Source organism: Xiphophorus maculatus, chromosome 9 (assembly GCF_002775205.1).
Source record: "Xiphophorus maculatus strain JP 163 A chromosome 9, X_maculatus-5.0-male, whole genome shotgun sequence".
Lineage (NCBI taxonomy): Eukaryota > Metazoa > Chordata > Actinopteri > Cyprinodontiformes > Poeciliidae > Xiphophorus > Xiphophorus maculatus.
The window spans coordinates 30104520-30165820 of NC_036451.1; the positions used below are offsets into that span (position 1 = coordinate 30104520).

General features: G+C 38.0%; 8 protein-coding genes across 13 annotated transcripts in view; 1 reads left to right on the plus strand and 7 right to left on the minus strand.

The window, feature by feature from the left end:
* The window catches only part of LOC102235450, a 7106-nt gene extending 6800 nt beyond the window's left edge, over positions 1 to 306 (plus strand). The window contains exon 8 of the mRNA XM_005815700.3: positions 1 to 306. This exon is cut by the window's left edge and continues 236 nt beyond it. The gene's annotated coding sequence lies outside the window, so the exon portion shown is untranslated.
* Positions 307 to 25212: 24906 nt separating this feature from the next.
* LOC102235506 (gastrula zinc finger protein XlCGF57.1-like) lies at positions 25213 to 28922 on the minus strand. 2 transcript variants are annotated; one of them, XM_023340107.1, is made up of 3 exons: positions 28854 to 28922; positions 28565 to 28747; positions 25213 to 27497 (listed from the first exon to the last, which is right to left on the minus strand). In XM_023340107.1, exon 3 carries the CDS (start codon positions 27480 to 27482, stop codon positions 25830 to 25832), a length of 1653 nt encoding a protein of 550 aa, XP_023195875.1. In that variant the 5' UTR covers positions 27483 to 27497; positions 28565 to 28747; positions 28854 to 28922; the 3' UTR covers positions 25213 to 25829. The 2 variants fall into 2 exon arrangements, with proteins under 2 accessions (XP_023195875.1, XP_014327757.1); XM_014472271.2 differs by having other exon boundaries at positions 28565 to 28901.
* A 283-nt stretch (positions 28923 to 29205) lies between these two features.
* On the minus strand, positions 29206 to 34832 carry LOC111609765 (gastrula zinc finger protein XlCGF57.1-like). Its single transcript, XM_023340106.1, has 2 exons — positions 34482 to 34832; positions 29206 to 32355 (listed from the first exon to the last, which is right to left on the minus strand). Exon 2 carries the CDS (start codon positions 32338 to 32340, stop codon positions 30520 to 30522), a length of 1821 nt encoding a protein of 606 aa, XP_023195874.1. The 5' UTR covers positions 32341 to 32355; positions 34482 to 34832; the 3' UTR covers positions 29206 to 30519.
* A 1686-nt stretch (positions 34833 to 36518) lies between these two features.
* On the minus strand, positions 36519 to 40902 carry LOC102234980 (gastrula zinc finger protein XlCGF57.1-like). 3 transcript variants are annotated; one of them, XM_023340101.1, is made up of 3 exons: positions 40819 to 40902; positions 39218 to 39384; positions 36519 to 39123 (listed from the first exon to the last, which is right to left on the minus strand). In XM_023340101.1, the coding sequence occupies exon 3, from the start codon at positions 39106 to 39108 to the stop codon at positions 37225 to 37227; it is 1884 nt and encodes a 627-aa protein (XP_023195869.1). In that variant the 5' UTR covers positions 39109 to 39123; positions 39218 to 39384; positions 40819 to 40902; the 3' UTR covers positions 36519 to 37224. The 3 variants fall into 3 exon arrangements, with proteins under 3 accessions (XP_023195869.1, XP_023195870.1, XP_005808466.1); XM_023340102.1 differs by having other exon boundaries at positions 40584 to 40902; XM_005808409.2 differs by lacking the exon at positions 39218 to 39384.
* A 1272-nt stretch (positions 40903 to 42174) lies between these two features.
* LOC102234719 (zinc finger protein OZF-like) lies at positions 42175 to 45524 on the minus strand. 2 transcript variants are annotated; one of them, XM_023339000.1, is made up of 2 exons: positions 45108 to 45524; positions 42175 to 44384 (listed from the first exon to the last, which is right to left on the minus strand). In XM_023339000.1, exon 2 carries the CDS (start codon positions 44273 to 44275, stop codon positions 42707 to 42709), a length of 1569 nt encoding a protein of 522 aa, XP_023194768.1. In that variant the 5' UTR covers positions 44276 to 44384; positions 45108 to 45524; the 3' UTR covers positions 42175 to 42706. The 2 variants fall into 2 exon arrangements, with proteins under 2 accessions (XP_023194768.1, XP_023194767.1); XM_023338999.1 differs by having other exon boundaries at positions 45095 to 45523.
* Positions 45525 to 45921: 397 nt separating this feature from the next.
* LOC102234460 (zinc finger protein 2-like) lies at positions 45922 to 49420 on the minus strand. Of its 2 annotated transcripts, XM_023338966.1 has the most exons (4): positions 49362 to 49420; positions 49079 to 49250; positions 47785 to 48099; positions 45922 to 47676 (listed from the first exon to the last, which is right to left on the minus strand). In XM_023338966.1, the coding sequence occupies exons 3-4, from the start codon at positions 48082 to 48084 to the stop codon at positions 45934 to 45936; spliced, it is 2043 nt and encodes a 680-aa protein (XP_023194734.1). In that variant the 5' UTR covers positions 48085 to 48099; positions 49079 to 49250; positions 49362 to 49420; the 3' UTR covers positions 45922 to 45933. The 2 variants fall into 2 exon arrangements, with proteins under 2 accessions (XP_023194734.1, XP_014327748.2); XM_014472262.2 differs by having other exon boundaries at positions 45922 to 48099.
* A 1233-nt stretch (positions 49421 to 50653) lies between these two features.
* On the minus strand, positions 50654 to 53895 carry LOC102234207 (zinc finger protein OZF-like). Its single transcript, XM_023339006.1, has 2 exons — positions 53855 to 53895; positions 50654 to 52210 (listed from the first exon to the last, which is right to left on the minus strand). The coding sequence occupies exon 2, from the start codon at positions 52193 to 52195 to the stop codon at positions 50660 to 50662; it is 1536 nt and encodes a 511-aa protein (XP_023194774.1). The 5' UTR covers positions 52196 to 52210; positions 53855 to 53895; the 3' UTR covers positions 50654 to 50659.
* A 2543-nt stretch (positions 53896 to 56438) lies between these two features.
* Positions 56439 to 59449, minus strand: LOC111609638 (gastrula zinc finger protein XlCGF8.2DB-like). Its single transcript, XM_023339029.1, has 2 exons — positions 59146 to 59449; positions 56439 to 57855 (listed from the first exon to the last, which is right to left on the minus strand). Exon 2 carries the CDS (start codon positions 57838 to 57840, stop codon positions 56734 to 56736), a length of 1107 nt encoding a protein of 368 aa, XP_023194797.1. The 5' UTR covers positions 57841 to 57855; positions 59146 to 59449; the 3' UTR covers positions 56439 to 56733.
* Positions 59450 to 61301: the final 1852 nt, after the last annotated feature.

The window sequence follows — 61301 nt, forward strand, 5'->3', positions numbered from 1 at the left end:
TACTCCAGTAACAGGGATGATGAAGACTCTTTGGTGAAATGACTGACAGCATTGTGGTCTGTACGTGAACTCAGAGTCTGAGGTCAAGGGTCAAACTGTGAACATGATTTATTTTTAGGGTTTTTACTAAAAATACATAATGCAATATGATTTAGATAAAATATATAATATATATACAGTACACAAACGTCCAAAGTCTTTTTTAATGCTCATTAAGACAAGCACTTTCTAAAGTTTCTTTTTTTTTCTCTTGCTCTTTTCACTGTAGCTATTTTATTTTAGGGCTGCACCGATTGCACTTTTCTGGCCGATCACAGATTTTTAAAAAGCCTGACCTGCTATTTCTGATCTTGGCTAATATCTTTTTATTATTATTTTTGTTTTGTCTGGGGGTAGGGTAGGGTTAGGGTAGGCTGTGTTGTTAACTGCAAACGTGCAGACATGACTTGGTGGGCGGGGCTAACGGTCCAGCCTCGCACTGCAGAGCAGAAGACACAGCGGCTGACGCTTTGACCTCTGCTGAGGTGGATCGGATCAGCTTCATATATGAAAATCGGCCGATCACTCGTCTCCCAAAATGAAGGAAATCACCGCTGACAAATCGGGCCACCCCTAATTTATATTGTCCAAGTGAATTATACTATAATTTATTCTTATTGAGATTATTGGGGAAATTAACTGGTTCCTGTTTCAACTGTATTTATTGCAAATATTGCTGAATACATTAAATATTTCATAAAACAGAGCCTTTGATTTTATTCTGTTTTGTCTATTTTCAGATGAATTCGTCTTGTTTGGTTTGACTTTTAGACAAAGGGGCTAAGAAATGCTGCCAGTATTGGTTTTCTCAGGAATAAATTTACTTCAGCCTCACAAAGGCTTTTTTTTGTTGTCTTTGTGCAGATAAATCATTTTTGTTGCTGTTGCCTTTCATCAGGTTTTTCTCTGACTAAACTGTTCGAAGTTTGTTGTGTTTAACTGAAGCAGTCTGGACGCCTTTTGCAGTGTTTCTTTAGAAGCCACAAATTGTCACTGTAAAAGAAGCTGGTTATGCAGAGTTCTGCATCCAAGCATGTTCATAGAAAGTTAAATGGAAGGACAATTTGCGGTAGGAAAAGGTGCAACAGGAGTAACTGCAGCCATGACAGGTTGGTGACACAAAATCCATTCAAGGTTTTAGGTGAGTCTTCATAAGGAGTGGCCAGACGCTGGAGCCAGAACGACAAGGCCCGGTCCGAATACTCACCCTGCATCCTACGCCCCTCTATGAAGTGTGGACTAAATCTAAATACATACTTCATAGGGTGCAAGCATTCAAAACTTTGAGATTTGGGTCAGTATGCCTGCGTGGTAACTTTGACTTCCAAATGGTGGAGTGGTTGCTGTTTAGGCATTTGTACTTCTAAAAAGTACAACTAACACAAAAAATATTTTAAAATGTACAGTAAAAATATTTTTACTTTCCAAAGTCATTGCTGGAGATATTTGGCTGTTCTAATGTGTTTTGTTCTGACTTGTTGAATACAGAGCAAAATTCAATCGTATTCACACATGTAAAGTGAAACAGAAATGATTTAAATATTTTACATTTGAAAAGTGATTTTTTAAGGCAGGCAGCACATTTCACACAGCTCTGTGAACATTGCCATATTTCCAGTGGCAACATTTTATCACATAATTTTGTCAAAAAATACACAGAATGTTTATTTTCAATTTAACCGTTTTAAATTCCTCCTGCTATGATTCAGCTAATTAACATATCCAGCTGTTCCTCAAGAAGAACCACCTCTGATTAGGACTGGCTGGAGAGACGAAAAAATGTTACCAGAAAATCATAAGGAACACCTTGAAAAGACAATGTTTATTTAAAAATAATTAATAAAGAAAACAGCCAAATACCTTTATTTTCCATTCTCACAAAAACTTAAAGAAATTAATTTCAATAATATGTAGGAAGTTTTCCCTGTTATGACTTTCTGCAACAGAAGATCAATATAAATATCAATTCTGTCTCGATTGTTTATAAACTAAATAGTAATGTTGTGTTTTTGCAGTGCAGCGCGTCTTTCTGTGATCACATTTCAACTCTGATTTCAATATTCACTGAGCTTTTCTATTATGTAGCTGTTTATTATCTGAACAAAACTGATTTTACTTGCATGTAAATATATATTCCTATATATTTAAATGTAGAGCTAATATATAATGATTTTTTATGTTTGTCACCACTGTGAGATGTTGCTCCGTGTTTTAGGTGCTATTAGGGTTTATTATGTCCAGAGTCAGAGCAGATCTCTGCCTGCAGCAGTAATTCGTGCAGAAAGAGCCCAGATCAATTCTGTGTGGTACATGACGATTGAATGGATTATGCTTATGTCCACCAGGTTGCGATCATGAGTTTATGTGAATGCATGAATGTAAAGAATAGGACGACAGACGGAGAGTCTTTGGAAACTTTTTATGGGAAACCTGTGTGAGCAGACCCGTGAAAAGAGACTTTAATAAACGTGTCTGAGCAATACAACATGCCTGGTCATTTTCAAACACGAATATAACATCAGGAGTGAACTGGCAGGCCGAACATGGAGCTGAAACCACCGGAGAGCTGGAAGCTGACGGGAAACGTGGATGAGAACTGGCGTGTCTTCAAACAACGTTTTCAACTGTATGTCACCGCAAAGGGTCTGGTACGGTGGCCGACTACGGTGGCCGACAGGTGCAAATGCGCAGCAAAAGAGAAAACATGCAAACAAAAAAGAAGACACCCCCGAATGAAATGCAGCAAATAAAAAGTGTTGAAAACGGAAGTGCTCCAGACCACCAGGGGGAGTCAAAGAAAATAGTATTCATTTCTATGGGACCAGATGCAAGATTCAGAGAAAGAAATTTGAAAGAAAGTAAAGGTATCTCTCTGAATCTTGCATCTGGAAAGTGTGATTATTGTGAGAAGTCTGAAACAATAGAGCATGTTATTTTAGAGTGTTGTAAGTATGAAGAAGAGAGAAGATGCATGCTGAGAGAGTGTGTAGGTATTAAAGAAAGGTTTAATTTAATAGAATTTTTGAGGAGAGATTTCGGGAGTAGACATATTCAAATAATTATTCGGTATCTTAAAAAAACAAAGCTATTTCATAGGATATGAGTAGAGCAAGTTGGGTGTGAATGTGTAAAGAATATCAAAGAGGGGTATATAAAGTTATAAGCAAGTTGGATAATATAAGCAGGTGTGTATGTGTGGGGGTATGTTTAATCAGGAGTTAATGGAGGGAAAAGGTAGAAAGTGAAAGTTTATAGACCATCTCGAACCACACTCCATACTGGTAAGTGGCGGTAATGCTACTGTAAGTTTGTTGCCAACCGCCAATAAATACCAAGAAGAAGAAGAAGAAGAAGAATCTTGCATCTGGTCCCATAGAAATGAATACTATTTTCTTTGACTCCCCCTGGTGGTCTGGAGCACTTCCGTTTTCAACACTTTTTGTTTGCTGCATTTCATTCGGGGGTGTCTTCTTTTTTGTTTGCATGTTTTCTCTTTTGCTGCGCATTTGCACCTGTCGGCCACCGTAGTACGGAGACAAAGCAAAGAATAGTTCCTCTGTGAAAATCGGTTCCCTTGTGTCTGTGGAGCGCATTGCAGCCAGAGAGGCGGAAATGGAGGATCTGACCATTTTCACGGCGCTTCTGATCGATTTCTCGGTAAAAAAACAAAAAACAACTCATATAATCATGTCAAGGTTGTGAAATTCAGTTTAATCGGCAGCTGTTGTTTACAAAATTGTAAAATACAGAAATAAATAAACGAGGTTTTCTTACTGTTTTGTGTTATTTTAAACGCCAAGAGAATCGGTCTTTTTCCAACTTTTGTCACTTAAGCCTGACAAATAAAAGTCAGTCACCAAAACACAGTTTTTTAACACGTTGTGTGTATTTATAATTTTTCATTGCTGATATAAGAGGATGGCTGAAAGCATGGCACAAAAATGAAGACTTCCTGAAAAGAGGACAGTGTAGCCTTTCTGGTAAATCCCGTTCTACTGTAAAATATGACAGATTACTGGATTAAGGACATTTCTAGTATACTACATAACAGTTTTTGAGAATTTGAAAACATTTGACATTATTTGACAAAGTTATGAGGGGGAACCACATATTTTAGCTGCCTGAAATAATCCGTTCCCCATACATAACATGGGAGATAAATATTTAACTGTTTTTAGTCCCCTCTTCATCAGCAGCAAATCCTGTGAATTTGGTCATATTTACTCTTTATTTGGCAAACTTACAGTTTCGTAACTATGTGTATGTTCCACCATCTTTTGTAGTGGAAACAGATCACCGACCCTTGGTTGCCATCATAATAAAACATTTATTTATGTTTTATCTGTGCATCAGAAGGCCTGCTCGAGACACTCAGCGACAGAATTGAGCTAAAAATAACAATTTACCAAAATAAATGAGTGGCAGCCAGAACGGGTCTAATGCTGACTGAACGATTCTCGGTTCCTCACGACCTGAAGTTGGTTTCCGATTCGGGAAATGGCTAAAGGGCGATTCCACCGTATTTATTGCTACATTCAGCATCTTTAATCTACTGCAGTTAAAAGAACTACAAAGCCTAGACTCTTCAAACCTGGACTGGATTATGCTCAACTAATAGTAGAATATTTAAAACCAAGTGTGGGATTTGTGAGACTTCAATAAAACATGATGAACATATAGGATTTGAACTCCTCTTCTCTGACATTTCCATTATTTTGCTGTTATATTCAGGTTCAGATTTTTGTTTTCTCTCATAAAAGATGCTGAAGGTACTGAAAAATTAGGTGTAACAAAGTCATCAGAAAAACTTAAAGTGATGCCTGTTTTTAAAGGCAGTCTTGCAGTCATGGATATATAAAATATAAAATGTCAGGAGAGAACCATGTGGATGGAAGATGTTTCCTTAAGGCCTGCGGCCTACATGTTAAAAAACCTAAAAAGGTGATCCTTCCTCTCAAGACGTGATGAATCACATAAAAATGTAGTTTTGAATATTAAATCTTGTCATTTTGTGAGAGTGTTTGGGAGATTTTTAGTATTTATCTACATTTTAACATTTTTGTGAATGTTTGGACTAAGTTACAGATACTAAATATGTTTAGAAATGATCCAAAACTGAAACGATCAATTTGTGCTACAGTCTACATGTTTATCAGTATTTGATGCATCAAACAGTATTCCTCTAAGGAAAACAACCTTTTACCTTGCAATCATTTTTAAAATAAACCTAACTGCTCAGATGCTTTTGAACTTGAGAGGATTTTCAGGTTTGGGCTTGAAAATGAAGCAAGAAGTGATTAAAACAAACAAGTTACATAAAAAGACAACCGGCAGTAATTACAGAGTTCAGCTTAAGCACGATTCACTCCTTCATAACATGAAATAAAGGTTAGTAATGTAACTAAAATCACAAAATCTGCCTGCCTTTCTGTTGAATCCTAAAGCTGGGTGTGTATAAAACATTTATCTCTTCATTCCTGTAGCTTTAAATAATAAAACCTGTTTTCTCTGCAGGGACTGTTTGCAAAGGATATTTTTTAAATTGAGTTTACAGAGACATGAGAGACTTCCTGTCTCTGTTGGCATCAGGAAGTAAGAAGTTGGTAGCGTGAGGATAGTGGTCCTGGTTACACAGGGTTTCCACAGTTCAGAGCTCAGACAGGAAGGAGTTAAGCAGCTCTGATGTTCCTCATGTGGTTTTCCTCCCTGGACCGTTTTCAGGAAGCCGACTGCCTGCCTGCCTGCCTGCCTGCCGTTGGTGCTGGAGAGAAACGAAACTTGTCAGCAGGGAAGTTACACAGGGAGGAATTTTATCATCGGCTTTTTTTACATCTTCACTCTCTGAAACTGAATACATGTAACTGTATAACATGTTTTATTGGAAATCTATTAGTGAATCATATTATGTCTGCATAATAGTTTTTAGTCCATGAAGTGCAAATCTTCAAAAGCTGTTAAATATGCACCATCTATGGCAGGGGTGCTAAACTCCAGGCCTCCAGTTTCTGTCCTGCAGGTTTTAGATGAGCCACAGGTACAAAACACTGGAATGAAACGGCTTCATCACCTCCTTATTGTGTAGATCAGTTCTCTGATTATTCTGTTCAGGTTGGTGCAGCAGAGGCTCAATGCTGCAGGGCAGCAGGCCTCCAGGACTGGAGTTTGGATCTATGGTGTAAAGCTTTATATTAATTATAATGCCTGTAAGATTTCTGTCATGATCTGTTGAACTTAACAGAGCAAACATATAAAATGTCCAGAATTTAAATCGTTGAGGAATATAGTTTGTGTCAGTGAAAAAAAATAAATATTCTGATAATTTCATTACAGAACATGTGATAGATGATGATGATATGACTAAAATCCTTTCATAAAAATTCAGTTTGTGCTGTTGTCCTTTCATCTTCCTCAGAAATAAAGTGCAGTGCCTTCGATGCCTGCATCCTGTCGTCCTTATTTTATTTTGCCTGTTTATTGTCTTCTTTGGATGGGCTGCACTGAAGTGAATTTTATAATGCTCCGTTACAATAACAATAAAACATTCTGATTCTGATTCTTATCCGGAAGTGAGATGTTAGCAGTGTGATGGAGGCGGTCACGGGGTTTCCACAGTGCACAGTTCAAGTTTCTCTCTCTGCTCACATTTTTGTAGTTTTACAGAGAGGAACGGGGATTATATTTTGACTCCACCTTTCTGGAACGTTTCCAATTCTGCTTTATGCTTTGCCGGCACGTGGAGTCCGGAACAGAATCAAACATGTACCTGCAGAACCACGGAGTCGTTTGTTCTTCCAGTTTCAAAGTTTCTGTGGATGACAAAAACTCAGTCCCACTGCAAGAAGAGAAATGACTAAATTACCTTTAACTATCAGTCAAATCAAACAAGTTTAAAAATGTGAAGTCCTGTGGCAAAGTATTTGCTCCGTTTATTGTCACTGATTCAGGTTGGCTGTCTGAATAATGTGTTTTGCTCTCCCCTCTTTCGTTCTTATTTCTGCAGAGAGTCAAACCGTTTAGCACAACTTCCTAGTTTCGCAATTTTTCACCTTTAGAACAGTGCCTGCATGATGAAATATTTCCCCTACAATAGGTATTGAAATAATTAAAAACTAAAATGGACAGAATAGCAAAACCTAATGCACCTATTGCAATTTCTTGTGCAATCTAGATTTCTATTTTTTTAGGTGGTAAATTGTATTTTTTGTATGTTATTCCTCTAAATAAAATAATATTTTACATAAGAATATTTTTTACAATACCATCAAATTGCTCAAGTGCTCATGAACTCAAACAGCTTTTCAGGTTTAGGCTTGTAAATAAAACATATAATGAAAAAACAAACAAGTTAAATAAAAAGAGAATTTGATGTAATTATATCAAAGTAAGATCAAATAAAAATGTTGAAAGTTGACATCACTGCTTTAAGAAACTTTCAAACTTAAATCAGAGAAAAACTGAACAACAGAAATCTCTTTTCTTGGGTCATTTCTGTTCAGTTCATGCTCCTGGTTAAGGTTCCACAGCTTTACAAGATCTCACTGTGCCAATTCTGAAAACATCTTTATAGCTTTTTATGTTGGCAGGATAAGGCCTAAATTATCTCCATACACGTCAAAGTGCAGCAATATTTTGTATTCATGTTTTTAAAAATGTTAAATCATTAAAAAAATAACACTTTTATTTCCTGATGCAAGTACATAATGGTAGATTAAAATACAAGCAGTCGTAGCATTAATGATCCAGGAGAAGGGTCTTACCACTGTCAATCATCCTCATGCACTTGCTGCTAAATGTGCTAATGGCAGAGAAACAACAGACCGTTACAGGAAAACCGTTTATCTGCCTCCTCCTCGCTCTGATTGGTTGTTTCTAATCAGCAGTGGGAAAAGGCAGAGGAGAAATCATCTTTTCTCATTACATACTGTCAGGATAGTTTCAACAAATATGTAAAAAAAATATACTTTTTTAAAATAAAAGTTACAAACTGCAGCTTTAAATCAAGGTTAAAAATCTTTTAGAATTGTATTTGATTATTAGTAACTAACATTGATTCATATATTAGTTAATGATGATTATTGTTGAGGATTTTGATGACATTTGACAAAATGTACGTTTGTTTGTTTCTTGCTTCATTATTGTTACTGTGTCTCAGGTTTTGCCTGCCTACAAATGAACACTTTACGTTTTTCCTTGTGCTGTTGCTGCCTAGGCTTGTTCGTTTATAATAAATCATTTCTATCATTCCAAACTGTGGTTTGTGTCTCGCTCCCTTTAAACTACTAAACATAACAGATGAGAAGAAAACTGATATAAAGAAATGACACTGGTACTTTTAGTATCTTTCTACTGTGGAAATTCAGAGAGAGAACAGAAGTGAAATTATTTAATGAAAAAATAACTGCTAAATCCTGGATGTGTTATTACATCAATATCAAAAATATTAGTTGGTTCCTAAAGAATCTAAATGTTGGAGCCTGAGGTTGTAAAACTCTGGACAAAGGAGTAAAGATTAAACTTAACAAATAATCTTAGTTGATCTTATGAAGTTCCTCCAGAGGCAAACAAAAAAAATCATTTGTCTGATGTTTAGATAATTTTTTTGATTATATTCAACTAGAAATGTGATGATTAATCAAGAGAGAATAAAATGAGTAACATTTTCATCCTGATTCGATTCATAAATAGTTTTAAATATTTGGATTCAAATTCACAAAGGGATTTAATTTGTTTCAGAAAACGAAATATATTTCTAATATTATTTAATTAAATCCTTCAGTCTGTCATATTGTAATCGTTTTTTCCCCTCCTATATTATCCTGTAGGCTGTTGCTCACTTGTACCGTCTCTGTAGGCCCAAATGGTTCATGGTTAGGAAATTATTTTTATTTTATTTGTGTATTTATTTATTTATTACATGGTTACAGGTCCTGAAACGTAAAGGACACGTAGAAGAGAATTAAACAGACTTTGGGTTGGGGAGGGAGGAGCACAGCAGACTAACGTCTCTCCCTTCCCCCCCACAAGTCCGTGAGTTTAGGAACCGATAACAAACCGGACCTATTACTGCTGTGTCCAGAAAAGGAGAATATTTAACTGGCCTTAGATGGTTTTTATATTTTATTTAAAAATGTTAGCATTGTGTTCTTTCTGTGGATCGCTACTAACTGGATTTAGGACGACGGATCCTGGTTGAAAGGCTGCCATGAAAAACCCGGAGGAAGCCTAATGGCGGCTTTACTGTCTTCAGTTTTGTTAAAACGTATCAGCGATTTTTCGTTTGATAATGCTGGAGCTTTTCCATATGTGGACGACTTTATTTTCTACAGTTTGTTGAACAGCTTCTAGAAGAGGCCAACAGGAAGGAGAGCAAAATGGTGAGTTATTGTTTTTAGATAATCATTAATATTTTACTACAAAAACATCAAAGTTTAATGTGGTGGAAACACCACAGTGACTTCTCAGAAACCGTGTCCGTTCAAACTCGATTCCACACGTCACGCTATTAGGTGTATTTTTCAGAAAATGTTTGTTATAATATTGTAGAAAGACCGTCAGCAGTAATGACGTCATGGTCCCGATGTACTGGTTCTGATCAACTCGGTCACATGTAATCCACGTCGTTTTAACATAAAATCCGTTTCGTCTGACTATCCGCACTTACATTGTAGATATCTAAAAAACAATTTTCCAGACTTTGCACATAACTCCATTTTTGTCATCGTGATGACATTATTTTAAAACATTAACTTCTTATGATCTGTTTCTCAGTACCTGGGTAATCTTTCTGTAAAATAGCTTTTTATTCTCACTGTCTCTGTTTCTTTCTGTATAAAAAGTCTTCCGAAAATCAACGGCTTACTTGTAGGAGTGGATTCTTCACACCGTCATTTTTACTAATTTAAAACACCATCATAACACTCGAACTTTCCGCTGGGGATGATTTGTTCACAAACCTGAGAGCACAAATCTACAGTGTTGTATAGTAACGAAGTAAAAATACTTCACTACTTTACTTAAGTATATTTTGGAGTACTTCATACTTTCCTGGAGTATGAAAATTTTTGATGACTTTCACTTTTACTTCACTATATTTCCGAACTTAATTGCGTACTTTTACTCCGATACATTTTCAATGTGTGGTTTAGTTACTCGTTACAAAAAAGCGAGAGAGAGAAACGAAGTGTTTTGATCCCACCTACTGATTAGCAAGTAGCAAGCAGGCTACCGAACAAAGTCGGTAGAACTACTTGCCTGGGCTTGTTCATCACCTCCAATAGGATGCACCTGTTTCGCTTCTCCCATTAAACACAACGCAAGTCTCGCAATCAGGAACAGCCACATGGAGGAGGAGACGGAGACCACAACGACTGCAACTACGTCGGACACGGCTCCAGGGGAACCACCAGCTGGTGATAGGGTGACCAGACGTCCTCTTTTTCCCGGACATGTCCTACTTTTCAGACCTAAAAAGATGTCCGGGGGGAATTTAAAAATTGTCCGGGATTTTGGTCAATTGCCTCAAAACACATTACATAGCTTACAGTGCATTGTAGGGCACTGCGCACGGCGCTGCGTGTCACGTAATCCCTGAGCCGCGTCAGTGGGCAGCACCCCCCCCCCCCCGCTCCAAAGTTTTCTGGGTTTTTTTTTTTTTTTTTTTTGCATAATGACCAGTTGTGTGCACCACCTATTGACTGATTCACTGATTTGTGAAGTAGAGTAATCGTAACAGCTCTTTTTCTTCATGTTGGCCGCATTTTCTGTACTATTTATTTTTCTCATTTTCAGCACTGACCTTACTTGAAGGGAAAACTTGAGGCTTACAAAAACTTTGTATTTTCTGTCCTGGAGGGTTTACTAAGAAGCTGGTTCAGTTGTAAAGCAGGTTAAGTTAACCTTGTGCTATAGGTAAAGCACCTAATTTTCTTAACTAAATGATGCCTGCAGGTATATCTATTAGCAGGTTCAATTTTGCCTGCACTTGGTTGTGTACATTATTTTAAGTGTATTTGACAAGTTTACCAAAATATAAAAAATGTCATTCAAACTGCATTTGCTTTGTTTTACTTTTTACTTGTACTTTTCATTACATTACTTGAGTACATCCATTTTTACAGTACTTTCCATACTTAAGTACAAGAAGTTTCAGATACTTTAAGACTTTTACTCAAGTAACATTTCAGTCAGTGACTTCGACTTTTACCAAAGTCGTATTTTGGAGAGGTACTTGTACTTTTACTTGACTCTGAGATTTCAGTACTTTATACAACACTGCAAATCTATGTAAGATACAATACATTGAAACAGAACCAATCAAATTACTGCATCACTCAATAAAAATTACAAAATAATACTGTAGGTTTTAAGAAAGAAAAGAGTACATAAGATAAAAATGTGAATTTTATAGTCTGAGAAAATACTTAAGCATATAAAGATGGCTGCTTGCATCGTGCGTTTCAGATCAGATTTCTATTTCTTACATGAGGCTCATGAAAAATGTCTCAGAAGTTAACAGTTGATTTACAAATATTATATTATAAGGTAGCTCAATTAATAAATAATAAGAATAAAAGTGTGCAATAAAACAGATTTATTTATTTATATTATATTATACTGGGAACACTGGCCACAGGCAGGGGTTCAGTTTGCTGGTCAAACTGGGAGCAGTCCAGTGACTTCCGAGACATCCTCGTAGACACAGGCTAAAGCCAAGGATAAAAGAGAAATTATCTGACAGTGAATAGAAAATACATCACTGATTCCTTCACATGGAATGGACATGTTTTCAGCATATTGGGGCAGTAACACCTTTAAACACAGTTAAACAAGCTGAGCGGTGAAACATGACTTAAGAAAAACGCTGCAGCTCTGATGTGACTGGCCTTTCCTCACAACATCCCCTGGTCTTTAATGCACTTCCTCTCTAACAGCTGTTTCTCATCAGTTCTCTCTCATTAGAAAACACAGTATGAAAACTTTAGTTAAGCCAAGAAAATAACGATCAGAGTGGTTACTTCAGGCCATAGGAAATACTTATCGGTTGTCTAGAAGTTTCTGACTGCAAAGTCAACAAATTCTGCTCGTAAGAATTTCTGTATAATTTTTCTTCCATTCTTACCTGTAAAAGGAAATGTTAATGAATCCAGTTTCTACTGTAAAACGGTTGAAACAGCAAATGACTTACGGAGCTCTGATCGCTCCAGATCAAGATGGAGGGGACGTAACGTAAAACTCAGCACTCTACGTCGTATTCATCATAGACATGATACGTAAACGCCTCATTGAGCGCTGAGTCCTGCGTTACGTCACTGCCATCTTGTGTGTGGCAGCAGAGCGATCGGAGATGAAAACACTGTCAGCCTTCTGAAGCGCTGTCCTTTAATCAGTCAGTAGCGGTAAGGTTGGCAAAAATAACTATTTCCATTCGTATACATTATGATTGAATTAATAACCGGTCAATAAACATAACGTGTTTATTTCACTTTTAACGATTTTAGGGTTAGAGTTAGGGGTGATCTGATTCACGTGCAGCGCCGCTAAACATGAAGGCGAAACCCGCTACAGTAGTGCTAATACAGTAATGTTTTGTTATTAAAAATCACCAGCACATTCAAAACTTATCCGAGTCATGAACTCACAAAGTAGTTACGGCTGCAACGTTGTGTTATATGCAGTGAAGATTGTAGAGGATAACGCTGTACTGCAAGCTAACCGCAGTGCACTGCTAACGAGCTAACCGGGAGACCGGAGCTCTAACCCTATCCGTCTCTCCGGTCTCCCGGTTAGCTCGTTGGCTAACCAGGAGACTCCGGTCCAACCGGGAGACTCCGGTTAGCTCGTTGGCTAACCGGAGCTCGTCGACGAGTTTGTTTCTTTTCCAGTTGAGAAGCTAAGCAAGTAGCTCAGCTAATGGCTGAACTTTGATTTCTGCCATTAAAAGGACTGTTGTTTAAATGAGCTTCATCCACCATGTCACGATGAATGAACACAAAGTTGGACCATATTTAAACATAGAAATGTAAACCACCATAAACATTTCTTTATTTACGCGAAGGAAACGATTTTACAAATATTTGAAAAAAACTGAATTATTCACATAAATTGACTATTTTGTTCTTCTTTTCCAGGCTCATAAAACATGGAGGCTCACACTTTTATGTTACTCACATCGGTTATGGCCTTTGACCCAGGAGAAGTAAGTAACGTTGACATATACTTAATAGTCTAGCTGGCTACCACAGGCTCAGGGACATCTGGGTTATTTTCTGTATTACACTGGTGAAAGATTATGTTAGTAGAGCCTAATATTTTCTTTTTATAAATGGGTGCATAATTATACCATGGTGGTTTGCAAGTAAGAAATACTGGGACAGCAGAGGGATCTCATACTTTAAGAGAGGGGAGGTAGCTGGAAGTTTTCCCCTTCGTTTTATTTTCTGACCACGTTATTACACATCGCTGGGATTGTAAGCAGGAATTTTCTGCATCACAAAAACTAGATTTGAGGGAATCAAATGTATAATGCGCATTACCTGCAATCCAACAGTAAATTTCAGTCCTTGAGTCTGTAGGTGTAACAACACTGGATACTTTTAAAAAAATTGGTGTGGAAACGGAATATAAATTAAAAACTATACATTTTCTTTTTACTTTGTTTTTGTTTGTAATAAATTACTCCAGACTGACTTTAATCAACAAGTAGAGTGACTAAGCACTAAGTACGAGATAATCTGAAGCAGTTATGTTTATTGATCAACCTGTGAGCCAGAGATCGAAATAAAAAGAAACCAGAGAGGATACATGAAAAAAAAACAATGGAGGGTTCCCACATAATACACTAAGTCTGAGATTTTAAGGTCATAATAAGTTTTTAAAAAAACAAACATTCCCTGTCCAGACGTTTTCTGACCGTTGGTCCACCATTCTTCTGTGCATCTGCTGTTTGTTTATCCGTTAGTCAAGCCTTCACGCTTTATATCTGAAACTTTAGTGCAGAAACATTCGTAATACATTCATTCTCAACTTTTGTACTTGTACTAAAAAAAATAGCCAAACAGACAGAGATATGTGCTTGTTTGAGCCTGGAAAAGTAAAATCCTCAAATGTGGTTTAGTAGGTTTCTTTTCTTTTTTTAATGAAATTATTTTTAGCAACATTGTTGCTATTGATGCAAGATTTTAATTTAGTTTCAGATATATACTTTTGAATATAATTTCAATTATCATTTTAATCACCTCTGGTCACTTTACTGTACTAAATTTTCTTGTGAGTTTTGATTATTTTTGCTTATTTCCAGCAGCAGGTTTTTTCAAAGTAAAGAATATAAGTGACCACTTGGACAAGAGAAAACATGCATACATAACCAGGAACAAAATAATTAGCTTAGCTTTATTTTTCTGATTTAATCCTACACCTTACCTTAATTTAATGCGAATTAAAATATGAATTGCAGAGAAAAGCATTTTGGGGTGGTCTCTTATGTCTTTAAGCTAAAGCTTTCCATTAAACCTGAATTAAAACATAATGTTTCTTCCAGAAGGAGTTTAATGTTTAGAGAGGAGCTAGTTTTCTCTTCTCTCAGTTTTTCCTACTGGGAGAGGAGATATTCCTCCACATCTGTTCAACCAGCAGTTTTACTTCTTGAATTTCATGGATGAATGGATCTTGTTTCTCTGTGATATTCTTTAACATCTTAGGTCTGATTGTTGTCTTTTAAAATCGGTTTCCAGTTTGTTTTCATCTCGACACTGATTGAGTTTTTTCACCATCGTTTTTGTTCCAGAGCTTTTAGCTTTAATTCTGTTTGTCTTTAACTTAAACTTGTTGTTTCTTGTTGTTCAGGCAAACTACATCTGCTTCAGCTGCCCTTTGTCAGAGGCTGAATCCATCGATATGGTGTACAACAAGCATAGCACTGCAGGAGACTTCTGGCTCCGAAATGGTTCAGCGTTGACTTCCTGCGACTTCTCGTCTGTTTACGCCTCAAAACGTAAATGTTCTGTTTGCCTCAAAAACCCTGTTGGAGCAGAAACCGTCGTCATGGTTTTATGCAACCTGATGAGCTGGGAGGAGCCGATATTTGAGGGTCAACATGGCGACATCAGCTTCAACAAGACCGGTAAGAAGATCCACAAACATTTTTATATTTGAACATGTTTCTAGATTTCACACTGAAACCCAGAGCTTAGCATGAAGATGGCTCCTCTTGTTATATTCATTTACTCCTGGTTTGTTTTATGTATTTTTTATGTTTAACATGTTATTTAGAAATTAGTTTATTGATCTTTCAGAGGGTGTATTTGCATTGTTATGCTATTTTATGCTATAATAGTCTCAAAATGACAATATTATCATTTATCGCAATAATTTCTGAGACAATTAATCGCCCAGCAAAATTAGTTATCATAACAGGGCTAGTGCTATGTCAGGCCTGGTTTTATCTCTTATCCTGGATTTCATAATCCTACTTTAGTGAAACAGCCCACTGGTTGAACTGGGGTGAGCTCTGATATTATTCGGGTGCACTGTGAAGAAATGAAGTTGCCTTTTCGACCACATTGGTGGCGCTCTAGAGCCTGACCTCAGATGCCTCTTGTTGCTCCACAGTTTACAGCAGTGGTCCCCAACCCCCGGGCCGCGTGGACCAATTGGTACTGTCGTCTGACTGCCGCGCAAGAAATAATTAAATATTTCCGTTTTATGTATTATTTGAATCTGGAGGATCTTTTATTTTGAAAATCCTTTAACCGGATTCTCTCGGTTCCGTCTTGCCGCCTACATGGAGCCACAAGCAGCAAAATGAGTCAGAAACGGATCAGATTGTTTGTAAAGTTTCTTTGTGAAGGGAAAAGGCCCAGAGAAGAGCCAGGAGGATGGATTTATCCCGGCAGGTGATTCCCACAGTCCAAGCTCTGCATGATATGGTGACCGGATGTTAATGAGGCAATGAAGCTTCAAGCTGCTTCTCCACTAGAGACCAAGAACCCTGAGCATCAGCAACACTTCCGGTCTCATCGTCTCTCATCTCTCCCAGATGGACCGTCTGGTTGCAGAGAAACAAGCTCAGGGCTCCATTAGTCGTTACCCTGAGTTAAAGTTTTCACCAAAGTAAAATGTTCGTTTTTGTGGCGCATCTGTATCTTATTTTGAAGGGATATATAAACGTTACCATAGAGACCAGAGTCAGAGAGCGTTAGGGCAGTGGAGAGACGAGATGAGGAGTAGAGCTTATGAGTTTTAGGTCTGGTTCACACGGCACGATTATAAGGATTGTGGGCCGATTTTCCAAACCTCAGTGACCACAGAGCCGATAAAAGTCCAACAGGTTCGGTCGGTTCGTGAGTCCAGCCACACGGCAGGAGCAACACACCACGGAACCGGTTCCACTCACCAACATCCCAGAAGAAAATCCAGTAAAACCCCCAACATGCCATATATGAATTTAGAATAATCAAACACAGATGATGATGTAGAAGCAGCAGTGACAGTTTGTGGCTCATTTTAAGCGATAAAAGACGAAACAAAAAGAAAAGATGTTTGATAAAAGATGGCGGAGCAGCTGCTCTATTTGCTGCTCTATGATTGGGAGGTGAGTTATGTTTGTTCATAGTTAACATTTTAACTGAATAATCATAACCACATATAATAAACATATATAAAAATGACCTTTACATAAAGTAATAAACATTTCCACATATCACCCCTGATGTCCACCGGACTCTCAGTTGCCATGTCAACTGTTGGGATCCCCTCCATTCTTACGTCATCGCGCTTTCTGATTGGCTACCTGTCACATTCAACAGGCTGCGTTTCGCTCCCAGTCGGGGAAAACTTGCGACAATCGGTCCAAGACAATGTTGAATATTCAACACACCACACACTGCAGGACGTTGTAAGATTGGCCTAAAGAGAAAATTGGGGCAAAAAATAAAATAATATAAAAAATAAAATAAAACAAAATGAAAGGCTTCAGCGGGAACACCAATGTCCAGAAGGCTTATCTGACTGTCCCGCCCGGACCGCAGCAAAATCGCCAAGTCTTGACCGGTCCGCAGTAATAAAAAGGTTGGGGACTGCTGGTTTACAGAACAGTTTGAACTAATCCTGGTGTTTCTGTTCCAGACTGTCCTCAACCAGAACACATTGGTGAGTATTTGCTCATTTTACTTTACTAGTCTGATAATTTAATATTTAGCAGAGATATGAGCAGCATCTCTACCTTTATTAAAGTGTTTCAGGTGAATCTCTGAGATGTTTTTAGATCAGATTCAGGAAGAACTGAAGTTTGATTCAAATAATCCAGATCATTTCTGGATAAAATCAGAAAATACATCTTTCAAATAACAAAAAATATGTTTCTCTTCTGTTCCAGGAACTGACCCAAACAATGACAGTAAGTTTCTTTTTCCTTCCTTGTTTAAAAACCAGCATCTAACCTTGGTTACAACAAAGAAAACTTAACTTTACATTTCTGCTAGAGAATAAAACTGTTTTCTTTCAGGAGGAAGGATTGGACTCTACATTTCTCTGGGCTGCTTCTTCTCTGTCCTCCTCATCTTGTTGACATGGAAGCATCATAAATCCCAGCAGGTGAGCGTTTCAGTTGGTCTCAGAGGCTGAAGACGAGAGTTTAGCTTCTGTTTATCAGACTTCCAGGTGGATTATTTAGTCAGTAATTAACTGAAGGTTTCTGATTTTTTACAGGATACCAGCAGCTGAATGTCTGAAGACCTTTGACCTCATGAAACCTGGTTCTTCCCTGTTCAGAACATTCTCTTAACTTTCTTTATTATCGGCTGCTTTTCCCCCTGCCCCCATTTGATAGTGTTTTTAATCAAACTCTAAAGTCTTTGCACACTATTTACACATTTGATCAAATTTTTAGATTACAGATGTTTTACATAGTTATTTATGAAGAGCCAATTTACAAAAATGTTGTCTCAATGCAGTTTACAAAAAAAATTTCAATCTCACATACATTCCAATTAAACCAAGTTATCAATCAGTGCGTTAACTTAAGTTAATTACTCAAATTAGCTTAAAACGTTTCTATCTGAGGAAACCAGCATATTGAGCTTTAGCTTTCACTCGTCCTGGACGTAGGAACAGTAGACTATTCACTTTATATTCATCCCACATACTGAGCATACATGTAGCGACAGTGGAGAGGAAAAACTCCCCTTTAACAGGAAGACACCTCCAGCAGAACCAGGTCCAAGCAGCCAACTGCCATGTTCAACTGGAGAAACGCTGTACTGTAGCAAAACACCTCTAGCACTCTAACACTGTAAATATTAATGTGATGTATTTCTACATTTTTACAAAAAATAATGCAATATGATTTGATAAAAATGCAGAAATATACACTAATGTGTGCAAAGTTTTTTTGGGGGAAAAAAAAAAAATTTAGATTTTAAGCTCTTTGTAAAAATATTTTTGCTGCTTTTTATATTTTTCTATCTGCACTTTTTACTCTTGCATTATATACCGAGTAGACCGAGTAAAGATTTATACATCAGGATCATTAAATGATTGTTTCTCCGTTCACTTAAATGAGCCAATCAGCTTTTGCGTACAAATCACAATGATGTGTCAGACGTCTACTACCGGTTATAAACCTTAAAGCTCAACGATACACAGTATTTAATGATTGATGACATTTGATCGAAGGATTCATATATAAAACATCTCTGATGCCTCAGGCTCATTATGTTGCCAGTGTTACTGGGGATGGGTGCATGTTTGTACTGTAATCTGATAAAATAAAAACACTTTATTCAATTCTTCATCTTGATGTTAATTTATTATTATTGTATGTTTTGTGTTTTTTGTGGTTTAGACCACAGGTGTCCAAAATTTGTCGTGTTTGCCAAAATTGTCAAATTTAAGATTACAGATGAGCCAAAAATACAAAAAGATTTTATAAAACTGATTATTTTTTTTAACAAACTAAGCATGGATTTTGGAAATTCTCTTTTTTTGTAGGAACAGGATTGTAGGTCCAAAATGAAATGAAAGCCTCCAGTTTGCTTATTATTTTGGCCTCAATTGAAAAAAACTAAAGAAATATTTTTATTGCCAACAACAAAATCAGAAACTGGGTAGGTCTTCATTTGAAAACCCCTGGATGCACCACGGTGAACTTTAGAGTAAAAGCCAGAGTAGATTTGGTCCTAGTTACCATGACAACAGACGGAAACCAGAAACCTGGATCCTTCAATCTAACTTTTTTGTAACTAAATTCATCCATCCATCTTCTTCCGCTTATCCGAGGTCGGGTCGCGGAGGTAGCAGCTTCAGAAGGGAGGCCCAGACTTCCCTCCCCGGCCACTTCTTCCAGCTCTTCCGGGGGAATCCCGAGGCGTTCCCAGGCCAGCCGAGAGACATAGTCCCTCCAGCGTGTCCTGGGTCTTCCCCGGGGCCTCCTCCCGGTGGGACGTGCCCGGAACACCTCACCAGGGAGGCGTCCAGGAGGCATCCTGACCAGATGCCCAAGCCACCTCAACTGGCTCCTCTTGATGTGAAGGAGCAGCGGCTCTACTCTGAGTCCCTCCCGGATGACTGAGCTTCTCACCCTATCTCAAAGGGAGAGCCCAGCCACCCTACGGAGAAAACCCATTTCGGCCGCTTGTATCCGCGATCTCGTTCTTTCGGTCATGACCCAAAGCTCATGACCATAGATGAGGGTGGGAACGTAGATCGACCGGTAAATCGAGAGCTTCGCTTTTTGGCTCAGCTCTCTTTTCACCACAACGGACCGGTACAGCGCCCGCTTGACAGCAGACGCTGCGCCAATCCGCCTGTCGATCTCCCGCTCCCTTCTTCCCCCATTCGTGAACAAGATCCCGAGATACTTAAACTCCTCCACCTGGGGCAGGACACCCCCCCTGACCCGGAGAAGGCACTCTACCCTTTTCCGGCTCAAGACCATGGCCTCGGATTTGGAGGCACTGATCCCCATCCCGGCCGCTTCACACTCGGCTGCGAACCGCTCCAGCGAGAGCTGCAGATCATGATCTGATGAAGCCAAAAGGACCACATCGTCTGCGAAAAGCAGAGATGAGATCCTAAGGCCACCAAACCGGATCCCCTCAACACCTTGGCTGGTCTAGAGATTCTGTCCATGAAAGTGATGAACAGAATCGGTGACAAAGGGCAGCCCTGGCGGAGTCCAACTCTCACCGGAAACGACCCCGACTTACTGCCGGCAATGTGGACCAGACTCTGACACCGGTCATACAGGGACCTGACAGCCCGTATCAAAGGGCCCGGTACCCCATACTCCCGGAGAACCCCCCACAGGGCTCCCCGAGGGACACGGTCGAACGCCTTCTCCAAGTCCACAAAACACATGTAGACTGGTTGGGCGAACTCCCATGCACCCTCCAGGACCCTGCCGAGGGTGTAGAGCTGGTCCAGTAACTAAATTTTCATTCATAAATCATACTTTTTTCTAATTTATTCTTCAATAATGATCACTACCAAAACAACAGAATTTTCATTTCCTCAGCAAAAAGAAATGGACTTAAATAAAAAACCTCCTCACCTTCCAGAGACTTCATGTTTTTATTTTTCACTTAATATTTCAGAGCAAAAAAACATTAAGAAAATGTGGAGAATTAAGGCCTTAAATCATTTTGAATAAACTTTACTGAATAGCTTCAGATGGTTTCTGCTCCAGTCAAACATTAATAAATCACTTTCATATGTGACAAAAACAACCTGAAGAAGGGAGAGGGAGCAAAAATGTTTGTAGTTTGGAGCAAAGGTTGCGCTATGGTTCCTTCATTTTGAATAATGATCACAATAATTATTTTAATTATAATAATGACACTTAATTGTATTTCATTTCCATTCTGTTTTTCATTCAGTAAGCTGAACAGATCATTAACGTGTGTCCTCATCAGGATGAATTCACTAAACGTTTCCTCTGCAGCGAGGTTTGAAATCAGGTAACATTTCACCAGTTGAAATCACCTGAAGGAGACACAAGCGCTAGCACCATGGATGAATTATTAATGTATATAATATTACTGTTTTCATTATGATTTTTAATGACTTACTGCATGAACAAACTTATTTATTTGATGGAAACACTGCAACTCCAAAAGATTTGTGCAGATTTGTAATGGAAGTGCAGCTGATGACGCTTCATCGCTGGAGTAAAAACCTTTTGCCATAAGGGCAGAAATCCTCAAGTTAGAACCTTAAAGAACAGAATGTATTTTTGTTCATTAAAAGTAAATATAAAATGAAGGAAAACAAGAATTTGTCAACTAAATGTGAAAATATATTTTTGATGAAAGTCTAGAGAAGAAAATAAATGAAAGGCAATAATATTCCTGTTACTTTCTCAGCAGCCAGAGCTGCAATCGCTTCATAATTCTTCCTGAATTCCTCAGTGATTCGTGTTTTCCTGTTTCTTGGTTCTATGATGGGTGGAGCGAATTTTGCTCAGTAATTGTTCGGTTTGACAAAGCTGTCAGGTCGCTCTGCCCTTCAGCTCCTGCTCATTCCTCCAGCCCAGAGCTGCTGTCGAGGAAAAATCAAAAGGTAAGAAACTGATTAAAACCTTCTGACAACAAAAGTCCAACTGATTCTGGCTGCAGGTTCTGGTCAGCAGGTCTTGGAACATCAGGCTGTTGTCGTTTCCCAACAGAGAAGAGAAGCTGGATTTATTAATGAACTACGATGTGAAGATTTGTTTGTTCTGCATCAAAGATTCTGCAGCTCAACACAAACGGTCTCAACTTTCACCTTTAGGCCTGTTTGATGCGAAAGGTTAGTTTCTTTTGAACCAAAGTAAATGGAAAATTGACCAAAATATTTGATGTGTTTTGATTATTTTACTGTTGACACTTGATGAAATATAATGTCTGTTGCTGGTTTTTACAGCTGGTTACAGTTGCTGCGCTGCCATTGCAGATGAAACCAAACGAATCCTGAATCCGGTTGTTGATCATGTGACTCATGATGCAAAATTCAGGATCTGTAAATAACTCAGTGAATTTGTTGATGGTTTTGTTGTGGATAGTCAGATTTTGTAAACTTCTCCTCCAGACGAATAAAGAAAACAATAAATGAGTTAAGAGGCCAATATCTTAATTTCAGGTTGTTATATTGAGGTGTTACTGTGCAGGTGATCCCAGGTGTTTGTTAAATGATCCTCAGCCTGTAAAGGTTTGAGGATCTTTTTTTTTTAAACGTTTTCTAGGCTTAACAAAGATGTGGTTCCTGTTTGCTTCAGTTCTTGCAGTTGCTCCGGTTCTGGTTCTGGCAGAAAACCCAGAGGAAGTGAGTATTTCTACACCTTTAATGGCTGGACAGGAAGCAGCGCTTGTGGATTTGCTGCTAACTTTAGTGATACTGATTATTTAATCCGAGTTGTAAATGTAAATCTTGAGGTTCTGTGGAACCGTCTGCCTTTAAACATCAGAGCTGCAGAAACATTTTTAATATTTTAAATCAATGTTTAGTTCATGTTAACCAAATATTTCACCTTAAAGCTGCCTGCCTGTTCTTATTGCATTTTAGACACTTTAATATTTGGCTGTACTTGTATTTGTATTGTTATGTATTTTTACTTTTCCTGGTTTGCATTTAACTTGTGATTCACTTTGTGTTGGAAATGTGATGCATAAATAAATTCGACATTAGCTGTAAAATTTAAATTTCAGAAATGTATTTAAGCTGCAGTATGTAACTGTTATTAAAAAAATACTTGTATATATTAGTAGAAACTGTCACCATGTTGTTTGGTGTGAGATAATCTGTGATCTGCTTCCTCCCAGTTCTAACTAAAACAACCAATCAGAGCCAGGAGGCGGGGCTTAGCGCTGTCAATCACTCTCTATGTGGCACTTTTTCTGTTTTACTTTTGTTTGTCTTTAACTTCCTGGTGAAATCTTTGTTTCTTCAGGCAGACTTCAGCTGCTTCAGCTCCTCTTCCTCGGAGGCCGAAGTCATCACAGGCGTCTGCGACGTCCTCCAGCGATCGGGAAACTTCTGGTCCCGACGTACCAACGGGTCAGAGCTGGCCCCCTGTGACTCCTCCTCCATCTTCTCCTCTAAATGCTCCGTGTGCCTCAGTGACTCGGCCAGACCAGAGACCGTCCTCCTGGTTTTATGGAACCTCACAGGCAGCGAGGAGCTAAAGTTCAAAGGTCCAGGTTTCCAAATCCTCTTCAACAGAACCGGTAAAAACATCCAGAAACATTTTAGATCTGAACGTTTCGGCTGGACGCGTCAGAACATGTTGACCTGAAATCTGTTTCTGGTGTTTCTGCTCCAGACTGTCCTCGACCCGAACCCGTCAGTGAGTATCAGTCCATTCACACAATTCACTAAAACAGTGAAACAGAGCAGCTAACGTCCTGTTAGCAGGATTAAAGCCGATCAATCAAACATTACAAAATTACAACATAAACAGTGAGAGTTTTGATTTTAGCATCTTTACAGTCATGAAAGTGACTGAAGCTCTGAGATGTTTTTAGATGAGACTGAAGTTTATTAAACTAGGAGCTGGTCCTTTGCTCAGGTAGCCATGGCGATTAAAGCAACACCACAGGCATGTTTTTGATGAGAGAATAACTTTATAACAGAAAGCTGATAAAGTTGACTTTACATGATGCTGCCCCTTTAAAGAGTGAAAGTGGAATCTTGTTGTTGGAGAATAAAACTCTGTCTCCTCCTTCACCCAGAGAGAAACTTTGGTTTTCACATTTCTGTGTCCTGCTTCCTCCTGCTCCTCCTCTTCATCACCGTGTGGTTGATCTGTAAACTTCATGGATCTCAGCAGGTCGGTGTTTAAACAGCTCCAACAGTTTCAGTGAGCTGTGAAATGTTTTACTGACTGATCAATAAAATCCTCTAATTGAGGTTAAACTGATTGAATAAATAGCAGCGGCTCCTCCTGTGAATTTTCTCCTAAAACGGGTCAAAACGTTACAGTAACACCAATCTGGAGCTGAAGACATGATTTTATTTCAAGCATATATTTATTATCAGACGTTTAGGTTGAATATTTAGTCAATAATTAACTGATTGATTGTTTTGTTTACAGGATAGCAGACTAGCAGCTGCTAGATGTCCAGGAGCCTTTTGAAAGCTGCTGATGCTGCGTGGCAGTGTTGACCTTTTAAAGCGTCTGCTTTATTCATTTCTGCATTAATGTAACGTTTCTCTATGCATTTCCAGATTTCTTCTCAATTAAAAGCTGATATGTTACATTTGTTCTCAGTTTCTGGACACATTAATCTGTTGTAAAGGCTGCGGATATTTATAATTTTATAATTAAAAACAGCTTCATAAAATTCTGTACAACTGATGAATAAATTCACCTGAAGCAGAGAGAGAAGCTGCTGTTCTGATTTTTAATTGTTTAATAAATCAGTGATTTTTGATTGAATAATAATAATAATAATAATAATAATAATAATAATAATAACAATAATGACAATATCCCTATAAATGTTGGATTTTCTTGATCAGCTGAATATTTTCCATCTGGGCTGAAACTCTGACATGATTATATTCCAGTTTAGGAACAATGTCGCCATCTAGTGGTGGAATCCAGGCGGAGCAACGTTTGGTTGATTAGTCAAAATGTTTGACTTTAGTTTTTAAAATCTAACATGATGCAGTTTGTTTCAGTATAAATTTATTCACCCAGATCACAGTATCTGTGCTTTTCCCTCACAATCCGCATTTAAATGTGTTTAATTGATCTGATGTAATATTTTAAATCAGATCTAAAAAATATCTTCTGCCTCTGGAAGAAGAAAATGATCATAATTAACAGAAATAAAGGCTTGAAACCAATCAGCCTGTGTGTAATTTATTCTGGGGTAACTGACACAAATCTGCTTTTTTTAAATTTTACTTTATTTAATTGGTATGTTTATAGACGACTTAATGAAATGCTAGAAATAAATCAAATCTAAATTGTTAGAAACTTGGAGTCTTTAATTAGCATTATATATTAAAAACATTTGGTTTTGTTTCTGTTGATTAAAAGTTTCCAGAAAAGTCAGAAAAATAAGACGAGGAGCTTCAGGCTGACAGATTTAAAAATAAACTGGTTAAAAACAAGATTCAATAAATCACTAAATAATTCAACAAAACATTTCATTAAACAGGTCAGGAGAATTTTATTAATCAATTTGTTTACAGTCCATATATAGTTGAAAAAATGACAAGAAAACATAAATACTATATACAAATAAAAAAAATAAAGGGTGAAGAAAATAAGTTAAGGCTCCATCCTCTGTCTCAAAGCCAGATTAATAATAATATGATCATTTTAATTCTATTTCTTTATTATTTGTTTTTAACTACTTATGTCAGGTTCAAAGTATTTCAGTAACTAAAACAGATTTAGTTTTTTATTGTAATGGCAAGATAGAAATATTTAGAAACATCTCAAAATTCACTACTGTTAGTTATTCAGTGTGATTTATGTTGATGCTCTTATTTTGAAATGTAACCAGTTTTTCTAAGTGCTTATTAAGCTCATAACAATAAATAAATCAGTGAGAGTCCGATTCCAGAGAAGTGAGCTGGTGACATTTTAAAAATAATAAGTTGAATGAAGATTTATTTTCATGGCGCTTGAGAAACGCCAACTTCGTTTCCAGACATCCCTACTGGAACAGAACCGAGTCTACCGGACCATCAGGTATGAAAGCAGCTTTAGGTTTAAATATTTTTCTCAGAAGGCTAAGATAACGACAGTTGAACTATAAACATGTTGAATAAAAAGATTTACTATGTAAATCGCAGAATGCTCCTTCCTACGCTTGTGTGTTCTCGCCTGTGTGAGTTTTCACATGAATACTCAAGTTCCCTTTCTGGGTAAAGCTTTTTCTGCAGATCAGACAGGAAAAAGGTTTCTCCCCTGTGTGGGTTCTCATGTGACAAGCCAAGTGATTTCTGTTCCGGAAGGACTTACCACAAACATCACAAGGATACGGCTTCTCCCCTGTGTGTGTTTTCATGTGCTGAGCTATGCTGCTGCAGTCTGTGAAAGATTTACCGCACAGCTTGCAGTCGTACGGCTTCTCCCCAGTGTGAGTCCTCAAGTGGTTGGTCAAATGGCTTTTGTTGACGAACGACTTGCCGCACACTTTGCACGGATATGGCTTCTCGCCTGTGTGGCTTCTTATGTGGTCGGTCAGGTTACCCTGTTTGGTGAAACTCTTTCCACAAGTCAGGCAGGAGAAAGGCTTCTCACATGTATGAGTCCTCATGTGGTTGGTCAGATGACTTTTATTGATGAAGGATTTACCACAAACTTCACAAGGATACGGCTTCTCACCTGTGTGGCATCGTATGTGAACGGACAAGTTCCACTCCTTGATAAAACTCTTTCCACAAGTGGGACAGGAGAAAGGCCTCTCACCTGTGTGGATTTTCATGTGGACAGTCAAGTAGTTTTGCTGTGAGAAGCGTTTTCCACACGCCACACAGAGGAACGGTTTCTCGCCTGTATGGGTTCTCATATGAGTAGCCAACTGGCAACCGAAGCTGAAGGATTTGCTACACAGCTCGCATGGGAACATCTTCTCGCCCGAGTGGGTTCTCATGTGAATGTGGAGGTTACTTTTCTGAGTGAAACCTTTTCCACAAGTCGGGCAGGAGAACGGTTTCTCGCCCGTGTGCGTTGCCATGTGAATGCTCAAGTTACCTTTCTGGGTAAAACCTTTTCCACAAGTGGGGCACGAGAACGGCTTCTCGCCTGTGTGGGTTCTAATGTGGACGGCCAAGTTGTTTTGTTTGGTGAAAGCTTTTCCACAGGATAGACACTGGAAGGGTTTTTCACCAGAGTGACTTCTTGTGTGTTTGGCCAAATGACTGCTACTTTCACAGGTTTTCTTGCACACTTTGCAAATATGCAGCGTCTCACTGTGGTCGCTTTCTTGCTGATTGTCGGCGTCAGTTGAGTTTGTAGAGAGGATTTGGTTCTGGTTCTGGTTCTGGTCTTCATCAGGACTACTGGAAAGATCCTCCTGTTCCTCTTTAACCTCTTCAGATTCCAGTTCCTCCTTCGCCTGGATCATCTGAAGTTCTGGTTCTCTGTGGAGGAGAACCTCACTAGGCGGAACCGTAAAGGTTTCTGCCTCCTGCTTCACCACTTTGTTGCAGATGCTCAGTTCAACCTGTTCTTCCTTGACTGGTTGATGTTCCTCAGTTGTCTGTGAATCTGGTTCGGTGTTCTCCGGAGGAGGATTCACCGTGAACGAGTCAGTCTCCTGCTTCACAACAAACTGCTCTGCACCATCAAACAGTTCTACCTGTTGGTCTTCTTCCTCTTTTATCTCCGTCAGCAGCTTTGGTTCTGGTCGTTCTTGTTCTGGGTCGTTTGGTTTGATCTTGTCAGGGTTGAAGTTCCCTTCCTTGTTAATGAGAAAGTGATCATCAACAACCTCCCAGGTAAACGCCGACATGATGAAGACGACGGCCTGACGGAAAGAAGAACAAGTAAAAATTAATTTTTTACCATCAGATGAACAAAATATAAACAGGATCAAGTCAAAGTAATCTGAAGGGGAAAATGTCACTGGGGAGAGAGATCCCAAGGCCATTCAGCGATTTATAGACTAACAACAGTATTTTAAAGTCTATTCTCTGAGCTACAGGGAGCCAGTGGAAGGAGTTTAGAATTGTCTTTATGTGGCTCTGAAGGTTCGGGTCGGAGTCCATCACTACAACCAAATTTCTAACCCGATTGCTAGTTTCTAGCTGTAATAACTGAATTTGTGTGCTGACTCTTTAGGTCCAAAGATAGTAACTTTATTTCTGTTCAGTTGGAGAAAATTATGGCACATAGATGCATTGATTTGTTCTAAGCACCTGTTCAGTGCCTGGATGGGTTCAGAGTCGCTGTAATGACTCTGAACCCATCAGAGTCATTATGATACCATCAGGTATGCAGATGATCCCATTACTAGATTAGCTACCATAACTAATGTAGTTAGAAAGTTATGGTGTCATCTACATTTCAGATGATATCATAACTATCATCTGCATAGTTATGGTAGCTAATCTCTTTACTTGTTGTAACCTGAGATATTGGGATCATGTAGATATTAAAGAAAAGGGTTTGCTATATCATCATAGCAGTTTTGTCCCCTATGATGAGAAATTGATACAAAAAAATCCCTATTCTTTAGGCAAGACCCAACCCAGTAAGGTACTGTTCCAGAGTCAAACCCAACTCTCCAGTTGGAATAATATATCATGGTCTATGGTGTCAAATATTTTAATTGTTCACTCTGTGGTTCTTTCACAATCTGTATTTATGTGGATGCAGAATCGCCTCAACTGACTCATTTTGATGTGGAAGACGTGTTGAACTCCAGCCTGATCTCATTTAAACGCTTTAACGGCTAAAACATCTGTTCATTTACTCATCTTAAAGGTTAGGTGACCGAGGTTTCCTCTCCCAATATGGCGGACGTGTCGCCGCATCTAAAGAACACTGTTAGCTTGTAATTGCTGACACCGTTCGTTAAAATGATTCTCTTACCCGGTTATCTTGTACTCTTTGGTGACAGAAAACGCAACCCAGTTCCCAATGAACGTTCAGTGTTGTCGGTGTGAACTCATCTTTATCCTTTTCTCTAAAGGGGAACCGGTTCCTTCTTATGTCCTGGGGTTAGCTTCTCACTTAGCTCGGATGCTAACCCCTCTCCCTGCGGCTGTTGCTGCTCTGTAAACGGAGAGACAGCGCTGTGACCAGCCGGCTGAAACGGCTGAGTGCGTTTAATGAGATAAAATATGAGGGAAAACTCAATAAAGAGCAAAAGAGCACAAACTTTTTAATTGATCCTTTTTCCTTCGTTCTCTTCTTGTTGACACCCAGCCTGCAGATGGACGCATTACCGCCACCTGTCGGACTCTGGAGAGCAGTGCAACTGATTGGGGGAAAAAACACGACATCTAAAAAGGTTTGTAAATTCTGTCTTTAAAAAATCACTGTTGTTGATATCTTGTGAGAATTAAGTCTCATTTACAAAATTGATATATATTAATCATGCTGTGCTGCTAAAATATTTGTAGCACAGTTGATTGACACCAAAATGTGAGGTTGGTTGACCCTTGATGACCTCTGGAAACATTTATTAATATCTTTAACATGAGAACAGTACACACACATTTTTTGCTGCACAAACATAACACAGTTGATTAACACAATATTTCATTTGATTTTATAATTGTGATGGTTGGTTGAGTCTGAGTTTGTGTTATTTCTTCTTTTCCTCTGTGGCTGTTTAGTCGTGTGTTTTATCTGAAATCTTGTAAATCATTTTAATATTTTATGCAGAAGCATATAAAGCACATATAAAACTATCCACCATGTTTTACCCTTTTTATTGTTTTTACAAATCAATCTTAAGCAACATAATGGAGCCTTTAGCAGAAAATTGCAAAAGAAAAGCCTTTGATGTCAAAGTAAAAACAGATTTCTATAAAATAATGAGAAATACAAATGTGTAACATAAAATAAGTGGTTGAATAAATATTCACCCCATTTGACTCAGGGGTGAGTCAAATGTGCATCTAAAATGTGCAACGTTTAGATGCACATTTGTTTGGAATCAGAAAGTCGGTGTGAAAAGGTTTAGACATCTGGACGCTGCAGTTTTCCTTCATTCTTCCTAACAAAACGGTTGAAGCTTCTCAATAAGCTTTTCTCTGATTGGTCGAAGTTTTCTTTAATCTGCCTGCAGTAGCCAGGATACTGATGAACCAGTGAATGGACCGTCCAGACAGACGAGTCTTTATTTACAGACTCACTGCTCTCAATTGATCCCAGATCCAGAAACTAGAAACACCAAAGGGAATGAATATTTATGCAATCAATTATTTTTTATTAAATATTATTTAATTTTAATTATTTTTGCAGAAATCAATATTCACTTTGACATTAAACAGTTTTATCAAAAAGTTAAATTCTTTTACATGCACATTTATTATGCAGAAAAACAATCAAGAAACAGCAAAACTAAGAACAATTCAGATGAAGGATTCCAGCAAACATACAGAATAAAAGATGCTCCTTGATCAACTGGAAACTATTTGCAATCAGGTTTGATATGAAACAAAGGACAAAAATTATTTTTACAGGCAACAGGGCTGATAAAAAGATAAACGTTTTAAATAACGTTCTATATTTTGAATAGCTTACAATTAAGACAGCTGCTGGTTTTCTACTATATAGAAATATACTGATTTCCCCTTGCATAAGCCAGTTAGCATGAAATGCCTTTTTACAGGTGAAATCCTAAAAATACAACGTGAGGATAACAATAATACATACATAAGTAATAATAATAGCCCTGGGTCACATTCCTTCCGCTTGTCAAAAGATATTCTACAAACTTCTTTTTAAGGCTTATTTACATACATATCCAGTCAGATTATAACTGGAACTGAATAATTTACCGAGCAGGTAATTTAGTGCTTGAATGAGTCCGGCTGTTAAACTGGAGAATTTCTTTCCACAGAGAAGACATTCTCACCTGTGTGGCTCCTCAGGTGATCGTCCAGCTGAATGTTGTTGGTAAAAGACGATTCGCAAAGATTACAGGAAAACCTCTTCTTGAGCTTCTTCTCTGTGTGATTTTTTATGTGTTTAACCATAGACATCTTGTTGGTAAATAATTTACCACATTCTTCACATGAAAAGGGTTTCTCGCCTGTGTGACTCCTCCGGTGACGGTCCAAGTTACCTCTGGATATGAAGGATTTATCACAAAGGTCACAAGGATAGGGTTTCTCACCAGTGTGAGTCCTCATGTGACACGCCAAGTTAAATTTTGTATGAAAAAATTTAGGACACAGGTCACATGGAAACGGTTTCTCCCCTGTGTGACTTCTCATATGTTTAACCACAGCCAACTTGTCAATAAAAAAATCCCCACAAACTTCACATGAAAACGGCTTCTCGCCTGTGTGAGTCCTCCTGTGGCGGTCAAAGTTAATCTTGGCTGCGAAGGTTTTATCACAGAGGTCACACGGATATGGCTTTTCAGGGAGGTGAACTCTAGAGTGTTCTTTTAAAGCGCCTTTACTTGTGTAGCTTTTTCCGCAGGTGGGACACAAGAATGGCCTCTTGTTTGAGTGGAGTTTGACGTGACGAACCAGACCTCGTTTGTTTTTGAAAGACTTATCACACAAACCACACGAGAACAGCTTCTCGCCTGTGTCGACCATGTTGTGTGTTATGCTGTGTTTTTTCAGGCTGCTTTTGCTCACATAGCTTTTTCCGCAGATTGGACACGAGAATGGTTTCTCGCCTGTGTGGAGTCTCATGTGACAAACCAGATTTTGACTCTTGGTGAAAGATTTATTGCACAATCCACATGGGAATGAATTCTCTCCCAGATGGTCTTTGATGTGTGCGTTTAAGCTACTTCTGTTGATGTAGCTTTTCCCACAAGTCTGACACGAGAACGGTCTTTCGCCCGTGTGATTTCTCATGTGACGAACCAAATGACTGCTAAAGCTGAACGACTTACTGCAGACCTGACAGGTATGCGGTTTCTCACCGGTGTGGATTCTCATGTGAATTTTCAGGAGAGTTTTCCTGATTAAATGTTTTCCACATATTTTACAGGAACGCATGTTTTTCTTTAGTTTTTTCACTTTAGAGTGTTCAACACTTTCATTCTGATTCTTTGTTAGCTCTTCTTCTACATCTAATACCAGGTCTTTTCCATTGTATCCGTCCTTTGGTTGGTTTTCAGCTCCAGGGGAGTTGGAAGGGTGGATCTGGTCCTGGTTTGGATCCGGTTCACTGTGGTATTTTTCCTCATGCATAGGAGTTTCTCTGAAGGAATCCTGCTTTGCTACAAGTTGATCTTCATCCTGATCACTGTAGAGTTCCTCCTCTTCTTGTTTAATTTGTACAGTTTCTAGTTCCTCCAGTTCATCTTTAATCTGTTCAGGTTCTGGTTCCTCCAGTTCATCTTTAATCTGTTCCGGTTCTGGTTCCTCCTTCATCCCTGTGATCTGCTGCAGTTCAGGTTTACGCTGGAATATTTCATCAGAACCAGCAGAGACCCTAAAGGTGTCAGCATCTGGCTTCACTACAGACTTCTGGTCATGAAAGATGTCGAGCTCAACTTGTTCTTCTTTGATGGGTTGATATTGTGGCGCCTCCTTCATCTGGTTTAGATCTGGATCTCTGTGTTCCTCTTTCATCTCTAGATTGGTCGGTAAGTTGCGGTCACGAACTGAGTTGCTTTCTCGTTGAATGAGTAACCGATCACCAGCAACCACCCAAACGTTAACAGACATGATGCTGTTTGGAACCTGAAGGAACAACAAATTAAACACTTTAGTATTAAAGGTTTTGACAAAATATATTTACATGAATTGATTTGGATAATTTTTTTTAAAAAGCATAAAAACACCAGAAGATGTTTAGATATTAGGAGGTTCCAGTTCAGGTTTCTATAACAGTCATGTTCCTCCTGTTCACGTTTTCTACCCTATAATGTTTTTTTCTTCACTTTGACTTCAACAGAACATTATGAAAAATGCAGCATGAAGGAAAAGCACATTTAGTCATATTTTACTAATTCTACTGCAAAATAGTGAATTTTGAAACATTTTTGAATTTTGGTTAAATCATCTGTATGGAAAAAAATGCAAAGAAAAGGTCAAAAACTTTTGTTTCTCTGTGAAATCCTCCCACAAGCTTGTTAAAATTCAAGCCTTTGGCAGAAGCAATTTGTCATCTGTGAATATTTTGACAATTTTTGGAAGCATAATTTATTTTTTAATTTATTAAGATGTGGGTTTTTAGATTCTTTTCTATTATTGTGTGACAGAAAATAATCAGTCACCCTTTCACAATAAAACCCTGATGGCAGTTCTGCTGCCAGAAGTGCTATGCTAACACTGAGGTTAGCTTGCCAACTTGGGGCTCCATGAAGCCGTTAAAATTTGACTCAGTTCTGCCACATCTGGACGAGAAACGGACTGAAACATGACTGACAAGGTAACGTCAAAATATCTGCAATGTTACAATGTTTCTTATTTATAAAAGAACCTGCATGTTAAAGCATATTGGCCATTCAAATCAATAATGTCTCTAAGTTTAATGTTGTAGCATAACTTCATTCCTTCATGACAGGCTGACAAGTTTCACTTATGATTCCTGGGAGAGTGGAATGGTTCCCTTATTCAACTAAAGAAACTCGCAATTTATTCAAAAGTTAATAATAAATTATTAATCATAACATTAATAATGTCATAAGCCAAACATTAATGCTAATTTTGATTAATTTTGACTGCTTGGAGAATCACGTTTATATGCGTTGTTTTATTGAATGCATTTCCTTTTGTATCCTAGTCTTTTATACTGTGGATAAAACTGTGAATATGTGGCTATGAAACAAAATTTTTAATGCAATTTACCAGAAAATACTAATTGCTAAATTCAAATTAAATTCAAATTCAAAAATACTTTATTGATCCCAAAGGGAAATTAAATGTTGTAGATCATAAACTGGAACAATATGAGACAGTGGAAATTAAATGGTTAAGAAGTTATTCCTGCAGGTGGCAACAGTTTAAGTTAGAAAATAATTTGTTGAGTCCCCCAGGGGTCAGTATTGGGAGCAAAACTCATTATTTGCTCCATATCTCATACACTACAATAATTTTACCTTGTTTATCTTACTGGACTGAGGTCTGGGGCGTTATAGGACTTTTCTCTTAGAGCAACACAGATAATTGATCAAGATGAATGTCAGAATCACATCAACATATTTTCCTTCCATTCCAGATGGTTGAAATAGTAAGACTACCACTTAATGTTATTTAAATGATGAAAACGCACAAATTCACAAACTAAAAACAACATATTCCCAGCAAACATTTAAAATGTTTGTCTCTTATAAAGTGGGGGCAAAAATAAAGATTACTAAATGTAGAAAGTTAAAATAACTAGCAGGATATCTGTGTTTTTGGAGTAAAACTTTAGAATGGGTTAAATGAAACCTATAGCAATGAAATCAGTTTTACAAATGTTTTAGGGTTTACAAATAGGAAGTCAGATGTGTTACTGGGTGTTTGGTTGTTTGTTTTTTGTTATATATGTTTTTTATGTGTTTGATGTTTTCATGATGAAAGAAATTTTGAACTGCCTTGTTGCTATAAAAAAATAACCTTGACTTAATTTAGTTTACTTATTTCACAAAAATCAAAAATTGTATAGCCTAACTAGTAGAACACGCAACTTTGCTCAATATGAGCCATAAATTGCCCTGAAGGGAGCTTAAAACCAGCACTTCCGCTCCCTGTACTGATCAACTTGTCGCTCTTTCCTCTCCCAATATGGCGGACACGCTGACGTGTTATAGCACCTAGCAGTCAACGCAGAAGCTAGCAATCATTTGTTGCCTTAGTTGGTCAAAAGACGGTTCTCTTACCGGATAGTGTTGCTTTTAGTCCCCAGAAGAAGATCCGGCGGCCGCGCCGCGTCCAGTAAGAGTCCAAAAATCTTCGTGTGAAGTTTTTTTTTTTGCGATTCTCTCCAACTAGAAACTGGTTAGTTTTCCTGACAGTTAGCTTCTCATGAATACCGGAGGCTAACTGGTCTCACTCAGGATGTTTGACCTCCTTAAACAGACAAACATCGGCATCAAAGTAAGAATGTGAATATTATCGGAGCTCACAATGAGACAAAATGTGGAGATTATAAAGGTTTAACCGAAGAGCAGAACGAAACCAACGTTCAAATTCCTTCTTCTGCTTTTGGTTGTGGCGGTTGCCTATGCCTACCGAGCTCTTCTTCTGTTTAACGGCGGTTCATTGAGCAACGTTTTGGTGAGCATTATCGCCACCTACTGGAATTGGGTGTGGGTCGGGATGCTAAACACATTACACAGAGTTATAAACTAAGCAATAAAATAAATATGATTAAAAACTCACAAAATCTATATTCTCTATGTGATTCAGAAGCAGAGAGTTTATCCAAAATGTCTTGTATGTCCAGATGTAACTTGTAACTGAGTATTTAACTCTCTTCTTGAAAACAAATACAAAACAATTCTGTCCGATTTTTTCCCAGTTTTAAACAAAACTCGGTTATGATTATTTGCCCTGTTTTTCTCATTTTGACTGCTCTAAAACATATCAAGAAAAAGTTTAAAGTATTTGATAAAATGTAAACTCAAGTTCTGAGTAACTGATAAAATTATCAATAATTTCATATAAAAAATGTACATCAGACGGACCAAAATATAAAGTTAAGTGGAAATTTTGGTATTTTAAGGACGAAAATTACAATAATTCATAAAAGTAACTAAAATATAACGAAATCAGGCAAAAGAAAATTTCTCCAAATCAGTTTGTTGAAACAACGTATCAGCTGCAGGTCTGTGTCTGGTCAATTTTTGTTCAAGTTTGTTCTTTATTCAGCAGGTGGAAACTTTTACCCAAGAGTAGAAATATTTCACAATAAAATCACTCAAGTAAAAGTACAATACTTTTAAAAGTACACTTTCTTAAAGAAGTTACTCAACTAAATTTAGTTGAATAAATGTAACTAGTTACTACCCAGTTCTGGTGTTGACTGTCGGTTGATGATGATCTACACAAAGCTGCTACTCCATCATATATGGACTTAAATTTGATGCTGTTTTATAACACAGTTTGTTCCTAATTTTTTTAAACTTTGTCTCTATGTTTTCATGTCTTACTTGTAATATTAATCAGACTTGAGTAAATCTGAACATCAACCCAGGTTCCTACCTAATAAAACCATAAACTTGGTTTATGCATTTCCTCTTACAATCTGCTTACTGAAAAAAATCAGAACAAAATCACAGATCCTCTTCATCAGGCGACCCTACCCACTCGTCTTCATATTCTAGACCTTGTGCTGATTTATGGTATTAAGTGGGAGAAAATAAGAGAATTCATTTAAAACACTGTCCTGTCTGACCATTTAAAAAAAGGGTTTAATTTACTAAAACAATCCAAACCTGAGAAAATGTTGTTATAGTAAATCATCAGTTGTAACAAGTTCTAAAAAAATAACTTCCATTATTTTTCTCTTGATCTAAAAAAACAGAGCAGGTGGCAGCAAATTTATATCTGCACTTTCCTGAATTTATGTTATTGTTCCACTAACGTCCCTGAAGCATGAAGAACACGCTTGAACCAAAAAACTCTTTCACAAGCTTTTTAATTCCTGTGAAATAATATTTCACTGCGTTTCCTCCAGGTGTTAATCAGATAAACAATCCTCTTGTGAGCAGCTGCATGAAAAATACATGAAATACTTATATAATATCCTTTTGTCTGTTTTCTTCTTCTTGGTTTTGTTTCATTTTCCACATCTGTTCTTTTCCAATTTCAAATTATTTTAATTTCATGCTCCAAAAGTATTTGACACTTTGAACCCAAACTGTAAAAAAAAAAAAAAACATTTCACATAAGACACCGAGAAATTTATTTCCTCCTTTAATTGAATTAATACAAAGCAGAATACATAAAAAACTTCAAGTATGTGCAGGTATTTCTTTCAATGTTTAGGAGTTTTAGACAGGAGGTGAAAAACTCAGTATGATTAAAAATCTCATTTTCATCAGTCTTCTGGGCCATTCAGCAGGAAAACAAGATAATTAAAACTAGTTTGACAAACAGCCTGAAGCACTGTAAAAATCTTCAATAAGAAAAACTTTTCTGTTTAGATTTCATTTAATTTCAAAATATTTAAGAACCTCCACGTTTAAGGCAATGTGACAACAGCTGAAATGAGTCCATCTCTGCCTTTAAAGGCAAATTAATCTGCAAAACATTAGCAAAGCAGCGAAAGGAACATTTATACTGTGAAACAAACTGGCAGCATGAACAATGCAAACCACAGTGGTCTCAAAATTGAGCCTTCAGGGACTCCATAGATTTATAGACCTTGAGCACCAAAGTCCAGCTCGTCTTCGTTGCTTTGAGCTGAATGGGCCAAAATTCATGGCCAGGATCTATAGATGGATGGTTTTGGATATTTTTTTTGGAAACAAAAATCTGAATTGCCCTGTTTGCTTTGGTATAAAACGGTTTACAGGTAAAACAAAACAAACAAAAAAAAGTAGGTCGAGTAGAGCAGCAACGGGTCACATTCCCACTGTGGGTCAAATAAATGATGTTTTACAAACTTTAACATCTTTTCTAAGGTTTATTTTCACATATATGTGCAGTCAGTTTATATCTGGCAGTGAATAATTTACCGCACAGTTCACAGGAATACGACTTTTCTCCTGTATGAGTCCGGATGTGCATCGTCAGACTGTACGGTTTGGAGAACTTCTCTCCACAGGTGACGCATGAGAAGCCCTGCTCACCTGTGTGGCTCCTCAGGTGATTGTCCAGCTGAATGCTGGAGGTAAAAGACGCTTCACAAACATTGCAGGCAAACTGCTTCTCGTCTGTGTGACTCCTCAGGTGTTTGGCTATACTGCTCCTGTCACTAAAAGATTCTTCACACTTTTTGCATGTAAACTGCTTGTTGCCTTTGTGGGTCCTCATGTGTTGGGCCACGTTAGCTCTGCTTATGAATAATTTACCGCACAGGTCACACGCATAGGGTTTCTCGCCGGTGTGGGTCCTTCTATGGCAGCCTAAATGAAATTTGGTATGAAAAGATCTGGGACACAGATCACACTGAAAAGGCTTCTCGCCTGTGTGACTTCTCATGTGTTTAACCACAGCCAACTTATCAATAAAAACATTACCACAAACTTCACATGAAAACGGCTTCTCGCCTGTGTGAGTCCTCCTGTGGCGGTCGAAGTTGATCTTGACCGTGAAAGCTTTATCACACAGGTCACACGGATACGGCTTTTCAGGCAGGTGAACCTTGAAGTGCGCTCTTAAGCCATCTCTACTGGCGTAGCTTTTTCCACAGGTGGAACATGAGAATGGCCTCTTGCCTGTGTGGAGTTTGCTGTGACGATCCAGACCTCGTTTGTTTCTGAAGGTCTTATTGCACGATCCACACGAGAACAGCTTCTCGTCTGTATGAACTGTGATGTGTGTTTCACTGTGTTTTTTTAAACTTTTTCTGCTTACGTAGCTTTTTCCGCAGGTTGAACACGGGAATGGTTTCTCCCCTGTGTGGAGTCTGATGTGATAAACCAGATTTTGCCTCTTGGTGAAAGATTTATCACACAATCCACATGGGAATGGCTTCACTCCAAGGTGAGCTTTGATGTGTGCGCTTAAGCTACATCTGTTGATGTAACTTTTTCCACAGGTCTTGCATGAGAACGGTCTCTCACCTGTATGGGTTCTCATGTGCCGAACCAAACCACTGCTATAGCTGAACGGCTTACTGCACACTTTACAGGTATGCGGCTTCTCATTAGTGTGGTTTCTCATGTGAATTTTCAAGGCAGTTTTTCTGATGAAACGTTTTCCACATATTTTACAAGAACACATGTTTTTCTGGAGCTTTTTCATTTTTGAACGGTCAACAATGTTGCTCTGATTGACTGTCAGCTTTTCATCTCCATCTAGTCCATCATTGTATCCGTCCTTTGGTTGGTTTTCAGCTCTACAGGAGTTTGAAGGGTGGATCTGGTCATGGTTTGGGTCTGATTCACTGAGATATTTTTCCTCATAAATGGGAGTTTCACTGGAGGAATCCTGCTTCACTAAAAGTTGACCTTCATTCTGATGACTGTAGAATTCCTCCTCCTCTTGTTTAATCTGAACAGGTTCTTGTTCCTCTTTAATCTCTGGAGGTTCTGGTTCCTCCTTTGTCTCCATCATCTGTTCATTTTTATTTTGAAATATTTCATCACAACCAGCAGCCACCATGAAGGTGTCAGCTTCCTGCTTCACTACAGATTTCTCTTCATGAGAGACGTTGAGCTCAACTTGTTCTTCTTTGATCCGTTGACATTCTGGTTCCTCCTTAATCTCTGTAATCTGCTGTGGATCTGGTTCCTCTTTCATCTCTAGATCATTTGGTAAGTTGTGGTCATGAATGGAGTTGCTTTCTGGTAGAATGAGGAACTGATCACCAGCAACCACCCAAATATTAACAGACATGATGCAGTTTGGGACCTGAAGGTAGAACAAAACAAATTTAATAATTTTGACAAAATGTATTTATATGCATTGTTTACCTTATAAAAACAAACAAGCAAACAAAACAAACTGATTTCAGGTGTTAGTAGGTTCCAGTCCATAATAATATGCCACCCATGCTGGGCATCCATTTAATCAAACGAACTGGTCAGGATGGATCGTCTTGCATCCACTGAACTGAAGGCATCGCTGCCAAACTCAACGTCTACGTCCTGAAGCTGGACAGTCGTCTTCAGCCTGACAAAGACACACGCACCAAAAGTTGCTTCCTATTTTGTTGGATGAAGAAAGTGGTTTTGAAAGATTTAAAGTGTAACCTGATGAACTTTTAAAGAGTAATTTTATGCGCATAAAAAATGCTTTTGAAGAGATATTTAATCTGCCGCAAAAATAAGGACTATAAAATAATTAAGATTGCTAGAAGTAGTTTCTGGGGTAAAACTTAAATGGGAGAATTAAATCAATACAAAAAATGTGTTTACAAATTAGAGGAGTCAATATTATTTTTGTTAATAGACATTCCTTTGTGTTTACTTGTATCCACTGCTGTAGACCTCCTCCAGATAATCCTACATTGGAGTCATAAAACGCTGAAGAGCTGGTAGACTGTAGAGGCCTAACTCCACGAAGCTGAAGTTGGTTTCCGATTCCAGCTTCTGATTTGGGAAATGGCTAAAGGGCGATTCCACCTAATTTTTCACTACCTTCTGCATCTTTAATCAACTCTAGTTTAAAAACTACAAACCTGGACTGGATTATTCTGCTCTAATAGCAGAATATTTAGAACCATGTTTGAGATTTGTGAAACCTTTACATGATTTGTGAAACTTAACTGAAGTTTAGATTACTATTCACACTTGTTCCATGCAGTTCATTTTTTCAAATTCAAATTAAATTATAATTCAAAGCCACTCTATTAATCCCAATGGGAAATTAAATGTTGGTGTAACTCATTAATTCTTCAAAGAGTTATTGTAGATGGTGATGGCTGCTTGAAGGAAAGATCTTCTGCAACAGTCTGTTAAGTGAAGTGAAGTTTCACAAATCAGAAAAAGGTTTCACAAATTCCAAACATGGTTTTAAATATTCTGCTATTAGAGCAGAATAATCCAGTCCAGGTTTGTAGTTTTTAAACTAGTGTTGATTAAAGATGCGGAAGGTAGTGAAAAATTAGCATTTCCCGAATCGGAAGCTGGAATCTGAAACCAACTTCAGCTTCGTCCCAATTCGTACGATACATAATTTCGTTTAATGAGCCGTAAATCCCTGTGTGAGTTGGATTAAAATCACAACACCTCCGCTCTGTTTAACGGTTAACTCGCCTTTGTTTCCCCTCCTAATATGGCGGACACGCTCACATGTTTTAGAAGCTAGGAGTCAAAGCAGCAGCTAGCAGGTATTTGTTGTCTAATTTAGTGAAAAGACGGTTCTCTTACCAGCTAACCCTGTTTTATTCTTTAGAAGAAGAGCCAATAGCCACACAGCGTCCAACTAATGTCCAATAATCTCCTCTGTGAAAACTTTACGTTCGTTTCTCCAGCACGAAACTGGCTGCTTCTCGTCATGAGCTTTAGCTTCTCAGATAGCTAGGAGGCTAACTGGTCTCGCTCTGGGCGCTGAAGCTGCTAAAACAGACAAACATCGCTATTAAAGTAAAACTGTCAATATTACCAGATTTCACGACGAGCCAAGATATGAAGACCGGTTTAAATGAAGAGCAGGACGAAGCAGCGTTCTTCTTCTCCTGTAGTATTTTTCTTCTTCTCTTGTTTTGACGGTTACCAAGAAACTCAAGCCGTGTATCACCGGCACCTACTGGTCTGGAGTACGGTTCAAAATGCTTTGTTATTTTACACCTTCAATATCGATTGTCATATTTTATAATGAATTTTGTTTTCCTAAACTACCTAATTAAACTTGGAATAATTTTATTTTATGAATTATCTTGTAGTACATTTATTTAATTAAATGTTTGTCTATTTTTTCTAAATTCCTTCAACATTTTATCTCCAACGGATTAAAATATGTTCTTCTTTCAAGCAACAAAATGGAAACTGGATCCTGTGGACAGGTTAAGCTTAAAAAAACCAAAAAAAAGTAAACAGTACAGACATAGATTATACAGAAAAATAAAAAGTAAAAGAAAAATATAAATTATATAACTGTGGCTCTGCTCCAATTGCCCAACTACACAAAAAATCTAATTCAGATGTCTAATAACTTATAAATAGTACTTATGGTGATTAAAGTTGATCCTAATAAACGTCAATCACCATAAGAAAGATGATCTTAAATTAAGCTAAAATATTTAAATTGTCCACTCGGACTATCAATTTTTAGAGTACTGTACTTCTCAGATCCCTTATCTAATTTAGTGTTAAAAGTGAAAAGGTCGTTATACAGGAGATTTTAACATGTTGCCACTGAAAGTGATAACAAGACGTAGCCGTTAATGCTATCTTCTACTGATGCTAACATTATCCATAGACCTTCCCACTCTTGTTTTCATGCTCTGGACCCACAAAGCTTTAAGTTGGGAAAAAATAATAGTAGCTCCTCACAACCCAGTCCTAATTATTATTTTTAACATTTCAGTTAAATTTACAATATACAGTATATTAGTAGATATTAATCAATGCTTTAACAACTTTTAAAGAGTAATTCTCAATTCTCAAAAAACAAAATATATGCTATCAATTTAATCTCTGTTCTTTCACAAGTTTATTTTTATTCCATTAAATGCCCTGAATGAAAAAAATACTTGAACCAAAAATGCAGTTGATTTAAAACAGAGACTTTGTTCACAAGCATTTTTGTTCTAATGTAAATTTCTTTCTGTTAAGCCATTTGGAGGTCAACTCAGCATTTATTTTCCTCCTTTTGTTAGATTAAATCAAAGCAGACCTAAAATAAAACTTCAAGTATTTGCAGGTATTTCTTTTTGTGTTTTTTATATTAAAAACTTTATTTAACCAGGAAGAAAAAAAGCCTTTGAGATTAAAATCTAATTTACCAGAATGTCCTGGGCTGAAAACAAAACAAGATAAAAATCAGAAAATGTAAATTTTCTTACAATAAGAGGATCAACAGCCTGAAACACTGTTAATATCAAAATTATAATTTCCCTTTAGCTTCATTTAATTTGAAAAGTTTTAATAACATCCACTTGTTTAACATATTTAAGGCAATGCAATATAAATATTCAGAATTTATACTGAGCAATAAATTGATATTTGCTCATATTGAAATTTGAATATGAAATGCAAACAAAGAGAGTCTCAAAAATGAGCCTTGAGGGACTCCATAAATTAAGACACGTTATATTAGACCTGAATGAGTCAATATTCATGGACATAAACAACAAATGGACTTGGGCATTTTATTGCTATTTATTACTATTTACCATGAAAATCTAAAAGTACAACAAAAAACTGAATTGCCCGAATTTAAACACATTTTTAAATGTTTGTTTAAAAAAAAGTAGGTAAATCATAGTGGCTATGGGTCACATTCCCACTGTGGGTCAAATAAATGATGTTTTACAAACTTTAACATTTTCCTAAGCTTTATTTTCACATACATGTGCAGTCAGTTTATATCTGGCAGTGAATAATTTACCGCACATTTGACAGAAATACGACTTTTCTCCTGTATGAGTCCGGATGTGCATCGTCAGACTGTACGGTTTGGAGAACTTCTCTCCACAGGTGACACATGAGAAGCCCTGCTCACCTGTGTGGCTCCTCAGGTGATCGTCCAGCTGAATGCTGTCAGTAAAAGACGCATCACAAACATAACTAGGAAACTGCTTCTCAGGCTTCTTGTTCGTGTGATTTGCCATGTGTTTCACCATGATGTTCTTGTCACTAAATAATTTACCACATGCTTCACACGAAAAAGGTTTCTTTCCTGTGTGAGACCACTTGTGGCGCTCCAAGTCCTTTTTGTCCAGTGATGATTTAGCACACAGTTCACACGGATACAGCTTGTCAGTCAGGTGAACTCTGCTGTGTGACGCAAGGCTGCGTAAGTGAGGGAAGCATTTTCCGCAGGTGGGACACGGGAACGGCTTCTCGTTTATGTGGCGTGTGGCGTGACGAGCCAGAGATTGACTGTGTCTGAAGGATTTGTCACAGGATTCACATGAGAACGGTTTCTCCTCTGTGTGGACTCTGAGGTGGCAAGTCAGATATTGCATCCTGACAAAAGATTTATCACACACGCTACAAGTGAACGGTTTCTTTTCCAGATGATCTTTCATGTGTGCGTTTAAGCTACCTCTATCAATGTAGCTTTTTCCACAGGTCGTGCATGAGAACGGTCTCTCGCCTGTATGGGTTCCCATGTGACGAACCAAATGACTGGTGCATCTGAAAGACATGCAGCAGACTTTACAGGCATGCGGCTTCTCACCAGTGTGGATTCTCATGTGAACTTTTAAGGTACATTTCTTTGTGAAATATTTTCCACATATTTTACAAGAATGCGAATGAATATTTAGCTTTTTCGCTTTAGAACAGTCATCACCGTCACTCTGATTCATTGTCAGCTGTGGATTTAAATTAAATATCTGGTGGCCATCATTGCATCTGTCCTGGTGTTGGTTTTCAGCTTCAGGGGAGTTTGAAGAGTGGATCTGGTTGTGGTGTGGGTCTGATTCACTTTGGTATGTTTCCTCATAGAGAGGATTTTCTCTGGAGAAATCCTGGTTCACTGAAAGCTGATCTTCATCCTGATCACTGTAGAGTTCTTCCTGTTCTCTTTTAATCTGTGTAGATTCATGTTCCTGCAGTTCTTCTTTAATCTGTTCAGGTTCTGGTACCTCTTTAATCGGTTCTGGTTCTTCTTTAATCTGTTCAGATTCTGGTACCTCTTTAATCGGTTCAGGTTCTGGTTCCTCCAGTTCTTTAGTCTGTGCCGATTTTGGATCCTCTTTAATATCCGTCATCTGCTGCAGCTCTGGTTTAGTTTGGAATATTTTATCATAAGCAGCAGCCACCATAAAGGTGTTGGCCTCCAGTTTCACCTCTTGACAGACATTAAACTCAACTTGTTCTTCTTTGATCGGTTGAAGTTCTGGCTCCTCTTTAATCTGCTGTACATTTGGTTGCTTGTGTTCCTCTTTCATCTCTATATCATTTTGTAAGTTGTGACCATAAATGGAGTTGCTTTCTGGTTTAATAAATAACTGATCACCACCAACCTCTCAAATATTTAGACATGATGCTTCTGGAGATCTAGAGGCAAAACAAACGAAACATTTTAATGTCAAAGATTTTGACAAAATACACATATGACTTGCTTCATTTACATTTGATAACTAAATGAATAAAAAGAACACCTGAAAGACTTCAGCTATTAGAAGGTTTCAGCTCATGTTTCTCCTGTGAAACACATCTTCTATTCATAACACAAATAGTTGAAAGAACTCAAACAAACAGCATATGTTTAATATAAATAATTTAATAAATGAAAAATATTTAAGCTAGAAATAACAAATTCCAAGGCAAGTTATAAAAGTTATTCTGTTACAAAAAGGAGCCAAGTTGCCTGAGAGGAAAACAGGGACAGTAAAATGCAAAGTGTTAAGATTACTGGTAGGCCATTTGGGTTGCTGTTGTTACGTTATATTGGCTTTAATGGGACCTCAAGTAATTAAATCAGTACAAAAAATACATGCTTTTTACTTACAAATTGAAAGAATCAATAGTGTTTACGTTTTTTGTTTAGACATATTTTCTTCTTTTATTTACAAAAAAAGAAAACATCTTAATATCCACTCTGAATGACCTATGAACCCAGTAAACTATAGAGGTCAAGCTACAAAAAACACTTAGTAACTATAAGTCGTATATTACTTTGAACTGGATTGATTGTTTCCCCTCTAAATATGGCGGACGCGCTGACGTGTTCAAGCGCCTAGCAGTCAGTAAGTCTCGTCTCTTACCGTTTAGTCTTACTTTTATTCCCTGTAAGAGGAGCTGAAGGCCACAGAGTCCAGTCCAACTGTCCAAAAATCTCCGTGTGGATCTTTTTTATTTGCTTCTTTTTAGAGAAGAAAAAGCTAGTTAGCCTCCGGGCTAACTCCGACCAGTTAGCCTCAGAGCTAACTGGTGTCTCTCAGGGTGTTAGAGCTGCTAAAATAGACACACGTCGGTGTTAACGGTACACTTCATATATTCTTCAGACAAAGAGACAAGGTGTGACGAGAGGTTTAAATGGAGAGCAGAACGAAACCAGAGTTGATATTTTGGTTCTTGAGGTTGCTAACCGGATTACTTCTTCCTTAGTTTGAAGCGGCGGCTTGCACACAAAAGCCTGCGTTACTGCCATCTGTCGGATTATATGGATAATTCTTTTCACTATATTCTCTTAACATACAGTACATGCACACTCACGCAGCGTCACGTTTTCCCATCCGTCACGTCACTTCTTACCTAGTTCCAGTCCTCCACAGTAGATATCATTCACATACTTCCTGTGCACACTGGAAAACAAATTTATCCTAAATCTTTGATCCCAAAAGTGAGCCGTGAGGCAAAACACAAGTAAAAAGGGGATGTTTGAGCCGAGTTCATGTTCATGCACATCAACAATAGATGATTGGACCTGAGCATTTTATTTCCATTGATCTGCACAATTGACCAAAAATCTGAAGTGTCCTGGTTTAAACAGAAAGGTATGAAATGTCTTGTAAATGATAAAATAGGTAATAGTTAATGTAGTTATGGGTTGGATTCCATCTGTGGGTCAAAAAAATAATGTTTCACAAACTTTATCATCTTTCTAAGTTTTATTTTCACATACATGTGCAGTCAGTTTATATCTGGCAGTGAATAATTTACAGCATAGTTGACAGGAATATGACTTTTCGCCTGTATGAGTCCGGATGTGCATCGTCAGACTGTATGGTTTGGAGAACTTCTTCCCACAGGTGACGCATGAAAAGACCTGCTCACCTGTGTGGCTCCTCAGGTGATCGTCCAGCTGAATGCTGTCAGTAAAAGACGCATCACAAAGACTACAAGGAAACAGCGCCTCAGGCGTCTTGTCTGTGTGAGCTGTTGCATGTTTTAACATAGTGTATTTGTTAGTAAATAATTTCCCACACAATTCACACGAAAATGGTTTTTCGCCTGTGTGAGTCCTCCGGTGACGGACTAAGTCGGTCCTGTTTACGAATGATTTGGCACACAGGTCACAGGGATATGGCTTCTCCTGCAGGTGAACTCTGCTGTGTGATTTAAGGTTGCGATTGTCGGTGTAGGATTTTCCACAGGTGGTGCACAGAAATGGTCTCTCAGCTTTGTGGAGTTTGACATGACGAACCAGATCTCTACTGCTTATAAAAGATTTATTGCACGATGCACAAGGGAACGGCCGCTCACCTGTATGGACTCTGATGTGAATAACCATATCTCCTTTGTTTGTAAAAGATTTATCACACAGTCCACACGAAAACGGCTTCTGGCCTCCGTGGACTAGGCTGTGTGTTTTTAGGCTACTTCTGGTTGTGTAGCTTTTTCCGCAGATGGGACACGAGAACGGCTTCCTGGCTTTGTTGTGTCTAATGTGACAAACCAGATCTTGATTCTTGGTGGAAGATTTATCGTACAATCCACAAGTCTCTCCCACGTAAGTTCTGATGTGTGCGTTTAAGCTACTTCTATCGATGTAACTTTTTCCACAGATCTTGCATGAGAACGGTCTCTCGCCTGTATGGATCCTCATGTGACGAACCAAATGGCTGCTATGGATGAAAGATTTACTGCAGACTTCACAGCTATGCAGCTTCTCATCGGTGTGGATTCTCATGTGAAAATTCAGGGAACCTTTCCTGATGAAATATTTCCCACAAATTTTACAAGAACATGTTTTTTTCTGGGACTTTTTGAGTTTAGAACAGTCAACACTGTCGCTCTGATTCATCACCAACTCTCGATTTCCATCCAATACCTGGTCGCCATCATTGCATCTGTCCTCATGTTGGTCTTCAGCTTCGTTCTCATACAAAGGAGTTTCACTGAAGGAATCCTGCTTCACTACAAGCTGATCTTCCTCCTGATTAATGTAGAGTTCCTGCAGTTCCTCTTTAATCTGTTCTGGTTCCTGCAGTTCCTCTTTAATCAGTTCTGGTTCCTGCAGTTCTTCTTTAATCAGTTCTGGTTCCCGCAGTTCCTCTTTAATCTGTTCTGGTTCCTGCAGTTCCTCTTTAATCTGTTCTGGTTCTGGTTCCTGCAGTTCCTCTTTAATCTGTTCTGGTTCTGGTTCCTGCAGTTCCTCTTTAATCTGTTCTGGTTCTGGTTCCTGCAGTTCTTCTTTAATCTGTTCTGGTTCTGGTTCCCGCAGTTCCTCTTTAATCTGTTCTGGTTCCTGCAGTTCCTCTTTAATCTGTTCTGGTTCTGGTTCCTGCAGTTCCTCTTTAATCTGTTCTGGTTCTGGTTCCTGCAGTTCTTCTTTAATCTGTTCTGGTTCTGGTTCCTGCAGTTCTTCTTTAATCTGTTCTGGTTCCTGCAGTTCCTCTTTAATCTGTTCTGGTTCTGGTTCCGGTTCCTGCAGTTCTTCTTTAATCTGTTCTGGTTCTGGTTCCTGCAGTTCTTCTTTAATCTGTTCTGGTTCCTGCAGTTCCTCTTTAATCTGTTCTGGTTCTGGTTCCTCCTTTGTCACCGTCATTTTCTGCGGTTCAGGTGTTCTCTGGCATATTTCATCCCAACCAGCAGCCACCATGAAGGTGTCAGCTTCCTGCTTCATTACAGATTTCTTGTCATGAGAGACGTTGAGCTCAACTTGTTCTTCTTTGATCGGTTGATATTCTGGTTCCTCCTTAATCTCTGTAATCTGCTGTGGATCTGGTTCCTCTTTCATCTTGACATCGTTTGGTAAGTTGTGGTCATTAATGGTATTTCTTTCCGGTTGGATTAGGAACTGATCAGACATGATGCTGCTGGAGACCTGAAAGATTGACAAAATGCATAATCACATGATTATCTGGAAAGACCAAAGCAGAATCAAGACTTTGACAGATTCAGAAGACAGAAACTGTCTCCCTGTTGACATAATGATATTATGGAAACACATAGCCACGAGTGGCCAGGATATTTATGAGACTGCTTAAAAACAGCAGCTTCAGCATTTTGGCCTTTCTTCAACATATCACAATATTTTGAATTGTTATTGCGCAATAGCCAGCCCCGCCCTAAACCTCACAACTCCCATGGACTGACTACTGACCAGCTCTCCGTCTAACGGGTCCAGAAAATCTCTAGAACCCTCGAGTCTTACTCTTAAATAGGTTTAGGGGAGATAATCTGTTCAAGCTGGTGTCGAGAGACTCATCTATCCTTTAACTACCTTCATTCCAAGAGTTATGACCTTTTTCAGTTAATGAAACAATCAGCTGAGTAGCCCTCGCAACTGCATAATTTCAATAACCACCCTTGTTAACGGCAACAACGAGCATTTGTTACAGACTAGACAATTTTTAGTGGCTCAACATAAGATTTGATTTGGTTTGATTCTTGTCTTTGTACGGCAAAATCCTCTTCTGAACAGAAGCAAAGCAGAACTGGTTGTTGTCTTCTGAAGACTCAGTTCTTCATCGCTCAATGATCTCAAAGTTCTGCATAATTCACATTTTGCAGATATTTCAAAGAAGCCACAACCAACATTCGAGGAATAAAAAGTATTTCTAGTTTAATGTAACTACTTAATAAATGTCTTATGAAATCAGATCAGATTTTTTATCATATTTGTGTTTCTTTAAGTTCAACGTTCACTTCCTGGTTTGATAAAGGTGTCTTAAATAGCCATCTGCCTCTGTCAATTAATGTATGCCATTTCCCCACCCAATATGGCGACCGTTTTGACGTGCATCTAGCAGTCAAAGTAGCAGCTATCAAGCATTTGTTGTTCGTCATAAGATGTTTCTTACCGGATTTCTATTCCTCAGAAGAAGAGCTGGAAGCCGCACAACGTCCAGACATGTCCAATAATCACCTTGTGAAGTTTTTTTTGTGCTTTTGTCTTAAATAGAAACTAGCTGCTTCTTCTCTGAGTTAGCTTCTCAGGTAGCTCGGCGGCTAACTGGGCTCTCAGTGTTGGAGCTTTAAAAACAGACGAACATCAGTGTTAAAGGTCTACAGTAATTACTATGAGAGCTCACAATGAGACAAGATGTGAAAAACGGTTTAATCGAAGAGCAGAACGAAACAAACCTTGATATTTTTTCTTCTTCTTTTAACACCTGATTGCTTCTTCCTTAGTTCTACGGCAGTTTGCTTCCAAATAGTTGCACTACCGCCATCTCTCGGATCATATATGTAAACATCATTTTCTTGTCACTATATTCTTTGTAAATCCAGTTTCTCATCAATTTGATTTAATCGAACAACCACAATTTCAGACCTCACTTCCCTACTAATCTCCAAGGTTACGCTTTGATTCACATTCTTCCTACAAGTAATAAAAACATAGTTTCTTTATTAACTATAAAATTGTTTCCCATATTAAAACGAGTACCATTCAAAAAAAAAGTTTAAAAAAGTTTTTTGACTTATAATCTCTTATCCCTGTATTTTTTTAACATCAATACTTTTTTTCCACTCTATTTGCATGCCTCACTTTTACCTCGCTTTTCTCATAACTTCTTACGTTCCCACCAAACTATGCATTTATTCTCAGATTTGGATAACTTTATCTGCATACCAATATTTACTTTCTAAATCGCCAACCAACCAATAATTATTTGTACTTCCTGTTTGAATCTTCACAAATGCTGTCTGTGAATCACTGCAAATAATTACTTTTCATATTCTATGCTAAATCCAAAAATATTGTAAGTAATTATTCTGCATATGTACTTAAATCGATTTAATGTTGTTTTTTAATAATCTTAAAATGTAACTCTGAAATCACTCACTTCTGTGTTTTGGTGTTTTGAACCATCAGCATAAATCTGCATATAATCACTGATTTCTAATGACTATAAAACTATTGGCTAATATTTGTCTTTTTTTCTCTTCTTAAAAACTGATAATGGTTTATGTACATCAACATAAACATGTACATGTAAGTTTTAAAGGCCTCAGTAATGTTGGACTAAAATCTGTATCATAAACTTTAAATACTCCAGCCATCCTATCTTTAAATTTCTTTCCCTTTTCCTCCAATAAGCTTCTAATCCAACCAGATTACAGGTGCAATGCCGCCTCCTACTGGACAGGAGATAAACACATTTTTAAAAACCATATTCTATCAAATAATGAACTGAATGTGCCCATATTTATGCATACCAACAACAGAGGGATGAATTTGAGCATTTTTGCTATTCATCTCCACAATTCATTAAAATCCATGAGGACAACAAAATATTTTTCTGCTGTGGTTTAAGCATATGGGTGTGAAATGGTGTGTTTACAGGTAAAAAAGAAAAGAGTAGATAAATCATAATAGTTATGGGTCACATTCCTTCTTCAGGTTAAATAAATAATGTTCTACAAACTTTAACATCTTTTTAAGGTTTATTTCTACATATATGTGCAGTCAGTTTATATCTGGCAGTGAATAATTTACCACACTGTTGACAGGAATACGGCTTTTCGCCTGTATGAGTCCGGATGTGCAAAGTCAGACCATACAGTTTGGAGAATTTCTTCCCACAGGTCACACATGAAAATGGTTTCTCTCCTGTGTGGGTCCTCAAGTGACGGGTCAGTTGACTGTTGTCCATAAAAGACACTTCACAAAAATTACAGGAAAATGGCTTCTTGCCTGCGTGACTTCTCACATGTCTAATTAGAGTGCTTTTGTCACTAAAAAATTTACCACATGCTGTACAGGAAAACGGCTTCTCGCCTGTGTGAGTCCTCCTGTGGCGGACCAAGTTAGTCCTGTTTGTGAAAGTTTTAGCACACAGCTCACACACAAACGGCTTCTGATGCATGTGGACATAGGAGTGTGTTTTCAGGCTGCCTCTACTTGGATAGCTCTTTCCGCAAAATCCACACGAGAACGGTTTCTCGCCTGTGTGGAGTCTGGAGTGACGAACCAGATCTCGGCTGTTTCTGAAAGATTTATCACAAGATCTACATGGAAATAGTTTCTCTACCTGATGAACTTTGATGTGAGTGCTTAGGCTACCTCTATCAGCGAAACTTTTCCCACAGGTCTGACACAAAAATGGCCTCTCGCCCGTGTGGATTCTCATGTGACGAACCAAACCACTGCTGTAGCTGAATGACTTACTGCAGACTTCACAGGTATATGGCTTCTCACCGGTGTGGATTCTCATGTGAAAATTCAAGGTAGTTTTCCTGGTGAAACGCTTTCCACAAGTCCCACACTGGAACGGTTTTGCACCCGTGTGAATAATCATGTGATCAGCCAAGTACCTCTGCTGAATGAAACGTTTTCCACATATTTTACAAGAAGGCACCTTTTGGATTTTCTGATGTTCTTTCTCAGTACTCAGCTCTTCTTCTCCCTCTGATGTTGGAGACAAAGACCTTCCTCCCTGAGTTTGGTCTTCAGCATCAGGGGAGTTTGAAGAGTGAACCTGGTCTGAGTCTGGTTGGCTGTGATCTTTTTCATCATAAATAAGAATCTCTCTACTGGTCTCTTGATTCACTAAAAGTTGATCTACATCCTGATTACTGTAGAGTTCCTCCTCCTCTTCCTGTTTAACCTGAACAGTTTCTAGCTCCTCCAGTTCTTCTTTAATCTGTTCAGGTTTTGTTTCCTCCTTTATTTCCATCATCTGCAGCTCAGGTTTGCTCTGGAATGTGTCATCATAACCAGCACATACCATAAAGGTGTCGGCCTCCTGCTTGACTTCAGACTTTATGTTATTAAAGTTGTCAAACTCAACATGTTCCTTTTTGATCCGTTGATATTCTGGTTCCTCCTTCATCTCTGTAATCTGCAGTAGATCTGGTTCCTCGTGTTCCTTTTTCATCTCTAGATCATTTGGTAAGTTGTGGTCATGAGTGGAGTTGCTTACTGGTTGAATGAGGAACTGATCACCAGAAACCATCCAAATGTTAACAGACATGATGCAGTTTGGGACCTGAAGGTAGAACAAAACAAAATGATTTTACACAAGCAACAGAGAAGATGAGGATGTAGAAATCATCACTTTGTTAGCAAAGAAATTTAAATTTTTCGCTCAGCCTATTACAACTTTCTCCTTCATCATCCTCTTCATCTTGATTGACCCAAACAGAAAAGCCCCAATGAAATAGCAAAAGCTCCAAAAGAGCATGTGCTCACTGGAAGTTAGCTCAACTTCTGTTGTTTTTCCTCAGCACAGTTAATAAAATAATAATTACAATATTAAATGTTTACTTTTTGGTACTTCATAAGCTTTCGGCTTTTCATTTTTACTTTGTAGTTTAGTTGAGTATTACTAGATTTGTAAGTTTGATAAAGTGTTTTACCTGGAAATTTGAATTATTTTGTTAGTTCATATATTTTGGAGAGAAGTTTTCTATATTCCAGTCATTTTTCTCTTTCTGCAGAGGAGGAGCAGCTAGTCTGGCCTCTCACTTTAGTTTGTTCTCTTTACTCACTTTACTGTGAATGTTAAGGATTGGGGTGGCAATTAATTGGTTAATCAGCTAATTCTGCAGGAGACAACAGTTCATGAAGTTAGAACATGAGTTGTGGTGTCCCCCAGGGGTCCGTATTGGGAACAAAACTCTTAATCATGTATGTAAATGAGCCATTACAATTTCCAAGGTTTTGACCCTGTTGTTGTTTGCTGATGTGTCTCTTTCAGATGATGATATTCATGTTAAAGTGCAACAGAGGAAATGTCTATATTGAAACCTTGGTTTGAGAGGACAATGAACAAAAGCTTAATTAGTGGTTTTAATTTTTCAATAAATATTCAAAGACATCTGGAAAAATATTGGGTTTATATTAAGTAAAGTTACTGAACGTTCTTAGCAATCATAATTTAGGATAAACTCAATTGGAAGGCCTAGACTCATCATGTAAAAACTATATAAACATAGTAGTTTTAAATAAAGAAAATCAGAATATGATTAATTCAATATTTTTGCACTGTTGATTAATTTTACCATACATATATTTTTGTCTTTGGCTCAACTTGTTTATGACAATAAATGCGTCATATTTTATGATCCATGCTGATCGACCTCCTGCTGGCAGATATATTTTTGGAGTTATAAAATCCTGTGTCCTTGCGATATATAGTATACTATACTACTGCTATAGTGTCAAAAAATGCCCAGCTAGTACGATGTATAGTTTTGTTCACCATAAGCCTTAGACCGCTTTCAATCAAGTTAAAACTGCAGCAGTTCATCTTTACTAACCGCTGTTTCCCCTTTCAATATGGCGGCCGTGCTGACGTGTTTTAACACGTAGCAATCAAAGCAGCTCCTGCCAAGCATTGGCTGTCACAGATAATAGAAAACAGCTCTTTTACTGCACTGTCATGTTTCAGTATTTAGAAGAAATTATGTTTGCACCACGTCGTTCAATTATGAAGCTTTATTGAAACACTATTACTGACCGGAAACTAGCTGTGCATCTCTTCTCAGAGCTAGCTTCTCAGTTAGCTCGAAGGCTAACTGTCATATCAGGCTGTTAGCTGCTAAAACAGAAAAAACATCGCTGCGAAAGATTGACTGCAAATACTATTAAAGTTCATAATGAGACAAAACGCGAAGAAGGCTTTACATACAGAGAACGGAGCCGCAGACTCCCTTATTTCTTCTTCTTCTTCGGCTTTAATAGTTGACAACCGAATTGTAAGTAGAATACCGCCTCTTACTGGACAGGATGTAAACAGATCTTTTGTAAAAACTACATTATACCTCATAATTATTTTAGACTAAACTCAATTTTAAACTCCTGACATAACACATTCAAAGTAATTATTTTTTTCTTAAACGGTTTTCATTTCTGTTCTCCGGGTTTGAGCTGAAATCATTTTGACAGATTTTTTTCCCTCTTTCAAAGCAGTTTCTGTCAATCATTGCGAGTCATCCAGGTATTATGCTATACCGCTAGAACATATTTATCCGTTTGGATGTTTTACCCATTTTATTACTTTACAAATCAACCATGAGAAACAAAATTTGGCTTTTTGACCCAAAAAAAGCACAAAAAACCTCTGTCAAAGTGAAAACTGATTTCTAAAAAGTAATGACAATTTTTTAAAATGAGATGTCAAACAAGAGATTGAATACATATTCACCCTCTTCAAGCCAGTATTTAGTAGATGCATGTTTGGCTACAATATTGAAATTTCTCTACAGAGAAATGTGACCAAAGCTATTCATCACAAATGTCGAATTTCTGACCAGTGCCCAAAAAGTGCAGTAAAACAATAAATTTGAGAATTAGACTAAAGTCTAAATTAAGGTTTTTATTAGAAATATCTGAAAATAATACAAGGATGGCCAATGATTCAGTTATGATCATCAAAAAGGAAAAAAAAAACAAACATAAATGTCACAATGGTAAAAATACACAACATGTAAGAGATACATAAACACAACAAACCACTTATAAAATAAACAAAGCTTTGCAATTTATAAATCCTTAGAGGTCACAATGTATTAAACACAAATATAGCTGCCATAAAATGCATCTCTATAGTGGGCTGTCGATCAAATAAAATATTTTCTGTTCAATAGGAAAACGGCCTCACCTCCACTTTATTCCAGGTGATCTGCAGGGTGACAACAGTCACATTCTTCTCAGGAGTATGGTTTCTAGCCCATGTGAGTTCTTAAGTGACGAGTCAGATCACTATTCTAGTCAAAAGACTTTTCACAAGAAAACAGCTTCTCACCTGAACAGGTTCTTAGGTGAACAGTCAGGTAGTTTCTGACACTGAAAGATTTATCACACACTTTAGAAGAACAGATTGTCCCCTGTGTGAGTTCTGACATGAAAAGCCAAGTCATTGCTGGTTCTGTATGATTTCTCACACAAGCCACAGGAAAACAGCTTCTCACCTGGATGAATCCGGATGTGACGAGACAAATCACTGCTGGCTATGTAAGATTTATCACACAACTCACAAGGAAATGGCTTCTCACACGGATGCTGGCAGAGTCAGCAGAGTTTGCAGAGGAGCAATAACATTTCTATTCATTATGTTTCCTGTGTTTTAAAAGAACATTCTCATGCCATAAGAATAATTTATAAATCTATACTGAAGCAAAGCAACATTATCAAGGAGATCTCCAAGATCCATCAGGAAGTAATAAGCCCAGTAAATTTTTCAGTTTCCAGTAACAATGTCTGACTTAATAATCGTCAAACAGTTTAACTCATTTCTTCATTTGTCCACTAGAGGGGGTGTAATGCCAGAAACAAACAGGAGTTAGAAATAAGACTAGGATTTATACACATTTCACACAAACAGCGTCTTCCATCAAGATAACAGAAATACTGTTAAAAATAATAAAAGTGCAAATGCAAAAAAACACACAATGTTCTTCACACAAGATACACAAAATATCCGCAGATAAAAAGAACTAATCCAGATTCAAATAAAATCCAGTCCTTATAAAAGGCTTCAAGGGAAAAAATGTTGACTTAAATGATCTTTTAAGTGAAAAATAATTAAACAAGTCTGTTATATACTAAGAAAAAAGCTAAAGTAATATACAGATGCAAGCTCCATAATATGTCCAATTTTCACAACTAAACCAGCCAGAAATCTAAATTCCTCTCACTGCAGCAACATTTGTTGGGAGTTTTTTTTAGAAATGATTACAGAAATGTGGGGAAAAGCGTTATAGACCAGATATGTCAGTTCCAAGCATTTTTTTGATCTTTGAAAATTAAGACCAGATTTTAAAAAAAGGAAATTGGGACAATTTGTATTCAGTATGCAGAATGATCCAAGTAGGAAGTTAACAATTTAGACAATCATGTTTTTAACAACCTGGACAGGGAAAAGGACCAGAGACGCACTAATGAGATTGTAATGCACCACCAGTAAGGCACTTTGAATAAGCTGTAAGTGGTTTTGTCATAGTTGTGAAATAAAATGCTCCTTTTGTTCATTTCTAGAACATTCCCTGCGTTAACTTTGAAACGTAAGCAGTTTCTCTCTGGGAGTGAATGACTCCTCACACATTTAAAAGAAAATCTATGGAGATAAATTGTGGCCATAAAGTTTGTTCAAAAGATTTTTTTATTTAAAAACATTTTTTGAAATTGAAAAAAAATTAAACTGAAAGAATTTTGAACATGAAAAGTTTTGATTTTTTTTTCAAATTATTATTATGATTATTATTATTATTACAAACATGTAATTAATCAATTTAAATAAAGTGGAGATGGACTGGCGACCTGTCCAGAGTGATCCCGCCTCACTGCTGGAGAAAGGCACCAGTACTCTCACGACCCCACAGGGAATAAGCGTGTTTGATAATGGATAGTGTATGGTTGTTTGTCCTGTGTTGCCTTTCCAACGTGAGCCCTACATCCGGCAGCAGATAGGCACCTGGAGATGGATTTACAAGCTATTCAACAGCTCAGACAGAATATAAAGAGTTTTTATGTAATCTGCTAATTATTTCTGGAAGAACTTCAACAAACTTAACAAGTATACAGCTTCCCACTTGTGTGGGTTCTCATGTGCTTAGCCATGCTGCTGCTGTCACTAGACGCTTTACCGCAAACATTACAGTAGTAGGGCTTCTCACCTGTATGGGTTCTCATGTGCTTAGCCAGATTGCTACAGTCGCTAAAAGCTTTACCACAGGTTTTGCAGTGATACGGCTTCTCACCTGTGTGAGTTCTCATGTGGTTGGTCAAAGGACTCCGGTTACTGAAAGATTTGCCACACACTTTACAAGAATAAGGCTTCTCGCCTGTGTGACTTCTTATGTGATCATTTAAGTATGTTTTGTCACTGTAGGCTTTCCCACAAACATCACAAGAGTAAGGTTTTTCTCCAGAATGAGTTCTCATGTGAACAGTCAAGTTACTTTGCTGGGTGAAGCCTTTCCCACAGACCAAACATGAGAAAGGCTTCTCCCCTGTGTGAGTTCTCATGTGGCTAGCCAAATGGCCACTGGCTCTGAAAGACTTCCCACATAATTGACAGGAATGGGGCTTTTCACCAGTGTGGGTTCTCATGTGTACAATCAAGTTAGTTTTTTGTGTGAAACCTTTCCCACAGGTCAGACATGAGAAGGGTTTTTCACCTGAGTGGGTTCTTATGTGATCAGTCAGGTAGTTAGATTTAGTAAAGCATTTACCACAAACTTCACAAGAAAAGTTTCTGTCTTGTACGATGTCACTGTTTGGTTCTGGTTCACAAGAAGGCGTCACCATGAAGGTGTCCGTCTCTTGCTTCACTCCTTGCTGGTCGTCTTCCTGGAAGGCACTGCCTTCAACTGGTTCCTTATCAATTTGTTCTGGTTCATCCTTTCTCCCCAACATCTGCTGCAGTTCTGGCTCACCGAGAAAGGTTTCCTCACAAGTGGAAGTCAGAATACATGTGTCAGTTTCCTTCTTCACATCAACCCGCTCTTCATCCTGAATGATGCAGACTTCGATCTCTTCTTCTTTAATTAGTCGAGCTTCTGGTTCCTCCAGTTTCTCCTCCACTGCATTGCCTTGGTTACAGTCAAGAATGGAGTTGCTTGATTGGTTGATGAGAAAGTGATCGCCAACGACCTCCCACGTGATGACAGACATGATGCGGTGGAAAGCCTGTGTTAACAAGAGAGAATTATGGCTTATTAATGGGGTTGAAACAAATCTATGTGAGATGTGAGGAAAGAAAATGTGGATATTCCACATATCTGATTTAGCGCTCTGTCGCTGTTGTCATTCAGTCCTTCAGTAACTAGGGCTGGGCAATATGGCTGAAAAACATATGACGATAAGCATTCATATCAGTTGATTTAGATAATTATTGATTAGTTTTTTGTTTTACATATCTGAACTACTGCCAAACTGGCTACTGACCATTCCTCCTTCAATCACTGTTTACACTCCATACTGTTGATTTTTAAGGACTCATGAGTTACCAGCAGGTTGTTGCTGCCCCTAGTGGCAGCTTCAGTCATTTCATCATAAATTAAAGGCTGTTGGTTCTAACAGATACCTCTGAACATTTGGACATTTTTCATACATGGTTTCTACACCAGGACAGGTCACCAAGCAAAGCCTGAACGGATCTGAACAGAACACTGGATTGGGTTGTACCACCAAACCTAACAGGACATTTGGGTTGCAAGCAAACTGCTGTTTGTTTGTTCGTCTTGAGGAAACTAATACTATCACAAGAATAAAGATAAATACCAAGTCAGAAATATAAATAGTAATTATTTTTAAGTGTGTTCTTATCTACAGTCTTTTACTGTCATTTTAGCTGTAATCCCTCCAATCCCATAGTTGGCTAAATGGGCAGATTAATACATATTCTATGGACAAGTGAATGGAAGGTCGGACTAAAGGATAAACATAAGGGATATATGGAAAGAAATTTTCCAAAACCCTCTCTCACCTTCCAGCTTTTTATTAAAAGTTATTCATATCTTAAGATTCAGAAGTAAAATCCCAGAACTTTCCAGGTTGTGATATGGAGAGCTGTTTACAAGGCAGTTAACATTAATAAACACAAAATATAAATTTACTGCACATAGGCAATGTGACTGAATATTTATTTATTTTTTGCATATACAGTGCATATTAAACACATTTCTGTTAATATGCCATCAATAGCCAGAAGGTTATTTTCATCTGTATCCCTAGAGAGACGGTCAAAGGTATGAGAATAAACACTTATATTTGAAACATTTATGTGTTTTATGTAAAAAACACTAAACTGCATTTGAAGCTTTTCAAACTGCAGCTCCTCCATTCACTTTGATGCTTTACAGGCCGCTCTTTCCTCTCCCAATATGGCGGAGTCACTGACGTGTCACAGCTGCTCGCAGCACAAGAAGTTGTTAGCTAGGATTTAATGCAACAGATCGCCAAATATCGCTCTCTTACCGACTCTTGACGTGTTTGCTCGTCCGAGAAGGACTTGAATAAATGTCCAATACTTTCAATGTAAAGTTTCCTTTCGTCCCATTTATCCTTAAAGGAAACAGTTAGCTTCTCTGTTAGCTCGGGGGCTAACAGGTCTTCTTCGGGCTGCTGTTGCTGGTCAACCAGGGCAAAATCGGTGTTAAAGACAAACTAAGAAATACTATCAAAGCTTATAATGGTACATTAAATGCAGAAAGCTGGAATTAAATAGCAGAAGACAGCGAAACATTGACGCAACTTATTCTTCATTTTCGGTCTCTTGTTTTCGTACTTCTTCTGGTCTTTAGTGTAAAAACAACACGATAGTGCGCCACCTAATGGTAGGTGGCGTGGATCAGAACTTTCAGCACGGTGTGGTATGCAGAGTCTATAAAGATGGGCTGAAAATCCACCTTAAAATGAATACTAGCTAGCTGTAGCACTGACTAGATTATTTCAGGAGAAATGTCAGTTTCTGCCTAATAGGAAGAGAGACAGCCTGCAGTACAGAAGAGCTGCAGCTTTACAAATTTTAAAGTAGGATTTTATTTGGATAGTCAGGAGTTTATTATCTACAAGGTGTAAAATGTGTTTGCTAATTTTAAAGACTGTATCTTAAAGAACAACACTCTTAAAATTATTTTATTTGGGGTTGAAAAGTCAATATCATCAAAACGTGTATTTGCACAAAGGATAATGAGGTCAGGAACCTTTTTAAGCGATAAAGACTTCCTTTCTGCACACCATATCTGCACCAACTGGACACCCATAACACTCATCCATCCATCCATCCATCCATCCATCCATCCATCCATTTTCTTCCGCTTTATCCAAGGTCAGGTTGCGGAGGTAGCAGCTTCAGAAGCGCTAATGCTAACCTGGATAATAACCAGTTGAGACTCTAGAGCAGATGGAAATTTTAAGTCTAAAGACAATTTGTTTATTCTGAATCTGCTCCCTGTGTCTGAAAGGTTTGGCTGGCTGGCCTTGGCTCCCTGACGACATCAAATCTCCTGGAGTTTATGCAAATGTGGCACACAGGCCATTTTGATGGAATAGTTGAGGTAAATTAATACTGTTTTGTGTTTTTTGTGTGTTATTTACTAGTTGTGTCACAGTTTGATGTGGTTGCGGAGGAGGGGTCAGTATCACTCCGCCGCTGCTGGTGACGATGGAACGGATGTTTTTTTCTAAGGCTGTGTAGCGATACCGCTAACTGAGTTACTTTGTAACAATTATTAAATTAACTCTCCTGTTATGTTCGTTTCTACAGTACAGCAAAAATGTTCGTGGGTCAATTTGACCCGGGGAGTGTTTAATCATGCTGTCGTGTCAGAAACCAAAAAATTCCTGTAACATTTTTGTATCTGATTATTGACTCCAATATTAACCATTTCAATCAATATTTGTGCAATGATGTTTTTTTATTTCTCAGAAATTAAGGATCAATGATGACAACCTTGAAATTGATCTTTGGTCAATTTTTTTTATATTACACTTTTTTTTATTTTATTTTATGGGTGATCTTTATAATTGAATTTAAGACACACACACTGTTCAGGGTCAAATTGACCCGCTGATTAAAATCAAGGTAAATGAGTGATGCAGAGAGTATTTATGTTTTCCTCCACTTCTGCCATCAATCACTCTGCTGATAAAACAGTGGAGGACAGTGAGAAGATCTTCACTGAGCTGAAGAGGAAAGACGCTGAGCTGGAGCAGCTCTCACACACAGAGGATCACAACCAGTTTCTCCTCAACTACCCCTCACTGCCAGCACTCAGTGAGTCTACACACTCATCCAGCATCAACATCCGTCCTCTGAGACACTTTGAGGACGTGACAGCAGCTGTGTCAGAGCTCAGAGATAAACTACAGGACATCCTGAGAGACTCATGGACAAACATCTCACTGATGGAACTGAAGATGATTTAATAACAGAACCAGAACCAAAGACCAGAGCTGGATTCTTAAAATATTCATGTGAAATCACTCTGGATCCAAATACAGCAGACACACAGCTGGTCCTATCAGAGGAGAAGAGGAAGACACAAACAATGTGTCAACATCAGTCTTATTCTCAACATCCAGACAGATTCATCGGATGTTATCAGGTCCTGAGCAGAGAGAGTCTGACT

Excerpts from the sequence above, each read along its gene's own strand:
- LOC102235506 (XM_023340107.1), bottom strand. The coding sequence starts at position 27,482 with ATGTCGGCGTTTACCTGGGAGGTTGTTGATGATCACTTTCTCATTAAC.
- LOC111609765 (XM_023340106.1), bottom strand. The coding sequence starts at position 32,340 with ATGTCTGTTAACGTTTGGGTGGTTGCTGGTGATCGGTTACTCATTCAA.
- LOC102234980 (XM_005808409.2), bottom strand. The coding sequence starts at position 39,108 with ATGTCTGTTAATATTTGGGTGGTTGCTGGTGATCAGTTCCTCATTCTA.
- LOC102234719 (XM_023339000.1), bottom strand. The coding sequence starts at position 44,275 with ATGAAAGAGGAACACAAGCAACCAAATGTACAGCAGATTAAAGAGGAG.
- LOC102234460 (XM_014472262.2), bottom strand. The coding sequence starts at position 48,084 with ATGTCTGATCAGTTCCTAATCCAACCGGAAAGAAATACCATTAATGAC.
- LOC102234207 (XM_023339006.1), bottom strand. The coding sequence starts at position 52,195 with ATGTCTGTTAACATTTGGATGGTTTCTGGTGATCAGTTCCTCATTCAA.
- LOC111609638 (XM_023339029.1), bottom strand. The coding sequence starts at position 57,840 with ATGTCTGTCATCACGTGGGAGGTCGTTGGCGATCACTTTCTCATCAAC.